The sequence below is a fragment of the Terrapene carolina genome, unplaced genomic scaffold (assembly GCF_002925995.2).
Source record: "Terrapene carolina triunguis isolate 2854851 unplaced genomic scaffold, T_m_triunguis-2.0 Scaffold89, whole genome shotgun sequence".
In the NCBI taxonomy this organism is placed as follows: Eukaryota; Metazoa; Chordata; order Testudines; family Emydidae; genus Terrapene; species Terrapene triunguis.
The window spans coordinates 22,793,571-22,864,948 of record NW_020664440.1 but is presented as its reverse complement, the minus strand read 5'-3'; the positions used below and the strand labels follow the sequence as shown (position 1 = coordinate 22,864,948).

General features: G+C 44.6%; 2 protein-coding genes across 5 annotated transcripts in view; one reads left to right on the top strand and one right to left on the bottom strand.

Moving 5' to 3' along the window:
• DNASE1L3 (deoxyribonuclease 1 like 3) overlaps positions 1-7,640 on the bottom strand; it is a 19,091-nt gene extending 11,451 nt beyond the window's left edge. Inside the window, exons 1-3 of the mRNA XM_029911195.1 lie at positions 7,502-7,640; positions 1,715-1,803; positions 226-309 (exon numbers count right to left, since the gene is read on the bottom strand). Of these exons, the coding sequence (XP_029767055.1) occupies positions 226-309; positions 1,715-1,803; positions 7,502-7,633 (305 nt within the window). The 5' untranslated portion in view covers positions 7,634-7,640. The remainder of the gene's footprint in view (positions 1-225; positions 310-1,714; positions 1,804-7,501) is intronic.
• A 16,442-nt stretch (positions 7,641-24,082) lies between these two features.
• Positions 24,083-59,639, top strand: ABHD6 (abhydrolase domain containing 6). 4 transcript variants are annotated; one of them, XM_024220899.3, is made up of 10 exons: positions 24,083-24,215; positions 32,660-32,721; positions 35,414-35,557; positions 43,754-43,910; positions 45,485-45,598; positions 47,786-47,918; positions 52,134-52,291; positions 54,132-54,186; positions 55,281-55,381; positions 57,595-59,639. In XM_024220899.3, the coding sequence occupies exons 3-10, from the start codon at positions 35,439-35,441 to the stop codon at positions 57,769-57,771; spliced, it is 1,014 nt and encodes a 337-aa protein (XP_024076667.1). In that variant the 5' UTR covers positions 24,083-24,215; positions 32,660-32,721; positions 35,414-35,438; the 3' UTR covers positions 57,772-59,639. The 4 variants fall into 4 exon arrangements, 2 of the variants coding, with proteins under 2 accessions (XP_024076667.1, XP_024076674.1); XR_002909377.2 differs by lacking the exon at positions 57,595-59,639 and adding an exon at positions 53,048-53,652 and having other exon boundaries at positions 54,132-55,370; XR_002909375.1 differs by lacking the exon at positions 57,595-59,639 and having other exon boundaries at positions 53,048-54,186; positions 55,281-55,321.
• The last annotated feature ends 11,739 nt before the right edge of the window (positions 59,640-71,378 follow it).

Here is a 71,378-nt window from a genome sequence, read left to right as displayed (position 1 = left end):
CACAGCCAGAACCCTGCTCGTATAGGGCTAAGTCAACATCTTGACTTGTAATTGGAAGTGAATGTGAATTTAGTATAGTTGTGTGAGAACTAGAGTGATAGGCTTTCTTGCACTGACACTGCTAAGCCAGCAGGCAGCTGCATTTTGGATTAGTTTGTAATCTTTTTACTATATAAGAATAGTTTGCAAATGGAGATAGAAACATAAGGTATGGAATTCACTTACCTATAGATAAAAGCATATTGTTCCTTATAGGACTTTCTTCCTAACCTTGTACTGATCACGTAGTCATATTCTTCTTGGTACTGACTAGAAAGAGAATATTTTAAGTAGATTTCTGTCTCTATAAGGGTTTGGATTTCTATTTAATCTTGTATTAGTAAACACATGTAAGAGGGTCTGAAACACTGACTTCTTGTGCTGGGTTACAGAGAGAAGTCATCTAAAACTACCTTTTGGTATTATCTTGTATAATTATTCACTTTTTTTCCCCTACACCTCTCATGCTGCGTTTTTTAACCTCAGGCTTTATGCTCTGTACTGTACTTCCTATTCTTTTCCTATGCCTCACTTCCATCCATAGATGCATTATATTTTCTAGAGCAGAAACTTACAGGGATATAGTTTTCATCTCCATATTATTTTTATCCAACAAAGATAATTTCTATTTCTAGCTAAAAGTGAATCCCCTCTTCTTTGTATGCTGTCAGCCAAGTCTTTCTTTCTGTCTTTCTTTTTTTTTCTTCATCTTATTTCCCATGATGCATTAGTTTTAGACCTACTGAACCCTACCCTAATCAGACACATTTTTTAAAAATTAGGCTGTAAATGACTTTGTTGCTAGTCTTCTTCAGTAAGCCAGTCAAAGAGCCTAGTTCTCTTCTACTGTATTTTTTTATGCATGAAGTTCAATCTGAGATCTTTCAGTCTAAGGACCTGATCCTTCAAGGGAGTGCTCTGGTGCTTAGCAGATCACATGGACTTTTGTATCTGTCCTTTCCTCCCCATTTCAGAGTATCGTGTGCAGTACCGGTCAGCCCATTTCAAAAAGGACATTGCAGAACTAGAGGGGTTTGGACAAGGGTGATGCGAATGATTAGGGGCTTTGTAAAGCTGTCATGTGAAGATAGATTGAAACGATCGGTATTGTTTACCTTAGGAAGGAGACAAAAAAGAAGGTCCACAACAGAAATATATAAAATAATGCATGCTTTAGAGAAGGTAGATCAGGAGTGTCTGTTCTCCCTGTCTCACAATGCAAGAAAAGGGGGACATTAATTAAACTGAAAGATGGAAAAATTCAAAACAGATAAAAGGAAATACGTTGTCACATGTTCCGTAATTAGACTGTGGAACTCATTACCACAGGGTGTTCTTGGGGGCCAGAACTTAGCAAAAATCAAAGCTTGAATTTTTATATGGATACCAGAAATATCCATAGTTATAATAGTCTATGCTAACAAAAAGCATATGAACCCATCTCTAACTATTAGGAATTAGGTTTAGACCTGTGAGGGCCAGATTACCCCCTATCTGCCCACTGCAGGGTTTTTTGAACCTTAATTTGTAGCATCTCATGCTGGCCTCTGTTGGAGACAGGAGACTGGACTAGATGGACCATGTCCAATATGGCAATTCCTATGTTTTTCTACCAGCTCTTCTGCCTTTCTGCATGTACTTGTGTTAGTGAATGCACATTTGTAGTCTGCCTTACCCATTGAGTTTTTCTATTAAAAGGGGGCATATCTTGTTGCTGTTGTCCTTTATTTCCATCAGTAGCATGATGTCACAGTGAGAAATAACCTGCAGCAGAAAAGAGCAAAGGCTGTTTGTGCTCAGTATATTTTCAAGGGTTAGAACATTTTAACAAAGAGAAAAAATGATTGATTATTGTGACAAGGACAATTACCCCTCCACAAGCCCTAGTGCATGGGGGTAACCCAGAGCCCTGCCTGTCACATGGGTAATTGGGGGTAGGTTGAGAAGGTAGATGGGAAGTAGCTGTGGTGGCAGCTACCATGGGTGAAGGGTGTGTCCTTTCCTCCCAGGTGGCTGGGGAGCTGTCAAGGTGGCTGGTAGTTTGGAACCCGCTGCTCTGAGTGGCTTGTTTGTGTTAAAAATCCTTTGATTATGAACCCATAAAAAAAAAAATCCCTGAGGAAATGGATAAACTGCTGCTGGCAAGAGCTAGGGTTGCCAATTTTGGTTGGCTGTCTCCCTGGAGGTTTCATCAGAGAACATAATCTTTAATTAAAGATTAATCTGTAATTCCTGGAGACTCCATGACAATCCTGGAGCATTGGCAACCCTAGAGAGCTTTGCTCATCTTCCCCAGCTGGTGGTTCTGCCCATCAATCTCTGTTACGTTTGATCTTTCTTCCCCATCTTTTGTAGCTTGTCTCCTCTTTCAGCCCAATCCTGCAAGCACTTATGTACACAAGTAACTTTACTCACTTGGTGCCTGACCCAATTTCCATTGAAACCAATAGGAGTCTTTCCATTGACTTCAGTGACAGTTGCATTGGTTCCCTGAGTAACTGGGACTATTTGTGTGAGAAAATTTACTCATGTGTGTGTTTGTAGGATTAGACTTGTAGAATGTCAGCTTTGTGGGACAGGTACTGTAGCTAACTATGTTTGGACATAGGACATTATGGGTGCTACTATAACATGATGAACTAATATCAGTGTATCAGGGAGATACAGTTACAGCAGGAGACATGAATGTAACTCTGAGGTTTTCTAACTACTTGGAATCTAGAATTTGTTCTTTCCTTACATGTGACTGTGACTTTCTCCTGGTGTTATCTGGACTGGTGACCTGCTAGGTCACTCCAATCCTTGACTCTGGGAGCCAGCCTTACCCTGCTCTGCTGTGAGAACCCCTACTCCTGGGCCGTTCACGCACAGCCTCTGGCATGCAAGCTGCTCCTTGGTGTGTGCAACCAAATGTCACTAGGCAATATCTCTCGTCCCAGACACAACCCTAGGAACCTCCGTCTTGCTGTGTCCAGTGATGTGCAAAAAATCGATCCACGCGTTGTGTTTTCAATCAGATCAGCCCGAGGCCCATTTATTGATTACATGCGCGCAGGGGGGAGGGATAGCTCAGTGGTTTGAGCCTTGGCCTGCTAAACCCAGGGTTGTGAGTTCAATCCTTGAGGGGGCCATTTAGGGATCTGGGGCAAAAATCTGTCTGGGGCTTGGTCCTGCTTTGAGCAGGGGGTTGGACTAGATGACTTCCTGAGGTCCCTTCCAACCCTGGTATTCTATGATTCTATGAGGGGAGAACCGTTACTGAAACGGCCTCCCTGAAGCTGGTTACAAACTGGTTTATAAAGCTTAAAACCACAAACTTAGTACGTAAGTTACATATATCATTACATACATCATTTCCTTATTATTTCTTATTAAAATTCTGCAAGGTTAATGCTGATTGGAGCAAAAGCAAATTCTTTCCATATTAGGCCTTTCCTGTTATTGTCTGTCTGTCTTTTGTGGTTAGATGTTGACAGTAGGGGATATTACAAATTTGTTTTCTGCCGAGGGACTGTTAAGTACTTTCTACTGTCTCCTTCATGCCCTTTTCTCCCCCTCCCGCCTCCTCCCTGTCGGGCGGACCTTGGCAGCTTGACATAAGTTCTGGGCCTGCAAGGTTTTGGGTAACATTGGATTTTCTCTTACACCAGTTATGCCCGCTGGACACTGCAAGCTTTTATGAGTTCATCAATTTAACAAAGAAATTGATATGCACCAGGCTTGTTATCCCAAGGGGAGTTTCTGACATGCTTTAAACCAAACGCACTGCTTCAGGTAGAATAAACAAACAAATGTATTAACTACGAAGATAGATTTTAAGTGATTATAAGTCAAAGCATAACAAGTCAGATTTGGTCAAATGAAATAAAAGCAAAACGCATTCTAAGCTGACCATAACACTTTCAATGCCCTTACAAACTTAGATACTTCTCACCACAGGCTGGCTGGTTTCCCTTCAGCCAGGCTCTCCTCTTTGATCAGCGCTTCAGTTGCTTGGTGGTGATGGCTGTAGATGGAGATGGAAGGGAGAGGAAGAGCCTGGCAAATGTCTCTCCCTTTTATCATGTTCTTTTTTCCCCTCTTGGCTTTGTCTTCCCGCTTCAGCGTCAGGTGAGCATTACCTCATCGCAGTCCCAAGCTGACCAAAGGAAGAGGGGTGACTCACTCAAGAGTCCAACAGATCCTTTGTTGCTGACTAGCCCAGCGTCCTTTGGTCCTGTGAGGCTGGGCTGGGTTTGTCCCATACGTGCCCTGATGAGGTGTGAACTGCCCCTCTGCTCTTGGAGAGTTTTTGCCTGGGCTTGCTTTAAGCCATGAAGACACATTTTCAGCCTCATAACTATATACATGAAATTACAACCTATAACATTACTATAACAACAATGTTCAGTACATCATGAGCCTTCCGAAGACACCTGACATGACAAACTTTGCATTGGATACCACACAATCATTTTATAAGGATGAACATGGGAGTGTAGGGTGTTCCCACGAGCTACAGAACGTCACAGTGACTATCAGAAAGATTAAATGTAAATATTGTAGGACAAAAGGTGAACCCAAGAACCAAGTCACAAATATCTGTGAACAACCCAGCACAACTATGCACCCAAGGGCCTGGAACAGATCATTTAAATAGTTCTTTATTTTTTACACAGTGGCTGACACATAAGGACCCCAAACAATCAGAACAGGCACAGGGCAGCTCTAACCTATGCTAGCTTGTAATGGCTCTTAAGAAGCCATTACACTGTGACAGGATCACTGGAATATATGACTACATCCCCTCTCCATGCCAGCATGCCCCCTACAGCTGGAAAAGGGTAGCACAGAACAAACTCTGATAGGGATTTCCCCTACACTGGAAAACCCCCAGCTGTCCAGTTAAAGCAGCATTAAATACTACTTTGTGCTGCAGAATACCAGAGGCCACAATCCAGCCCCGATATTCAGTGGCTATTCTATATTAATATTTTTTATTTATGAAAGGGCATTTGTTGCCCTAAATAGGAAACTCGAATGAGGTATAAAGTATTGTTTTGGCAGGATAATTGGAAATGATCCAATTTCAGGAGAGACTAAGCACTGCTACAAAGAAAGTAAATTTAGTGCACATCCCTTCTGGTTTAGTTTTGTGATCATGTGAAAGGGACAAATGAGGAAATGTTTTTCAGTGGAAGCAGAATCTTCTCTAGCTTAGTTGAAATTTAGGAGATAAAAACACACATGAAAGGCCCAATCCTGTAAACCTTTACTCACATAAGCAACTCCAATCAGTGGTGTAGCCAGGTGGAGGGAAGAGGGGGAGCGGAAAAAAAAAATGCTGGCAGCATTCTTAAAACTACAATACCCACCTGCTGAAGTGAAAAAACAGATTGACAGAGCCAGACGAGTACCCAGAAGTCACCTCCTACAAGACAGGGCCAACAAAGAAAATAACAGAACGCCACTAGCTGTCACCTTCAGCCCCCAACTAAAACCTCTCCAGCGCATCATCAGAGATCTACAACCTATCCTGAAAGATGATCCTTTACTCTCACAGATCTTGGGAGACAGACCTGTCCTCGCTTACAGACAACCCCCCAACCTAAAGCAAATACTCACCAGCAACCACACATCACTGAACAAAAACACTGACCCAGGAACCTATCCTTGTAACAAAGCCCGATGCCAACTCTGTCCACATATCTATTCAAGTGACACCATCATAGGGCCTAATCACATCAGCCATACCATCAGGGGCTCGTTCACCTGCACATCTACCAATGTGATATATGCCATCATGTGCCAGCAATGCCCCTCTGCCATGTACATTGGCCAAACCGGACAGTCTCTACGCAAAAGAATTAATGGACACAAATCTGACATCAGGAATCATAATACTCAAAAACCAGTGGGAGAACACTTTAACCTGTCTGGCCATTCTTTGACAGACCTGCAGGTGGCTATCTTAAAACAGAAAAACTTCAAAAACAGACTCCAACGAGAGACTGCTGAGCTGGAATTGATATGCAAACTAGACACAATCAACTCAGGGCTAAATAGGGATTGGGAATGGCTGAGCCATTACAAACATTGAATCTATCTCCCCTTGTAAGTATTCTCACACTTGCTTCTTATCAAACTGTCTGTACTGGGCTATCTTGATTATCACTTCAAAAGTTTTTTTTCTCTTACTTAATTGGCCTTTCAGAGTTGGTAAGACAACTCCCACCTGTTCATGCTCTCTGTATGTGTGTATATATATCTCCTCAATATATTTCACTCGATATGCATCCGAAGAAGTGGGTTGTAGCCCACGAAAGCTTATGCTCTAATAAATTTGTTAGTCTCTAAGGTGCCACAAGTACTCCTGTTATTCAATCATTATGACATCTTTAAACAAGGCTTTGAAGTTACAATCCATAATTTTCATGGATCTGAACGTTTCAGTATTTATGGCTTCATTTCAAATGAACCTGTACTCTTCTAAAAACATTAAGTGGCCTCATTCATGAAACACATTGAAAATGTGATGATGTTTTTCTTGCAATACATTAAAGAAGTCAGGCTTTTGAATTTTAAAACACTGCTCTAATAGTACCCGCTTATGAAGCAGTTTAAACAACACAGTGTATATGATTAAAAGATTAGAAAACATGCCTTATAGTGATAACCTTCTCTCTGGTAAGATAAATAGATTGAGTGAGTGACTTGATTACCATCTATAAGTCTCTACTTGGGGAACAAATATTTAATGATCGGCTTTTCAATCTAGCAGAGAAAGGTGTAACACAATCCAATGGCTGGAAGTTGAAGCTAGACAAATTCAGACTGGAAATAAGGCATACATTTTTAACCATGAGTAATTAAACATAGGAACAATTTACCCAGGGTCATGGTGAATTCTCTATCACTGGCAATTTTTAAAGCAAGATTGTATGTTTTTCTAGAAGCTACACACTTGGGATTATTTTGGGGAAGTTCTATGGCCTGTGCTTATATGGGAGGGCAGACTAAATGATCATAACGGTCCCTTCTGGCTTTAGAATCTATGACTCTATATTGTCCTGCTAAGGGGAATGTCTTGTGATGATCATTTCTTAGTGAGATGAGAGCCTTTCAGAGTAATGATTAAATAAATAAGGTAAATAACACTTCAAACTATAATAAGGCTCTATAGATTCAAAGGACAAGATATTTTTCTTGTGCATCAAAGACTCCCAGCATGTCCTAACTCTAACTTTCTGAAGGAAATTGCATCTGCAGTTTCTATTGTTACATTACCCTACAAATAAAACTTGCTGAACATGTGACTTTGGGCTACAGATTAATTTTTACCATTAGCAGTACAAAACAGTTTCTAATGCTCAATCATTAATTAACTTGAAATTTTTGTGTGTAAATATAAAATAATCTGCAGGATGATTTAGCTGAAAAGTCCAAAGAGAATTCAATGTTTGTTTAATCCAAATGAACGTACCTTTACAATGACATCTAAGACTTCAGGTCTGGCCCTTTTTGCTTCTCCGAAAGACCTCACATTGAAGGAGCAGATTTTTATGCTCAGAGTTGCATTGAAAAAGAAAAGCAAAAATAAAGAGATGCAGAACATCTTTGAAGTCCTTGAACAAAGAGCGCTGGTGAGGAGTGTGCTGTGTATTGCTCAGACTGTAATTTAAATGAAGTTAACTGTAGCAGTCACTAACCACTTAACAGGAACTACTGGCTTCCTTCTTTTTCCTTTGTTTCTTTATATTGTGACAGGGAACTACTGATAAATTGAACTTTTGCCTCAGGGGATCTCCAGTAGTTTAGAGCCAACTTTCACAGTGTGAAGGTCCTTGTCTTTCACTTTTGAGCCCCAACATCCCTTTTCCTGTGTACTAAATACTGCCAATATTATTACACCTCTACCTCGATATAACGCTGTCCTTGGGAGCCAAAAAATCTTATTGCGTTATAGGTGAAACTGCGTTATATCGACCTTGCTTTGATCCACCGGAGTGCGCAGCCCCGCACCCCCAGAGCACTGCTTTACCGCGTTATATCCGAATTTGTGTTATATCGGGTAGCATTATATCGAGGTAGAGGTGTATTAATTTATTTGAAGTAGCATCCACTGTGCACTAGGTGTTTTCCAAACCCCGAAGAAGGAAAATCACTGCCCCAGGGGGTTCACAAGTTGAGGACAGAAAAGTAGATCGAAGTCAAGAGAAAGGGAACAGGAATAACAATAGACGCCAGCTTGTAGGCAGCATGGGAGAAATGGATCTTTAAGAGGGACTTTTGTGTGGGCAAGGTAGAGGCCTTGTTGATGAGCTCACAGCGTCACACCATGCAAAGGGGAGTGCATGAAAAAGGGCATGGAGGTGGCTGTGTTAGAAGCTGGCAAATGGGTGAGCAAGGCTGGGAGCATTGGCAAAGTGCAGTGGAGGGGGGCAGCATTCTGTGCAGCCTTACACGGGAGAACAAGTAGAGAGGGGCAGATTTCTGTAGGGCATTGAAGGTGGTGATAAGAATGATAAATTAGATTAAATAGTGGATGGGAGCCTCTGACTATGAGAGGTTCTGTGCAAGACCAAATGCCATTCCATTAGTGTATTTTTCTCTCTCCATCTCATTCTTGAGTATCATAATTATGGCAGTAGAGTAATAGAAATATTTCACCTGCACCTAAATAAAAACAGAATCACTTCGAGAAAGAAAGATGCACAGTTGAAGTAAATTGCAGGGAGAATTAAATGTGTTTTTTTCTGTGCGCTCAGATTCCTCAGCCTACAGTGCAAGCTTGGAGACAAGACAAACTTGTTTGGAGGGTTGTTGCACAGGGTCAGCATTTTGCCAAAGTTATTAAGCACTGAGCACCTCCTGAGGATCATTAGGAAATGACCATTGGCAGACCCTCTAAGGAATCAGGCCCAATCACTAACTGGAATTAGTGGTATGAGAGTGAGATTTTGAAGAGTAAACATGAAGGGAGAAGAACTGCTTACTTTGGGAGAAGGATTGGGCTACAGGTATAACAACTGCACTTCTTTTCATCTCCTATATGCTCCCTCTGGTGCTCGGATATGCAGTGTATTACTAACTCCTGCTGTATTCAGCTGGAATTATATACAGCAGAGAAATTTTGATTAATAGATTTTTAAGGGCAGAAGGGATCATTAGACCATTTAGTCTGACCTCCTGTATAACACAGGCCACAGGATTTCACCTAGTTACACTATACTTAGCCCAATAACTTGTATTTGGCTTATACATATCTTCCAGAAAGGCATCCAGTTAGGGTGACCAGATGTCCCTATTTTATAGGGACAGTCCCGATATTTGGGGCTTTTTTTTTATATGGGCTCCTATTACCCCCCCTACCCCTTGTCCCGATTTTTCACACTTGCTATCTGGTCACCCTACATCCAGTCTTTATGTGAAAACATCAGGAGATGGGGAATCCACCACTTCCCTTGATAATTTGTTCCAATGGTTAATCACCCTCACTGTTAAACCTTTGTGTCTTGTTGCCAATTTGCATTTGTCTTCCAGGCATTGTTTCTTGTTCTGCCTTTCTCCATTGGGTTAAAGAACTCTTTAGTACTTGGCATTTTCTCCCCATGAAGGTGATGATATACCACGATCAAATCACCTCTTCATCTTCTTTCAAAAAACAACAAACCCCAGCCCAAAACATTTTGAAGCCGTAGAATCCATTCTGCTGTCTTGTGTGCATTGCTGATAATAAAGAGGAAGCAAACTGGTCAGTGGCTTCAGGAAGGGTAGGAGTTGATATAACAGGTGTGAACAGTTCTCTTCATGTGACTGGATGCCATCTGCCTGATTTTAAAGCAGAAGGAGGAAAGGGAGGCAGGCAGCCAAATTGCAGAATGAAGGCTGCAAATGTCTTAGTGCTTATCTGATGGATGCACTATGATCTTGGCAAGAGAATGGCCTTTACAGGCAAAAACAGCCAAAGAAACCAGCAAAAATACTAACAATCGAAGTCAACTACTGGAAAGACTTGCACAAACAAAAATGTCAGTACTGTAAACATAAATAACAAACTAAAATTAGCCCAAGAATGAAGACAACTCTCAGCTTCTCACAAACAAATTACCAAATGTCTCAAGAGAGGACAATATGTTAAGCTAAAATGTCTATGTGGGTGATTCAAATCTTTTTAAATAGGTACAGATGGAACTAGCATAAAATGCAGCATTTGTGGTTGAGTGATCCTGACTAGATCAAAAAAAGTGACAAGTCTGAAGGAAAGAAAGAGATTAAGGGTTAGCTGGGAATCCAGATTTTGCCCACCTTGCCCAGTGCAACATACTGTTGAAGTGGAAACATTCTCTGTAAATTAACTTTCACTATAAATTAATTTACAACAATGATTGCTAATAGATATGCAGCAATGCTCTCCCTGCAGAGGCTACCTGCTAGTGTGATATTAATTAACAAAAGTATTTTTAATAGGAAGAAAGAAACCATCATTGTCTGAAAATTCTGTTCTTGAGGTAACCCTGTCTTTTATTAATAGAAGCAAAAGCATTTTTTAACTTATGTAGTTGGGGTGTTTTTTTGTTGATATTTAAACTGTGCAGCCCTGTAAAGCAAAAAGTAATGATTTCCAAAAGTGATTTTATTTCTGGTGTAAAACTTGAAATACCTTAGAGGGGCCTGATTTTCAGAGGCTGGGTACTCAGCATTTTCTGAAAATCAGATGAGCACTCAAATCACTAACCACTCCTGAAAAATCCTGGTCACAGAGCTGTACAAGATCCACCCTGCCACACACATACATGAAAAAAAGGCAGTTTAGTTTGCTATGTATCTCAAAGAATCATCTCTCTAACCCCTCCCAAAATCCTTAGGCTTGGCCTGTGCATAGCAGGGAGATAACTGTGGTCAGAAGTTGCTTACTGTGAGCAAGAGTCTGGGGACAAGGGAGCAAAATATTGCTTCATACCCCACCCAAAAAAGGCTAAGGCTGGAGGTGCTTTTTAGACTGTTCAGCCCTCTCTGAGTACACCCGTACAATTGCTATCACCATGGCAGCTGCCCTAGAAGGCAACAGAGGTCTCAACTCTAGTGTGTATGTGGTACATTCTGCACTGCAGCCAGCCAGCAAACCCCCTCCCCTGCACTGCATTCTGGGGTGATGATCTTCAGAACAGGCCTGCTGGCTGACTAGTGTGAGGGAGGAAACCCCCTTGCTACAACTCTTGGGCTCCCAGCACGTCTCTCAGTGAAGATGGTGAGGGTTAGAGCTGAATTGGCCAGGGGCTAACAGGAATGGGGGAAGGAGGAATGAGGAAGCACTGGGCCAACATTATCCACAAAAGAAAAGTGAGGAAGTGTGGAGCGATCTGGCTCTGAGCTACTTGGCTCCTTCTGCTTTCCTTTTGTCATTCTGTGTGTTCTATACACCCTGCAACAAGTGCTGATATTATTGTTGACCTTTGGCCTAAGCCGTTAACCAAAAATGGGGCCTGGCAAGGTTGTTCCTGTTAGGATCAGAAATGGGTGATAAGAGTCAGCTATGTTCTTGGTGTAATCTCACATATTTTAAAACAAAAAAGTACACGAAGGTCGGTTGTCCTGGCACTATAAAAACAAACAGCGGGCAGTTTCCTTGTTCAGACATCCCCAATTAGGCCACTCCCGTTGTGTTCTGTGACCAAAGAAGCTCTGTCTTTCTGCTTCCTCTCAGGATAACACTCATTACTGCTTTTCCTAGCCTTGTCTGCCTCCAGCACGCACAGCCTGCAACAATATCCTATTCCTACCCCCTGTGTGTGCAACCAGGAAACCCCCTCAGTCAGGAGAATTAGCTCTGACCTGTCCTGAGGCCTAGTGCCTTGGGCAGTAGTCTCACAGCCCAAAGCTGTTTTTACTACATAAAGGGGCAGCATTGCTCCTTCTGTAGAGCCTGAAAGTGTATGGCACACCCACAGATTTTAATGAAATCTGTGGCTATCTTTGGATTCAAGACTCCCCCACTAGCAGTCATTAGCATCTTCCAGCATAACGTGATATACCTTTGTGATTTCTCCCAGCAGCCTCTCCCTCAGAAAATAATACAATAAGACACTTCTCAGCAGTCCACAACAAAAATGTGATGTTCGCATGCGAGGCTGTTTTGGAGACATGAGGGGCCAAAAACAGTTAGGACATTTTTTTAAAAAAGTCAATGTCAAGGAAAACAGTTACATGCCAAAAGTTTAAAACCCCTACTCGTTTTTCCAACTTTTCCAGAAAAATGTCTACCTTTGGCTGAGATGTGGCATGTGAAATGTCAAGAATTGCTTTCCTTAGTGGAAAATTAGGGGCGGGGATTAAAAATTGAGTTTACAGAAGGAAGCTAATTTCAATCTTGACTATGGCATGGCCATTTTCATGCCAGAATATAAAAAAGGGAGGGAGTGAGAAAGAGAGAGAATGAATGAATGCCTGCTAGTATCCTGAGGTATAATGTTTAATCAGCGTGAGTTTGGGATTGTGATATTGCTTACAAGTGGCAAAACCATGAACTTTCCAGGCTCTGCCATGCAGCAAAAGTGCAATGATCCTACATACATCATAAATGGAATATGCAAGTATCCTTATCTAGGCTTGAGCCTTGCTTATTCCTTGAATTCAATCTTAAATCCTTGATCCTGGGAATGAACAGACCTCTGAAGGACAATTTTAAAATTACCTCAAATAGCTTTTCTATACATAAAAATGTCATGCCATTAAAATTGGATATCTTGGGAACTTCTAGAGGTGTTGTGCATACCCATTTAGCTAGTAATCTGCCCTTTCTGATGGTACAAAGCTTGCATTTCTAGCCCCAAAGTGTTGAGATATTGGACTTTAAATCTGGCACTTCTGCATTTGTGCCTACCATCTGAAGATCTCAGCATGGTTACAATGAGTTAAATCTTCATACAGCTTTTTGGTGATGGCATTACCTCCCTTTACAGACAGTGTAACTAGGAATTGAGAGATGTAGGTAGAGGTTAAGACCAAACATTTTCACCAGTGGTTACTTATATTGGAAGTGCATCAGTTCTTGAGTGTCCATCTTAAGACACTTTGGGTTTGATTTTTAGAGTTGTTGAAGGCAATGGAAGGTGCAGGTACTCAGCAACCCGAAAAATCAGGCCCACTTTGGGTATCCAAAAAGTGAGGCACCCAAAATTTTGAGGTTATTTTTTTCTGAGAGCAATAACACAGAACAAATGTGATTTGTTGTCACATTGATATTGGTTGGCTTTCTATGGACTACTTGCTTGTTACTTAAAGGTTTGGATATATCGAATGCTTTCACTTTATCCTGGTGGGGGCAGGTGCAAGGGGGCACAATCAAAAGCACAGCTCTAGTTACTCAGTAAATTTAGCTCATTAAAAGCCAGACTGCAAAGGGAGACTATTGTGATGCAATATTTCTCTATACACTGTTTTTAGCCCTCGTTCTAGTGCTCTTTCTGTGCATGGACAAAGTCCTAGTATTTTAGCAGCAAAATGTATTAAAAATTAATTTAAAAGTGTGAGAGTAGAGAATTAGCAAGGGGAGAGTTGCAAAGGTAGTATGTGAAATGTTTTACTCAAGCCTGGTTTAGGATCACTGCTTTATCAGACTTGGTTCTCAGAATATTCCAGGCAGCAAAGGAACAATCCTGTTCATATAAGACAATCCACATTACTTGCGCATCAGTTTTGAAGAATTTGTTCCAGCTCTGAATCTTTAGTTCAAGGTGAGGGATAATCTTCATGAGTTGTTCCAAGTGGTAGCAGCATTAATAATCCACATGCCAAGCCTCCAACCCACTAGGGCACATAAACATCACCCACTGTTATTCCTGGAAATACCCTCCCTGAAACAGAGAGCTGAAAAAATGGTGGATGTGCCAGCAAGTGAATATACCTGCAAGTGAAAAACAGCGTCTAACCACAGACTGGAAAAACTCCCCAGGCTTATGGCCTAAGGTTGACACATCTGAAGTTTAAAACAAAACAGAACAAAACAAACACCCTGGATGATCCTGAGCCCACAAAACTGGACAGCTGGCAGTGTGTACTGAACATGCTTACACATTTCCTAGGACAGCTACTCATAAAAGTGGTGATCCTGGAAAAGACTGGATAGGTGGCAACTATATGTATGCCCTTGATGATCTGGTCCAACCAAACTGTGTTCAGCACAGGTCCTGAGGGGCAGAGGACAAAGCTGGCTTTAGTCATGTTTGTAGCTCCTTGATTCTGAGGTCATCTGGGGGCTGGTTTGACCTCTGAGGTAATTTAGAGTAGCCTCAGGGCTGCTCCAACATATACTTGGATGCCTGTGGCCCCTAAGAGGCATTCATAGAAACTGGGAATAGCCAGAGACCACAGGCTGTCTGGCCACAGCCCCTGCATTGGACTCCGGGAGTGGGGATGGCACAGTGTGAATCTTGTGGAGTTCCTAGGCCCTCTGGGCCCTGCCCTCATGTTTTTGCTGCAGGACATGTTTTGGCTCCCAGCCTGTAGAGATATCTGAATTTTTTTTCAAATCACTTTGGCCCAGTTTTGCTGCACCTACAGGCAAAGTAGAAGATGCTAGGTGTGTGAATATTGTGTCTGCCTCAAGAATAGCTGACAGGTGAAAATGTCTGCTTCCTTCTCTGTCCACCTGAGACAGCCCCTTAAGAAAGGTTCTGAAACATGACCATTCATCAGAGCCAAGTTCTCTCTCAGGTTCACAGAGCACATCCTCACTTGGCTGAGCTGGCACTGAGAAGTAAAAGAATAGAATGAGCCCCTTGTTTAAAAAAAAAAATCTGGATAAAAGTTCACAGTAAATGAGAGAGAATTATCCACCATCTAAACTTTACGTAATGGTTGTTACTGAGGGTCCTTTATTGAGGCTTTACACATGGCTGGTCCTAACAAGGAACAATAGCAACTGTAATGTGTTGCTGACCTTTAAAGAAACAGAAACCTTAAATTCTGTAATGTCTTCTCTTGCTTTTGTAAGAGGTTGCTTTTGCCACTTTTTGAGAATTCATTGTTTTTCTTCAGTTTGCATTTTTCAGGCCTCCTTTAGGCAGAGATGACACATAACTGTTGATAAGGGGGGTCATAATTTAAAGCAGTGGTGCTCAAACTTTTTTTTCCGTGGACCACTTGAAAATTGCAGAGGGTCTCGGCGGACCACTAAATGATCTTTCCAAATGTTGTTTGTACCATTAGCTAACTATTGTAAAGTGCTTTGGATAACGCGCTATATTAAAAAAACTTAATAATTAAGGTTCTTTTGTTCTACAAATAAAAGCACACAACTCATATTTTAATATCTGTAGTCTTACCTTTCTAATGTGATGGATGTGCCCTCTCTCCCCCGCCGTGGCAGCCCCCGAGCTGGGGCTGGGAAGGAGGGGGGGGTCTCTCCCCCGCCACAGCAGCCACAGAGCTCAGGCTGGGAAGGAGGGCTGTCTCTCCCCGGCGGCCGCAACCCTGGAGCTGGGGAAAGTCGCCTCTTTTTTCTGGCCACTGCAGCCCTGCACATCCCAAATTTCCCCCACCCCTCTTCTCACCTCACTGCCCCCTCCCACCTACCCCCTATTCCCCCCCAAGGCCAGCACCTCACCTTACATGTGCGTCTTCTCCAGGGTCCAGGCACCTAATTCGTGAAGCCATGCCGGGGCGGCTCCACTTATTAGGTGGGTGGCCCTTCATTCTCTTGTGTGCAGCAGCCCAGGCGTGCACCTTAAAGGGAACTATCCGTGGACCACCTGAATGGAGCTTGTGGACCACTGTTTGAGAACCTCTGATTTAAAGGATCTGGTAGTGTGTAGTGGGGTTCAGGGCAGGTCATATAAACCCTGGCAGAAATCTGAGGGGCCACATGACCCTGCACCCCCCCCCCCCATGCGTCTTGTGGTAAATGATAATTTTGTCACACCTCTCCCTCTGTACCACCCATTTCTAACTATTTAAACTATGGGTAAACTTCTCAGTTTCTCTGTTACCTTCTGAACCAGGTAAAGTTGGAAGTGTAATACTGCTATTAAACTGCTGTAGACAATAATCTTTTACCAACCACTTACAAGTGTAATTGGTGACTATAAGTCTTACCAGAGGGGAGGAAAACTCAAAGACGTAACAACCACATCATTTTTTGTTTTGTTTTGTTTTTTGGTTTGTTGGCCCCTTTGTTCACAGTACAGATGCATGGGCTCAGAGCATATGTTGTTGATACCACACATGATGTACTGACCTGATTTTAGGACTCACTAGTGCCACATTGCAGTGCCTTATTTATTAGGGATTTCTGGTTTTCCCAAGCCTCTCACTGTGACGTAGCTTGTATATGGCAATGAATTTGGTCTGGAATATATTTCTTTGGCACAAATATGCACTTTCAAACACTGGTGAAAGCAACAGAAATGATGACGCGGAATCAGAGAAGGTGGGGGAAAGACTGTCCCTAAGCAGGGCTGGGGAACCTGTCCCAGGCAGGTGAATAGATTGTGGGGAAGAGCCTGCTCCTGAGCAAGTGCTTATTGGTTTGGGCGTGGCGGCTGCTGGGCACCCAAGCTGCTTTCCGAGAGCTCACTACAGGGGGACACTTAGGTACGTCACTGCTGCAAAGAAAAACCTGTGGCGCCGGTCTCAGAGACCGAGTCAATTGACTTGGGCTCTTGGGGCTCGGGCTGCAGAAATAAATACAGTAGTATAGACATTTGGGCTTGGACTGAAGCCTGAGCTCTGAAACCCGGCAATATGGGAGGGTCTCGGAACTTGGGCTCCAGCCCGAGCAGGAATGTCTACACTGCTATTTTTAGCCCAGCAGCCCATGCATGAGGCAATGGACCCAGGCTCTGAGACTTGTTGCTGTGGGTTTTTCTTTGCAGTGTTGATATACCCTACGGCTGCCTCGCTGGGGCTCTAACCTCCACCAGTTGGCGGTAGGGGACCCTAGCAAACACAAGCTGATGCTGGAGCTTGTTCTGATGGTAGGGTGTTAGTCTTTCCTGGTGAAAAGACTCAGCTAATCCCAGGGAGCTCCTGTACAGTCACTCCCTCTCCTCACTCTCAGGGAGAGGAGATGAACCTCAAAGTCAGGGACTCGGTCTGTCCCTAGTGCTCAGGGCTGCCCACACTTTGCCTGGGCCAATCCCTAACCATAGGGAAAGTGGAAGACTGGCTGATTGTTTAGGGAGACAGGCGTTCCAGAGCTGCCTCCCTCTCAGCAGACAGAATCACTTCCTTTCAGCTGCAGTGATATGCTGCTATGCCGGGCTTTGCGAAGGGATTGCACTGCTAACAAAGGTCACGCAGTTGATTCTGCAGAAAAACAGACTGATACCATGTCTGCCCTTGCTTGCTGCGGAAGAAGTTAGCAGGAGAAATACTAGAGAGTAGACGTTCGCCCCTTATAAAGCGTAAGCAAATGTGAGCAAAGGAACAACTGTTCTTGGATTGTGAATATAGCTTTGCAGGTAGCTCTCACCTCTGCGCCAGAAAGTCAATGCTCAGAGAGCAGATCGCAGGCTGGATTTGAATTTACAGTAGAACCTCAGAGTTATGAACACCAGAGTTACGAAGTGGTTGGTCAACCACACACACCCCTGGAACCGGAAGTACTCAATCAGGCAGCAACAGAGACAAAAGAAAAGCAAGTACTGTACTGTGTTAAACATAAACTACTAAAAAAAGGGGAAAGTTTTAAAAAATTTGACGGTAAGAAGACTTTCTGTGCTTGTTTCATTTAAATTAAGATGGTTAAAAGCAACATTTTTCTTCTGCATAATAAAGTTTCAAAGCTGTGTTCAGTCAATGTTCAATTGTAAACTTGTGAAAGAACTATAATGTTTTGTTCAGAGTTATGAACATTTCACAGTTAGGAATAACTTCCAATCCTGAGCAAGGTGTTCGTAGCTCTGAGGTTCTATGGTATAAGCAATCCTAACAGTGAGGAAGATTCATTTTGTGAGTGGGGCTATATTGCAACCACACTCACAATGCCAAACCTTTGTTTTTACGCCTTACTGTCACTTGTCAGGGCCCCTAAAGCAGTCCACTGGGTCATTGTTAAAGCCCTGTGAACACTAAATTTGACAAGTTACTAGTAGGATTCTAGCCCAAATGATCAAACGTGGTGGTTGCTAATTGCTTCCCTGATCATATTGGACATGTGCAGTAGTCTTATAACATGCTACAGCATCTACATTAGATGAGGAAACCATGCCTGAATTCTGACGACAATGCTTAACCACATTGTGCTTACACACTATCGTAATGAGAATATGGAGTAACGTACACTGGGATTGTGGAGCTTTCTCCACTCCCTCTTACAGAAAGTTTTTCCTCTCTGCTTTTTAGCTGCCTGATGGAGGGAGAAGATAAAGCATTAACTCTAATGGGCTGACAAATGATGGAATCACTACATTTGAAATTGATCTATATAACTAGCAGAGATATTTTCCATTCCATACTGAACGTGGCAATCTAAACAAGACAGATTTGTGCCCTATGCCACAGAGACCCCCTTCCATGGCAAAGCCAATGCAGTTCAATTCTTTTTTTTTTTAATGGCTAAACAATTTACAAAGCAAAGGGTAGAATCTGATTGAGTGCATTGCTCTATGTATAATTGGCTACAACACATCTACATACCATACATGACAGCTTGCTCTACAATAAAAGCACTCAAGACAAGTCTTAAACATCACTAACAAAGTTAGTTCAGCTAACGGGGAAGTCAATAGGTGGAGACAAAGCATCCAGGAAGTTTATTCAGTCTACCAAATTGGAACATATTCGCTTACTGCAGTTGCAGTGATCTCTCGTCTCATCTTAAATGGAAACTTACACATTCAGAGGGTTCCTGTCCCATAACTGCAAAATACTCTAGAAGCTTTTATTTAGTGAAGATCTAGTGTCATTAAACAGAGAGAAAGCACAACTTTAATCTTTCATACCTAAACAGCATTGAATATATTCAGAAAGCATTTTCATATTGCAAGGAAGGTTTTATATGAATTAAGCTCACTGGCTCATTTCCTGGAAATACTGGACAGCCATTTCGGACTTTGTATACTTAAATTGTGTAGTTACTCTGATTAAAAAACATGTTGGATCGTAAATAAATTGGATCATAAATAAATCATTGACTTCCATGTTCACTGAGTTGGGGGTATTATGTTGCAGTTAACATTCAGCACAAATTCGGACACTAAAGTATTGTGGCTTAGGAAGCTTTTAGTTGGCAGTTTGCCTACAGAACAAATTAATTCACAACACAAGATGTCAGAGTCTTGGTCTTCAACAGAGGTGGATGCTCCATATACTGAGTAATAGTGAAGAGCAATGGTGTAATATATACAATGAAGGGGCAAATGGAGTTGTTTAACCATCTATTTACAAGAGAATCACCAGCAGACAGAGGTGAAAGTAAGCTGGTATGCCCCGGTACGGCATACTGGCAAGAGCCAGTTTGCCGTACCGGAGGGGCCCAGCTTCCCCAGGGGGCAATTTAAAGGGCCTGGGGCTCCCAGCAGGGGGTGGAGCCCCGGGCCCTTTAAATTGCCACCAGAGCCCCGCTGCCGGAGCCCTGGGGTAGGGCTGCGGGGCTTTGGGGGCTATTTAAAAAGTCTGGGGCTCCAGCTGCCTCTGCCGCCCTGGTCCTTTAAATAGCCGCTGGAGCCCCGACGCTTCCCCAGGGCTCCCGCGGCTATTTACAGGGCCGGGGCGGTAGAAGCAGGGGAGCCACGGGCCCTTTAAATAGCCCCCGGAGCCCCGGGCTGCTGCTGCTACCCCAGTGAGGGGGGCACTTACCTTACAGGGTGGGCTGGGACTGGCTCTGACTCCCTCTGCCACGCCCCTTCCGCCCTAGGCCCCGCCCCTTCCGGGGGCCAGAGCTGGTCCCAGCGTACTGGTAAGACACTGGACTTACTTTCACCCCCGCCAGCAGATGACTACTGCAGACTGATCTTTAATTTTAGTTTGCCAGATTGTATGGACTGTAGATGGTAGCCATCATTTTACTGTTATAAACAGGCTTCCTAGATCTTTCCTAAGTATAAGGACAGCTTATCCCTGCTGTCCCGTAGCAAATATGGTTAAAAATTACTCTCAGTCCAAGAAGTTTTCCTGGGCTGGTTGTGATGAAAGATTCTCCTTCTGTTTAAATATTCTGAACTGATCTTAGGGCATAGCCAGGAATTTAACTGAAGCTATGAGACAGTTAATACAGGACTGGATCTGATTCATTGTTGCTAGGATACAAACAGACAATTTGAATTTACCAGAAATATATCTTCACATAACAGAGGAATATTCTTTTCTTTAGACTGGTGGATGGGTTAACCATGTCCACAAAGGCCATAGAAACAACTAAAACTCTCAGTGCCCAAACTGCTCCCCCCATCTATAGGCAAAGGATGGTCCAGGTGATAGCATGCTAGCCTGCAATTCTGGAGACCTTGGTTCAGCTTCTTGCTCTGCCGCAGCTTCTGGGGAGACCTTGAGAAGTCACTTAGCTTCTCTGTGCCTGGCTTCCCCACTGGTACAATGGGGGTAAATAGCACAGCCCTATCTCAGAGAGGTGTTGTGAAGAGAAATATTGTGAAGATTGTGAGATGCTTAGATAGGATAGTAAAGGGGGGCATACCAGTACCTCAGATAGATATATGGTCTGGAACTGCCTCCCAATCAAGATATTTCCAAAGCTTTAAATCCTACAAAACACAAACAAGCTAGGTATGAGGGTGGGAAAAAATCCAGATGAGAGCATTCCTCTGTTATAAGAAGTCACTTGCGGTGAGTTATAAAGAGGTTGGGGGATATGGGGGCAGATGGGGAAAGAGCAGAATGAATTGAGACAGATCAAGGAAGAATGACAGACTGAAAGATCTGGTGATCAAAGGCAGTGTCTGGTGAAGATGCTGTATCTACCTTGTCACATGCAGAGATTGAAAGCTGCTTTCAGCAGATGTGCCACCATCTTGCTATCCCTCCTCTGGTACAAAGAGTTGGCTCCAGGGACAGACCACCAGGATGGAGAACTGCGGGTGGAATTAACCAAACTTCCTCTCCACCCATGGGCTGAGCTGCAAGGGAAGATAAATGACATTTCTATAGCTCCTTCTTGACTCCAACCATTACCCTTCTCTGCCTTTTCTCCTCTTTCTCCTTCTCCCACTATCAACACCTTCTCTTTCTTCCCCCTTTTAGTATTCCCACCAGCTCTATCTTCTCCTGTTGCTCTTCCCTCTCTCAAATCCAAACTCCACCTTTGCTTCCTCTTTCTCTTTCTCTCTGGTGATGGCTGCCCCAACCCTGGCCCTGCCTTAGTCCTCACCCTTTTCTCCCACACCTTTCCTCACCATCACCAGGGTACCTCTGGGTCCTTCCTCCTCTAACCTCGTACCTGTCCCCACCCTCCCCCTCCTCCTGTTTACTTTGGAATGCTCAGAACTCTTCTTCATCTCCCACTCTCTCCACCTCCTGGCTCTCCCAGAGACCTTCCTCCTCCCCCTTTTCCTCTTCCTTTGAACAATACTCCATCTCATCTCCCCCATACATATCACTGTGATCTGTTGCTCAACTGGCTTCCCCCTTCACTATTCATATTCCCTTCTGACTTCAACTCTGGCTCTTCCTAGCATCACAGCCATTTCAGTTTCCATAGTAATGTCCCATCTGGTCCTCAGCCTCCCTCCACCTTGTATAAGTGTTGCCTCTGCATGTGGTCTCTGGAGTGCTGTGGTACTAGGCTTTGTCCTGAAAGAGTCTTTGGTGGTGCCAGGTGCACCATGCTCAATCAAGTGCTGCAGCTATAAAGCCCTAAAGGCTCCAGCACCTAGTGCATCTCAAATAGCACTCTGCCAGCTGCCTTCAATGTCACGCTCCTCTCAACCCCCCGCCTCACTCCCCCAATGTATTTTAGCTTACATTGATTAGGAATCTGTTTAAGACAAACCAAAATGAACCACTCAAAAATGAAAATAAGTGTCCACACAGGGGTGTGCACTGGTTTAACTATAGCATTATATTTTTAAAAAATATTTTTATATATAGCACAACTTTTTTTTATATATAGCACAACTTTCTCATGTGGAGAAGGCTCTGAAGTTTAACTAGATTTTACCCACAATGAGACTTCAACCCTTACTGTGGTTTAATAATCTCTTATCTTCTTTAAACTAAATCTTTTAGGAGGGACTTTATCACAAGACTTTTGAAGTTCCAAGTAAACTTACAACCCCTAGATATCCCTTATCTGTAAGGCTAAGTTTTTGTTACAGATATTTTTAGTAAAAAAGTCAGGGACACGTCATGGGCAATAGACAAAAATTCATGGCAGCCCATGACCTGCCCCTGACTTTTACTAAAAATATCTCTGACAAAAGGGGTTCAGCACCCACTGTGGCTGGGGCTCCCAGGTTCTCTACCACTGCGGTGTGTGGGAGCTCCGGGGTCCCCCTGCCTGCAAGACTGAGCTGCTGTGGGGTCTCCTTGCCCCTGGGGCAGCTGGGAGCTGCAGGATCCCCCAGCTTGACTGTGGCTGGACAGCTGCGGGGTCCACCGCTCCCCACGGCAGCTGGACAGCTGCAGGGTCCTCACACCAGGGCAAGGGCTCGGAGCTCCAGCCCTGGGGCAGAAAATGTCATGGAAGTCATGGAGAGTGGGGTCAGGTTCCCTGGTCTGCATTTCCCAAGATCTCTATTGGCTCCTTTTTAAAATAATAGGTACCACATTAGCAGAGGTGAAAGTAAGCCGGTCTGGTCCGGTACAGTACGGCGTACTGGAAAGAGCCAGTATGCCGTGCCGGACCACACCGGCTTCCGCGGCGGGGATTTAAAGGGCTCGGAGCTCCCCGCCGCAACGGGGAGCCCAGAGCCCTTTGAATCCCGCCCGCAGCTCCGGCGGCTGGGCTGGGGCCAGGATTTAAAGGGCTTGGGGCTCCCCACAGCTCCTCTTGGGCCCCACTTCTACAAAGATTTAGGCATGTGCTGAATTTTATGCACTCTGAGTAAACCCAGATCAAGGGCCTGATTTTTGTGATGTGATCACAGCAGAGTTTTCCAGCCTAGGCAGGACCCGATGTTCTAATGTTAAAAAGCAAGCAGGGTTATTTTAAAGTTAACCCAAACTTTACTAGCCTTTAGATGTATAAAAAAGAAAGAAAATGGCAAGTGCCCATTTTGCTTTCCTTTGTGGAAATGCTGACAAACTCTTAATGGATATTTTCAAGAGTTTAGATTTAGTATCTAGATTTTCACAAAATCTAATATTAATAGAGATATTTTAAAGATGTTTTAGAGATGTTTTTTTTAAAAAGTTAAACAGTTTACTACATTATTGTATTTAGAAAAAAGGTGAATCTGATTGGGAACGAGATAGTCTACCTTCACTATTCAAAATGAGCAAAATAAAACAAAACCAAAAATCCACCCCCCCCCCAAGTATTCACTGTGAAAAATAAATGGGATGTTTCGCTATTCATTGCGTTGTATAACCCTTAACTTTTCTTACTAGCACAGAAAAGGAAACCTTTTTTATAATAGGGCTTTTGACCTGCCAGTGTCCCTTTAATTACAGTAGTGTAGTGTACCTTAACTCAGTGACACATACGGCTGCTTTATTGGTTGGAGAGCAAGCCCAGCTGGGGCGGCGATTGAAGTACCCTAGGCAGAGAGCTTTGGATGGCAGCCTCCCATCAACTTTGTAGCAGCCTGTTAGTGGTGGTGCCCAGTATGATGTCATGCCGCTTCTGGTGATGATGTCTGTTCAGCTCTGGAACAAAACAATCCAAATGCAGACCCAGTGCAGCATGATGGACCCTTAATCACTGACCCCCTGGGGTGCATGCCAAGAGCCGGTAGCCCGTATCTGTGCGTTATGTCCCATGCACCAGCCCTTGGCTAAGGCAGAGAAGCTCGAACAGTGGATAAAGCGATGGAGCTTTATAAAGACACATTCCATTGGCCCGGGGGGCTGGGCAGGCTGCTGCTCAGACTGAGCCAGAGCATTTTCTGTCGGAGGGGGAGGCTCCCGTGCTCCCTGCCTTTAAGGTGCAGGGAGAGAGAGACAGAAGCAGCCCGCGCTGCAGTTGTGGGGCTGCAGCCCGGGGCAGCCACAGCCGAAGGAGGCGTCGCGAGCGGAGCGGGGCAGCTGCTGCAGGGCCGGCCCCGGGGGGACGCCGCGGCGGAGCCGGAGAGCCCGGGCGGGTGAGGACGGGCTGAGCTAGGAGGCCGTGGATGGGGGTGCCGGGGAGGATGCTGCTGCAGCGGCCGGGAGGGGATGCAGGCGGCGGCGGAAACAGCTGGGGGCAGCCTGGCTGGTGCCGGTGCCGGGGCTTGAGGCGCAGTGTCAGCGATCAGGGCTGGGGGAAGGGCGGGGAGAGGAGCTGCCGGTGCAGCCGGGGGGCAAATCCCGGAGCGTCAGGGTATGTGGCTCTTCTGAAGCCTGACGGGAGCCGGGCCTGGGCAGCATGTGGCCACCCGAGCGCAAATTCACCTGCCCCCCCCACCCCCCCGGGCACATTAGAGGCATCGTCCCTGCCTCCGGTCCGGGCACCGCAATACAATCGGACTCCGCACATGCATGACCTGGACCTGGTTACTCTGCAGAGGCGGTAAAGGTCCCAGCAGGGCACTTCGCCTAGCAACAGCCACGCTCCTCCCCAGAAGTAGCTGCCTTTCGGCTGGGTGCTTTGATGTGACCTCACCCGCGTGTGGAGTGTAAAGCGCTTTGTTGTGCTAAATCATTGTAAAACATCATTACTGGGACGGGGGCGATCTTACAGGAAAGGTGGAACTAGATGGGATTCTGTTCTAGAACATTTCCCCTAGCTATCATGTCCTGAGTCAGCATGACTGTTCTCAGGAATTTACCACAATTATATAAGAACTAACACCAGGTTTGTCTATCTGTGAATTTACACCTGTGATGAGACATCACTGGTATTGCCGGACTGTTGAACAATGTTAGGTGTTCGTTTTATTGCCTAAATTGTGGTTCTAGCAAGAAGAAGGGCCTGTGAATTCTTTAGTGCCCCAACCTCTCTTGTGGGCTGCAGGGATTTTCTTGGTTCTTCTCTAATGTGGGTCTCAGGAATTGGCTTATTTGAATTTTTTAAAACAAGATTTTTGCACAGATCCCTGTGCCACTTCAGATATGAACCAGGCATAAAACTGTAGGCTTTGTAAGTAAAATGGTTTACTGGTGAAGTTTGTTGAATGCTCTCTAGCCATCAGAATGACAGGCACAGAATGTTTAAGCTTGCAGGAGTTTTAAATTGAGTTTAAATATTTATTTCAGAGAGCAATGAGCACAGTGAGTGGGATTTCTCTTGAGTTTATAGGGTATAAGGCACATTTCTATCTGGGAGAATCAAAAGCATTTTGGGGGATTGTTTTCAGTGGAAAATTCCTAATCTATTTTAATACAGGGCAGTCTGTTGATGTACTCAGTATAAACCAAAGTACCTACACATGACCTCCTGAGCACCAGTGGAAACAACACTGAGCGTCTTCTATAACAGAGTAAGATATGTGTAATGCAGAATTTTCATCTCCGAGATCTCAAAATTTGGGCCAGGATTTAAAATAGTGTGTTTTAGTGTTTCCTTTTTGAAAAGGAAGAGTTGTTACTAATCTGTGACTTTTAAGCCTAAAGGGGAGGGGGATTTTGCTGCTTTATGATCTAAGACTTTAATGAAGGACAATGCCAGATTGGAGGAAGGCTAGTGGAAATTTCTGATGCAGCTAAGCTGACCAGATGTCCCAATATTATTGGGACCATCCTGATATTAAGGGCTTTATCTTATATAGGCAACCTATTCCCCCCCCTCCTGATTTTTCACACTTGCTGTCTGGTCATTGTAGATGCAGATGAGAAATCTGATATGTCAGGAAGGATTTGTTAGTTATGTATTGCTTACTGTATTGTGTCTGAACCATTTTAGCTTCATTTAGAAGTAATAGGACAATTTAATCAAGAGGGAGTATGTGTGTTGTATATATGTATGTCTTTCATATTTTAACAAATCAGTGGATCTTCATGAGCACCTATACAGTTCCGGTATTTTAAAAAAAAGTTTTTAAGTTCTCACTGTAACTATTTTTAATTCGAAAGTAGATAAATAGCCACATAAAAATGTCTCTCTTGATTTTTAACATTGGAAAAGCAAAGTGGTATCCATGTCTATTATTTGGAAGAACCTGCCTTCTTCCAAAATGAAATTCTATGCGTATCAGATGGTGTAGTCTAAATGCTACTTTGATCAATGTCTATATACTTGGAAAGAAATTCAGAATCTGGTTAGGTTGGAGCCATTCTTTTGATTTATTTGGGGGAAAGCATACAATCTCTTCCCCAGCCTTTCACATTCATATCTTCTCATATATGAGCAATGATAACTTCAGATATACAAATGAAATGAATAGGGAAATTACACAACTTGTGTAGACCGCTTAAAATGTGCGTTTATAGATGCTGATGTATATGCAGATACATAAGGGATGGAGATTATTTTTGGATTTGGAAGAAAGAAGGGGACTTTTCTCTGTGTCTTTAAGCCAGCTGCTATTGTTGGAATCACAGCCAGTACCAGTTAAGCTTTTCAACGGTGTTTTAACCATGCTGTTGACAAGTACCAGTAATCAGTTGTTGCTGTGGTTTGATAACTGATAGTAAAAAACTGGGCTAGAAACTGCATCCAAATTATTATTTCAGTTTGTATCTCTTGTGTTTCACAAAATAAAAACAGGTCAAAGATACAGAGACTATCAAACTCAGAAAAAACTATGTATTGGTCTTGAAGCAGTCTGTAAATAAAGTCTAACAGTTGCATTTCTTAATTCCATCCCTCTCAGGACTGGATTAAGCAGGATAGCTAAGTGGCTCCTGGACAAGCAGTTCCCTCCATCGCATTTCAAATATTAATAGATTTTAATTTACATTATACAATTATATGGCTTCTGAAAGACTGCGGAGCATAGCACGTGTGTGAAAAGTCAGAACAGCTGGCATAAATTATAGTAGTATCAAAATGGTACATCAAATTATTTCTTATATATATGGCATTCTAAGCAGAAGATGGTTTCAAAGAGAAACTTCAATTTTTCTGGTGTTATTAGCTAGTTCAGGTTGGGGTTCTGGTGACAGACTCTCTGCTATTGTGGTTTATCATAGCCTGAAAATTCCTCAGTGGGGTCTTACATTTGTATTATGTTGTTTCTTCTCTATTAATATTTCAAATAAAAATAAGATGCATTTAATTTTTTTTAACTTTCAGTATTTTGAATTTAAAAATCTATTGCCATGTAAATCAGAAATGGAGTGCTTTGGACCCAAGTAACATTAAGCTAAATATAGACTATATCCAAAATGATTTTGATTTTTACAGACACAGTTCTTTACTGATAATGGCTACATTAAAGTTCAGCGGGCCTGTTTAATGAAGATATATATGTGATTTCTACAGAAAGAAAGTCCCCCATGACCTTGCACAGATTCGTGCAGCATACAAGATGGATTTTTTTCTTCCCTTGCTGAATTGAGCTCTAAATTCTCACCTACGTTTTTAGCTTCTGAATTCAAAAATTGTTTGGTATGTCAATACTCCCAGCGGTGTGTATTATCCTCTGTATGCTAAACACCATTTCATCAAAAGGAGTTTGCTGTGTAGGTTATGTAACATTCCCCAAGACACATTGTACAAAAACTGGTGATACTAAATGAAAAGTATCAGTGCTCTGTGCATGCTGCTCTGGTACTTTACTGATTTGGATTTGAATCCCCCCCCCCTTGGATCTCATAAACAATATTAAACTAGTTCAGATGAATTTAGTTTTGGTGAGGAGGCATCTCTGTTTTAATTGTGCCACACAGTGTGCTGTTTTTGAAGCCTATTTGGGATTAACTTGTTAAAATCAAAATAAACATTTGATTTATACCCCAAGAATTCTCTTATACCAATTTGCGTGCCAGCAAGGAACAAGACAGACTATAGACAAGGATTTAAAACTCATTCAGACTAACCAGTCAGTCTTTTGGCTAACAGTGCTGCTGAAATGCAGTTATTCTGCCATACTCTTATGTTTCAGTAAGTAGCAGCTTTTGTACTTTTGAAACTTACATTTTTACATTTGAACAGGTTGTCCAATTAATTGAGTTCAAGTGGGGAATAATGATTTTTGACCTGACGAATGCTTGGTTATAAATTTCCTTGCTCTTCCTTCTGCTTTTGATAATTATTCATTAGATTATTTTGGATGAAGGGGCTATTGGGTAAATTCTGTGGGACTATCTGGAACTTCTCTTGAACGATTTAAGTCCTGTTTCACCACCTACGTTACTTCTGTCACTCACATATGTGCTGTTTCTGGCAGCAGTAAGACATTTGGGATGACAGGGTTTTATTTTGAATCCCTTTCTACAGAATGCTTTAATCTTAGAGGCATGTGGTCCAGTGGTTAGCTCAAACCTGGGCAGCAGCACTCCTAGGTTCTAGTCCCAGCTCTGCTGCTAGCTCATTGTAAACGTCAGTGTTTCCATTTTGCATATGAATGTCATGGTTACCCACCTTGCGTTGGTATTGTATTCTAGGCTTGCCTAATTAATGTTTAGGAAGTGCTTTGAGGACCTTGCGAGGAAGGCACTGTAGAAGCCCAGAGTGGTGTGTTTTTTCTCCCATATGTTGCTATGCAAACAACACTTGGTTACAAAGCTCTCGTTGGGATAATTTAGCCTTTGAGAACAGATTGTGATCCAGTGACGTGCAGCTGTTAATGAGTGCAAGTCATGGGTTTTGGCTTTTGTTTTAATTGAATTTTGACAGAATCAAAATGTTGCTTGTTGTGTTTCTGTGCTGGTTAAATTAGCATCCTCTTTTTTTTTTTTTTTGTTGTGTTGCCTTTTTAATAGTAGTAATGTTATTTTGTCTTTGTTAAGCGCTTAGGTGTTACTGTGGGCTAAAAAACACGACCTAGCCACCTGAGGTGGCTGCTGAAGAACAAAACAAAGTGCATCCTTTCTCTAAGGGCTAAGTTTGCTGCTTCCACACTCTTCCTGGTCCCTGCTGGCATGACATGTGGTGCAGGAAGCCAAGTTTGCTCCTGCTATAAAATTTTTGTTGCCTTTTTAATTCTATTCTTTAAAAAAAAAAAACAACACAGTCAACAAGACACTTTCTGGAGGGTAAAAGACATTTAAGTAGATTGCTAGTCTGAATCAGTGCCACTGTTACCTGCGGTTTGGGGGTTGATGTGTAGAATTAATTTTCTCTATATGGTTTTGCTTGTATGATTTTATGCTGCCCTCCTTGCCCCTCCCAGCATACGGGGTGTGAGGCAAGGTGAAGGAGTGGTGGGCTGTGATAGTTCTTGCCTATTGTCACAGCCCCAGACGGCTGGGGAGAGAACCACCCTCCCCAGAATCTAGGGAATGCAATAGGTACTGCTGGGGGAATTCTGCACCACCCTTCATGTCCCCCGCAGATTTCTTCGCTTTCCCGCAGAAAAATTACTTCCTGACAGGGAAACAAAGGCCTTGGCTACACTTGGCAATTCACAGCGCTGCCGCGGCAGCGCTGTGAAGCGCGAGTGTAGTCGCGCCGCCAGCGCTGCGAGAGCTCTCTCGCAGCACTGTAAGTACTCCACCTCTCCGAGGGGAGTAGCGTGCAGCGCTGCGAGCGAGCGTGCAGCGCTGCAGGCGCTGATTACACTGGCACTTTACAGCGCTGCACTCGGGGGAGGGGGACGTTTTCACACCCCTGAGCGCAGCAAGTTGCAGCGCTGTACAGCGCCAGTGTAGCCAAGGCCAAAGGAAAGCTGCAAGAGCAGTCATGCACCACTCCCTAGGAGAGCAGGTACATCATTTCATGCACCCGGATCAGCTGGCAGAGAGGTAAATTACCACGGGGCTAGGGACACCCCAGCCAGTAGCTCCCACCCTGAGCCAGGATCAGCTGCTGGTCCTAGCTGGGCTGGAGGCAGGAGAGGAAACAACTTCCTCTTCCCCTGCAAGGAGTGTCTGGGGCTGTGTCACACCCACCCCCAGAAACCTCCCCCAGCTGCAGGAAGCTCAGCATCCTACCCTGCTTCCTGCCCCCATTGGTCCTCAACTGTGGGGGGAGGGGTCACTGTATGGGAAGCTGCTCCCCCATACACCCAATGCTCATGCATCCGGACCTCCCATACCCAGACACCCCTGCCAAGCCTCACCATGTACATCCAGAACTCCCCTAGCCCTCCATACCCGAACCCCATCCCACTGAACCTCAACCCCTGCATCTGCAGTCCCCCTGCACGCAGACCCCCTGCCTCCGGACCCCTATCCCTGCACCCAGACCACTACCCACCCCACCAAACCCAACTCCCACAGCACTGAGACATCCCCCCTCCCCCACTATGACCTCCACACCCAGATCCCTCCGCTGATCCCCAACCACCTTCACCTGGAAGCCTTTGCAGAGTCCCATTGCCCCTGCACCTGGAACCTCCCCCAACAAGCCTGTGTGCATCCAGATCCCCCCACACCAAACCGCCCCCCCCACTGAGCTGCCTGCATCCAGACTGTCCCACACAGAATCCTGTCACACCACACCTGGATCCCCTGACACTGAGCCACTCCACACTTGGATCCTGCCTGGTTGAGCCTGCGTGCCCACACCTGGTGCACATGGCGCAAAGGGGCAGGGCCCCAGGGTGTTTCTGGGGCAGACCCAGGCCTTGTGCTGCGTAAGGGTCGTGTACAGCCTCACCGCTGAGTCCATGTCCCAGGGGTGAGGGGCCTGCAGGGTGATTTTCCCCACCTTTGTGCAGCCAGAGGCCTGTGCTCCCCACTGCCATGCTGGAGCCTCTGCATTTATTTATTGACATAAAAAACTTGCAGAATTTTGCAGAATTTTAAAATATTGTGTGCAGAATTTATAATGTTTTGGTGCAGAATGCCCTCAGGAGTAAATAGGGTGGATTGATTTAAATCAAAGCAATGTAAATCACTGATTTTAATCATGATTTTAATCAGCAAGCAGGAAACCTTTTTTTAAGCCATCAATTTAAATCGTGTACTTTCTATTTTCCTAAAGCAAGTTTGATTCTCATTGGTAGGTAACCATTAAAATATGTTGGTTTGCAACTAAATAAAGCTTTTACACTAAATTTGGTACTTCTTTTTGCTAACCAGGAGCTTACGCTATTTAATTTATTACACATTTATTTAAGCAATTGTATAGTTTAACTTACATTGATTCAGATTCTTAATTCTTATTTTTAATTATGTTTGAAAATGATGAATGAATGATGCAGTTCTTATTGACTGGATGATTAATCTTTTACTTGTGATTTGTGTCTACCTCTACTTGGCTGAAAATTCAAACTGCACAAAAACCAGCAATTTATTCTTTTTAAATAAAACTACCTTAAATGTTTATTTACAGTGGTATAAATTGGGAGTAAGTCAGTTGAAGGCAGTAGAGTTACTTTGGTGGCAGTGAATGAAGAATAAAACCCAATGCTATAGTAATGGAAACATTAGTATTTTGTATTTTTGCCCCGATTTAGATTTGAAATTTCAAATTACATCAGTCTTATATCCGGAATGGAAAGAGAAAACATGCACATGTCGTTCTGTACCTGCATGTATACATACATGTGTTATATTAGAGCTTGCGAGAAAGGCATACAATATTTCTATTCAGATTTGTCAGACGCATTTGGTTTACGAGGGACATGTTTACTTGAATAGTGTAATGCTCATTGGGAATATTTAATCATATGAGTTGTAACAGCTGCCATGGCTTACCCCAAGAACAGACTGCAGACAGGAAGCTGGTAAACATCTTTGCTTGTTGAACTCTAATGCAGAACAGCCAATTGGAACAAATAATACACTTCCTGGTTGCTGCCCCAGCCAGCACACCCCTTTTTAAAGGGAATCACATGAAATAACTGGAACTCTGAACCAGGCTTTCAGACCCTACAATAGACATAAATCAAATGCTGTTTGTGCATTAAATGTCTTTCCGTGTGTTCTGTAACTTGAATGATACTTTATCTAGAGCTGCTGACTGAGTAACTCATCAAGATAGCTCAATCTGTTATTGTAGGAGTACAAAGAAACGTCCATCTCTCTAATACATTACAGCCCCATTTATCAAAAGGTTTTGGGGCAATATAAAATTTTTGGGGAAGAGGGTTTCAAATAAATAGGAATAGCGGGAACCTGACTGAGTTTTAGTTAATGTGATTTAATTGTATTAATTTTTTTAATGATAGTTGTGATCCTAAGTTTCCGTCTTCCTTGTTTCCTTCAGTTCAGCCAAGCTATTATTGTTAAATTTCCTAATGCTTGGGCTTGATGAGGTAGATCCTACTGTTAAGTGGATTCTTTCAGTTGGCTCAGAATGCTTTAATCTTCTCACTCTTTTTCAGTGTTTGTCCTGCGTGTTGACTTGCACTTTGTACATGCTTGGAACTAGTGTCTTGATATTATTTTATTACATGAAGTGATATAAAATGGGAAAGGTTGAACAGGGGGTAGTGACCTTGTACTTTGAAGTGCTGCTGATGGTTCAAACAGCAGAAATGAACAGCATCTCTCTACTAAATATGAAAGAAAAAAGCACTGGAATATAATTTACTTTTTTCTTTTTTAATTGTTTCAGAACATCATCGGTACCGGTGGCCTGTGGCAGCTGTACCCAGGAGGAAGAGGCTTTTCTGAACAGTAAGCCCTGCTTTTAAAGACTCTGATTGTTATGTTTAAATTCTAATCAGAGAGTGGGGTGTTTTTCAATAAATTAATGTCTTTTTGAAAGACGTTATAGTCAATGTTCTCCATCTGCTGCACACCCACCTACTGTCTAAGTTAACAAAGCCAGCCTCACAGTTAAATGTGCTACTTGTGAGATCTACAGCCAAGCAACAGCTAAATAGTGCATGAGGTGGCAAAATGGGGAAGTGCCTTGGCCAAGCAGAAACTCTAAGGCAGTGGTTGAAGAAAATTGTTGTTGCCCGTGACCCAACATAATTATATCTTTTGACTAGAGTTTTCATAAAATCATAATATTGCAATACATTCCAGCTTAACCCACTTTACATAACTAACACTAGCCTTAGTAAGCTTATGGTAAGGAGTGTGGGAGGTGGCCCAGGGTAGGGCAGAGGGTGGGGTGTGGGAGTGAGGGCTCTGTCTGGGGGTGAGGGCTCTAGGGTGGTGCTGGGGATGAGGAGTTCAGGATGTAGGAGGGGGCTCTGGGCTGGGCAGAGCAGAGGGTTGGGATGCGGGGGGGTGAGGACGCTGGGTGGGGGTGTGGGCTCTGGGGTGGGGCCAGGGATGAGGAGTTTGGTGTGCAGGCAGATTGCCCTAGGGCTGGGACCAGAGGACTCTCCCCAGCCTTCTCCCCGCCGGTAGCATGGAGCTCCGGGGGAGGGGTCTCTCTCTCCACCTGCCAACAGGCAGAACCGAGAGGTCTGGGGGAAGAGGCCCCTCTCTCCCCCTGCCGGTAGGCAGCACGGAGGGGAAGGGCCTCTCTCTCTCTCTCTGCACGGAGCTCCTGGGGAAGGGTCCCTCTCCCGGCCGGCAGCAGCGAGCTCCGGGGCTGGGGCAGATGCCTGCAGCAGCCCTGCAAGTCCCAACTTGCTCCCCTCCCCAGTTCCTGCTCATCCCCTAGCTCTCTCCTCTCCAAGTCCCTGCTGCGTGGCCCTTTAGAGCTCCTTTGTTATAATTTGAACCAGCAAGGCCCCAGTGCCTGACATTCCACGACCCGGTATTGGGTCGCGACCTGTACTTTGAAAAACACTGCTCTAAGGCACAGTACCCAAAGCTGGCACATTGCCTCCAGGAGCAATGGTGGAGTATAGCTGTTGCTATATCCCCTGAAAGCGTGCAGTGTGTGCTCCCTGCCTTCTCCCACAAACTCCTTATGCTAGGCCATAAAGTGGGGGTGGGGGGAGCTCACACCTCTAGGTGTTATAGCACCACTGAATTACTAGAGATCCTACATCCTCCTGTCTGGAGAGGATACAGGCTGGGAGTGTGCTGTTCTCCTGCACAAGGGTAAAGGGAGGGGAGCCTTTACATACTTTTTTCAACCTTTTACACATTCACAATATGGCCCTGAGTAGGGAAAGTGCCTGGGGCACTTCTGGGATAATGCCCTTGGAAATTAGACTGTCCCTGTTCCTTAGCTGTGCTCAAACAGAACATTTTCTTCAGCACGCTTTCCCCCAGCTAAGCTTAGCCATTATATTTTTAAATATGTTTCTGAATTTTAATATAAAAGATGGCCCAGTAGTACAGCTCCAGTTCAGAATAGATTATAAATACAGTGTTTGGTTCCTGTTCGGCAATGTACTATACCAGCTGTAGCAACTATTGTAACACCTCAAAATAATCAAACCCATCTGGAGCAAACAGAAGTAGGTTTATCCATGGGCCCTATTGTGAGAAGTTGAGCAGTAGCATTGGGAGATGGGTGGTTAGTGAACCTTGAATTTAAATATGCTTGGATTTATGATTCATTCTTGTGAGGAGGCTAGCACTGAGAAATGGATGGTACGGCAGATGTTCAGCATCAGGAATTAAGGGATATGCCCAGGATGTCTGTGTGACAGGGTTTAATCCTTCAGTAGTAAAGTGCATGCATGCTGTTTAGTGATGAGAGTATAGAAATAAAGGAATCCCACATTATACTATACAGACGATTGCATTTGAAAAGCAATTTGTATTAGCAATCCCAGAACATGGAAGTTCTTTGATATCTTGCATTTGGAGCACTCTGAGGTTCTGGCAGGGGCCCTTTTAACATAGCTCTTGGGAACAATATATTTTCAGTCTAGTATGAGGATTTGAATGCTCTGGTATTTTCTCAGAGAAGGGGACCAATTTGAGGCTTCCGAGGGCCTGTACACAAAGAACGCTATGCCAGGTGTCCTTCCCAGACTTTCTTGAGACCTTTAAGAGGCTCTGCTCCTTGATTAACAGCTGCCTGTCTAAAGCAGAAATAAGTCTGACCCAGGACACATGAGGTTGAATTTTAGGTCTGATATTGTATGCTGTGAATCTCAGACTTGGTATGGAGGATAGGAAGGCTAATTGGGTTAAATGAATGCTTAGTCAGAGCTTTCTTACCCCAGTCTTCAGATTCGGGATAGCATGATGGTAGGGAGGGGGCGAGAATTTATGTTTTGCAAAGTGCCGTAGCAACTAAATTATGACCAGCTGTCTTTAACTTCGATCAGAGAAGATGAGAGTGCAGTTTTTAGGTTTGGAAGAAATAGGGTTTTAAAACTGAAAACAATTTTCTGTATTCCTGACCAATATCTGTTGTATATTACAATATCTGTTGTATGTTTAATGCCTTCCTCTTATCTTGGCAGCCTTTCCTTCATTCACTATTCTTATTTGACATATGCAGGTGAGGTAGAGCCTTAAAGAACAACATGGACCTTGATGTGTTAAACATGTTTGTTATAGCAGGAGGCACTCTGGCTATCCCCATTCTGGCATTTGTAGCATCCTTTCTCCTGTGGCCTTCTGCACTGATCAAAATCTATTATTGGTAAGTTAAAGTATAAGAATATTAGCATGGAATGATTATTTTTGGTTCACACTATAACTTAGATTTAAAATGTGTGGTTGCCAGACAAACTGAGTGCTCAGTAAGTCCCACTTATCTTAAAGATGCGGTCCCCGTTGATCTTATTGTTTATTATTCATATTCTTAACTCGTATTCATTCAGTAGTGCATGGGGCCTCAGACTCAGGTGGAGGGCCCCATTGTGACGAGTGCTGTACATACGCATAGTAAGGAACGGCACTTTCCCCGAAGAGCTTACAATCTAACTAGACAATGCAGATAAAGGCTGGGAGAGAGGAAGTATTATTTATCCTGAGTTTGCAGATAGGGACCTGAGGTACAGAGAGATTGAGCAACTTGCCCAGGGTCACATATGAGCAGTGATGTTGGAACAATTTTTATAGAGAGGGTGCTGAGAGCCATTGAACAAAACTGTAAACCCTGTGTATGATGGAAACTACTTCAAGTCTGGGGGTGCTGCTGCACCCCTAGCCCCGCTAGTTCCAGCACCCCTGCATATGAGGTCACTGTCCAAGCCAGGTACTGAATCCTGGTCTCCTGAGTCCCAGAGTTCAATGATGTGTTCTCTTCTAGCCCAGAGAAATGACTAACAGCGGAGTCCAGCTTTAATACATTTTAGAAGACAGGATTGTTTAGTGACAAGGAGTGTTATGAAAACTTCCCAAAATCTCAGTCAGCTATACTTGATACCAAGGCACACTGGCACCTGGGGGAAGTATTCTTAGGGCCCGTAATATAAAATTAGATTAAGACTTTAACATGTGGATGGAGTTTTGTTATAATTGATTTGTATTACTCTTAAAACACATAACTTTAAAACACAGACTGAAGGAATACTACCATTCCTTATCACACTCTCCTATCTGAGACTTTTTGGGTTATGTCTTTGTTGCAGGTTGCTAGGCAGAGCTTGATTATCCAGGTTGCTTTCATTTGAGAGGGAGGGCTGCCCCTGGGAGCTGGTGTCATTTGCACTTTTCGCAGTACAGGAGAACAGACTGGGGACAAGTGGCCTGTTGTCACCTTCATCGATCAGGAAGGCTATTTGGATCTTGTGGGCAGGAGTGATTGTCACAATGGGACCAGAATGTGGGTTCAAGCAGAGCAAAGAAACAAGACAAAGTGTGGGAGAGAATTAAAAGCAAGAGAGCAATTGACAGAGGCTTCATGATTCCTCTGTGAACTGGGACAGGGCAATCGTCCAGCAAGACAGAGTGGAAACCTGGTAATTTCATGCTCAGGAGTCAGGACAAATAGAAATGTTATGCTCGGGAGAAGTAGAAAACCTCTGTGCAGCAGTAATCTGCATTGGTAATGCAGTTGTCAGAGTCTGTGCAACTCCTCTTGACATCTCATGACAAGCTACATTTCTGTGAGTTATTCCTTTGCAAAGGAGATGATGATAATGGGCTCTCACTGAGAGAGGCATTAATGGATCTAAGTTCGTTCCCCATGACAGGTGTATTGTGACTGTACTTACAATAGCCTGGCCAGTCTTATTTCAAAATGGCTAGGCTGTGCCGAACAAACACAAGGTACCTTCATGTGGTAACTAACATGTGGTCTGTCACTGTCTTAAATATGAATGTTAATCGGACTGTTCTGATTTGTATCAGGTTACACAAAGCTTCTCTGACGCCACATCTTTCCTCATGATTAAGAATATAATCGGAAATGTGAAAACTGTTAGTTACAAAAAAGAGGTTCCCAGCTCTCTCTCTTTCTTTGCACTGGAGTGTTGAAGAGAAGTTGTATAATATTCCTCATTAGTCTATTGTACCCCATCCTTTCCAATAACAGAAGAGAACCACACTAGCTCTTCAGTCTACATGGAAACGAGATGAAGAAATGATGATGTTTTCAATCCCTCTGTTTATTTTAGCTGAGGGTTTAAACAGAAAATATTCTTTTAAAAATGCCTCATCTGGCATTCCAGCTGTGTTCCAGTATTGCTGTACCTGATGTACAGTTAACAGTATGAGTTGTTTTAATTTGGTCACTCATCAATTCCACTCTACTGCTGGGGTATCTTAAAGTCAAACTGATCTTGTGTAGAAATTTCTGACCATCGTGCAATTTGTAATCCCATTTCCACTCACTCAGACAAGGCAGCAGTATCAATTTTTTTTTTTAAATGGACAGACGTGTAGGTCTAACACAGATTTATTCTAAGTAATCTCATAATCTATGTATTCAGGCAACTGAAGGTTAAAACTGGCAGGATGTAATCAAACCCAGGAATATCGGTAACTAAATACGTGTAAGGAAGAATTCCTTTTCTTTAAGCATCACATCAGGAACTGTGAGGCAGAATGATGCTTCTGCAAATGATGGCTTAAAAAATATCACCAGTTCTCTGCTATGGAGATGTCAGTCCAGTGCTGGGACTTCTGCGTCCTCTGGCTTGTATAAATCCGACTGGCAAAAGAGGATTAACCAAGTTTCACTTCCTTGTAGATGCTTTTCCTGTTTTTTAAAATCTCTATTCTGTGTGTCCTTGGAATGTGTCTCCATAATGGCCCATAACCAGTAGAGTTATCAGCAGCCATTGCTGTAACAAAGATTGTACAGACTTGTTTACTTAGATCAGGGGTGGGCAAACTTTTTGGGCTGAGGGCCACATCTGGGTGAGGAAATTGTATGTAGGGCCGAGGCAGGGAGTTGGCGTGCGGAAGGGAGTGAGGGGCTTGGGAGGGGGTGCGGTGTGCAGGAAGGGGCTCAGGGCAAGGGACTGGGGCAGAGGAGGGGTGCATATGGGGGCTCAGAAGGAGATTGGGGTACAGAGTGCTGGAGGGGGCTCAGGGCAGGGGTGCAGAAGGGGTGCAGACTGCGGGAGGGGGCTCAGGGCAGGGGGTGCAGGGTGTACAGGGGGCTCAGGGCAGGGGGTTGGGGTGCAGGAGGAGTGCGGGGTGCGGCAGGGGGTTGGGGTGCACAGGGGTGCAGGAAGGGGCTCAGGGCAGAGAGTTGAGGTTCAGGAGGGGTGCAAGGTGCAGGCACGGGGCTTGGGGCAGGGTGCAGGAGGTATTTGGGCTCTGGCCCAGCGCCGCTTACCTAAAGCGGCTCCGGTGTGGCAGCGGCGCACCACGCCTGCCCTAGCCCCACACCACGCCGCTCCAGGAAGCGCTGCGGCCCCTGGGGGAGGGGGGGCAGAGGGCTCCGTGTGCATTGCCCTTGCAGTGCCTCTAGGTACCGCTCCCATTGGCCGCAGTTCCCTGTTCCCGGTCAGTGGGAGCTGTGGGGGGCAGTGTCTGGAGGCAAGGGCAACACACGGAGCCCTCTACCCCCCCCTGCCCGGGGGGCCGCAGGGAAGTGGCACAGGGGGCAATCTCACGGGCCGGATCCAAAGTCCTGAGGGGCTGGATCCAGCCCACAGGCTGTAGTTTGCTCACCCCTGACTTAGATTGTAAACTCTTTGGGGGCAGGCACCATCTTTCTGTTCGGGGTTTGTACAGCACTTAGCACAACAGGGTCCTGGTCAATGACTAGGTGTAGCAGAGCGCTGACTCACCGACACAGCGCCTCCTGCTGGTCGTTTAGGAATTAGCTCATCCAGCACACAGAGCACCTCCTGGTGGCCGGTGTTTCACCTGCCTCAGGCCCCCGTGTTCCTCCCAGACCCCCTTACCCTGGGGTTCTGCTCACCGCAGTACCCCCACATGCTGGGTCTCCCGTCCTGTAGAGGCAGGGGAACCCCCAACCCTCTACACCCACCTTGCCTCAGTGGCTACTGCCAGTCATCATCTACCCTCCTCTCACTGGAGCAAACTACAGTCTGTAAAGGCCAGTCATCACTGGCAAGGAGATTGGACCAGCTGCCTCTGCCTATTTCCGGGCTGCACCTCCCAGACCTACATAGGCCTTTATCAAGGCCTCAGCCCGGGGGGGTTGCCAGGCTGGAGCTCCCCAGCTCCTCTTGCCCTTCCCCAGCACTGATCTGCTTCAAGTACCCTATTCCCAGGCAGCTACATCCTTCTCCCTCCAAAGCTAGAGAGAGACTCTGACCAAGCTCTTTCCTTAGGCCTTCTTATACTCCCAGCCCGGCCCTGATTGGCTGCCTCAAGCCCGCTCCTGATTGGCTCCCCGGGGCAGCCCTTTCCCCGGGCTGTTTTTAACCCCTTCCACACTGGAGCGGGATGACTGCCCCTCTACGCTAGGGCTCCTAGGTGCTACAATAATACAATTAATCAACAAGAAGACTTAGCACAAGCCTATTAACAGACAGCGTGAAGCCTGGTGCTGCAGAAATTGGTATTCTGGTGAGTGAAATAAACAAAAATGCTTTTTCACTCACATGATTAGATTGTGGAACTCGTTGCCACAGGGTGTCATTGAGGTCAAGAATTTAGCAAGATTCAAAGAGGGATTGGACGATGATATGGATAACAAAATATCCACAGTTGTTATAGCACTAAAAGAAGAGTTTCGGAAAGGATACAAAACCAGTCATCAGGGTTTAAGACAATCTCTCAACTAGTTGGGATTAGGATGAGGCCTTCATGGGGAGATGGATTACCCCAAATCTGCCTATTCTGGGCTTTCTTGCACTTTCCTCTGAAGCATTTGGTACTGGCTGTAGTCACAGACAGGGTGCTGGAGTGGATGGACCTCAGGGCTGATCCAGAATGGCAGTTCCTATGTTCTTGTAAATATTTAGTCAGTGGAGACATAGGCAAGAGTTTCAGAGTAGAGAAGATGATAAGAAAAGGGCTGATGCCAGAGAGCTCTGAGGAGCCAGGCTGAGTAGGCAGGTAAGAATGTGCAATATGTTTTAAAAAATGGTTAGGGACTGAGGGAGAAGTCCATGGAGTTTATGCTGAGGAATGGCATGGCTGCATCAGCAGAGGGGGGGAGAGGATGAGAGGATTTTTCTAAAGAGATAAATGCCTGTTTCTTTTCTAAGCTTAATTTAGAGTCTACATCTGTAGTAGCTGGATCTGTAATGCCTGGATAGAACTAGGAATTGCGTAGGCGTCTTGTGTACATTTCGTTACAGAATATCCAGCAGTTCTGCAGAACTCTTTTTTCCCCCCCAGCCCCCACTTCCTGTGAATCTTGTTTCTTCAGAATTTGTATTGTTTAATTTGTTGTTTATTCTGTTTCATTAGAAATTGTTTTTTTTTGTTCTCAAATCATATTTTCTTTGGGAATGAGAGAAAAAGTATTGTGGCTACTCAGTCCCCTTTCAATCCATGGACCATTTCCACTTCTCAGGGTAGACTGAGCTCTTGAGAGCAGGCTGAGATCACAGACCTGACAGGGGTAGCCAGTGACAGCATGTCGCAATTCAAAACCTGTTCTTTGTCCCCCCATTCCCTCTCTCCCCTCCCCATTATTGTTCTTACGGGTTGCAGTAGGTCTACTATGAGCTACACTCTTAATGATAGAGGCCATGGCCTTAGTTTGTAGTTGGGGTGCTAAAGAATGTCTTTTTCCCGCTCACCTGCTTTTGGCGTGTGTCTCCATGCAGGGTTTGAGGTCTGAGGCTGCGCCATCTGGCCGTGGATCGTGCCTCCTTTGCTTCGTGTGCTAATCCGTTTAACTGCCATTCCTGCCGCTGCTAATAGCGTTAACACCTTGTGAGGGATCAGTTCAGCTTTGGACAGATTATTTTGTCTTTTGCTGAATTGATCCATCAGGATCAGTTGCTAAAAATGTTAATATCTTGCCCAGTGATGGTTTACACGGGGCACCTGAGGCGAACTTTAAGACACTTACTCATTCAGGGTGAAATTCACCTCTGTACATAGGACCTGCACAAGGTCTTGGCACCACATAAGTCCCACATAAGCCCTCAAAATAGGGTTTACAGTAAATAAGGATTGAGGTGCTGCATAAGCTTTTTGCTGTCTCTCTGCACCCTCACAATGACAACACAATCCAGCCTTAGTGACATCATAGTTGCTTCTTATATAAACTGATATTACACAAGCTGGTATTTATCAATATTCTGGTCACCAGATACTTTGCAATTATTTGTTTAATGTGCAGACAGGGGCCAGAGTCTAATCTCAATCCGAGTAACTGTGTTGACTTCACTGAAGTCTTGTTTTTACTTCAGTGTCATGGAGCTTAGAATCCGCTTTGTGTTGCAAATTCTTGCTTCGTTTGCCTGAATGAACCTCCATTTGTTTTAACATTTACTTATGGCACTCAGGATTGGTCCCAGACAGAGCAACAGCAAAAAGGAAAATCTTGTAAAAATAGAGCCCCAAAGTGATCAAAGTTAGCGTGAGATGACTAGAAAGCCCTTGTGCTGAGCCTTGAAGAGGAGGGATTTACGAGACATCAGCAGGGAGGATGTTGCATACATGCAGCCCCACTCCCCAGCTCATTTCAGATGGACAACTGAGAGCAGCGACAGCCTGGTTGACCTCTCTTGCCTTGTGAGCAGCAAAATGGCTATTTGTGTACCTCAGGCCTAAATGACGAAAGGCCATAGAGACCATCAGCAAAACCTTGGTTTGAAACCAGTGCAGCATTCCAATGGGGCTTTATTTCGGCTGGAAGCAATGCAGGATGCTGTATAACTGTCCACAATATTGTCCCGGTCACTTTTTGCTTTAAATGGTTTTTCAAATATACTAAAGCAGCTGTCAACAATTCCCCTTTGACCCAGAGTGCTCCCTTTCGGATGGGCACCCTAACACCAGGTTTACTGTCCTACTTCCCCCCTCGAGTTTCTAATGACTTCACAACAGGCTCTCTTGTCTCAGTAATACGCCTCCTTAGGGCCAGTTTATTACAAAACTCTAGTGCAAATAATCTGTAACAAAAGTCCTGAAACATAGTCCATTTCTCACGCCCCGCCGCCATGCAGTCCTTAAAATCCCATGTGATCTGGTCAGTAGACATAGCACATACCACACTCAGGAGCCTTCCACCTCTCCTGGGCTCTTCTTCAGTCCTCTCCTGTCCTGCCAGGACAGCCGCTTCCAGCTGCAACCCCCCAGCCTTTCTGCTGGGAATTCATCCTCATCAGGGAGCATCCAGCACTGCCCCAGTTCTGTTAAGCTCCCATCTTAAATAGGCCAGAAAGTAGGCCCTGCACCTGTTCCCCAGCCCTCAGTCCTCTGTCACCCTCTGGTTCCAGTGCACCAGCGTGGAGACCTCAGCAGGTATGCCCCTCTGCTGCTCGCCTGCCTTTAGCCTGCTTTGGCCCTCAGCTCTGGCTCTCCAGCTTGCAAATCAGCAGGCAACTCCCTCTGCTGCTTTCTTGCCTTACATTCGCTCCGGCTTGGGGAGTTCATCCAGAAAACCCCTCTTCTGCCTTCCCTGAGGATCCTTCTACAGTTTCCTTCAGGGACCTCCTCCCTCTCTGAGTCTGCCCAGCCCTCATAGCTGGCCAAACCAGGAGCATCTGTTCTAGCACAGGGGCGCTGGACCAGCTTCAATTAAAGGGTCAGCCACCCTGTGGCAGCAGCCAAACTATTAAACTTTTTGATAAAGGTTTGCTAGCTGTTCTGCTCTGTTCAAGTTTTCAGCACCCATCTGTGGGGTATCCGAGTGCCTGTTGCCCCAAAGATTGGGTCCGCCCCAATGCACAGGGCCCCCAAAAGCCCAGCACACCATTGGAGCCCCACTTTCCATGTAAGTGGTGTATCAGTCCCTTGTGGGGGCTGAGCTCTCTATGATATTTTTCATTGAACTTAAATGAGCCAGCGTAACAACTCCTGACATTACATGTCCATCATACTTTGCCTTTACATGTGTCATTTTACCCAAGGGTCTCCTTGTGCTTTTCAAATATAAACTGAGCCTCACAATTCCCCTCTGAGTAAGAAAGAATTGTTTGTGTCCATATTAAAGATGAGTAAACTGAGCCAAAAGAGGCTAATCTTCAGCACATCCTCTGAGGCGTCCTCAACATCCATTGACTTCACTGGGGATTGGTGGTGCTGAGTATTTGCAAGAGATGTTCAGTACTGCTTAGAATTGGACCCTGAGGCCCAGATCCACAAAGGTATTTAGGTTCCAACCTTCCATTGAAATTGGTAGGCGTAAGGTGCCTAAATACCATTGAGGATCTGGGCGTTAAGTCTGCATTCTTGTAGCAGGTCAGGGCCTGGAATTGAACCCAGGAGTCCTGTGTGCCTGTCTTGTGCTCGGACTATTAGATCATGCTCCAATGTCATGTTTCACTTATTTCTTTGTCTTTAGGTACTGGCGTCGAGCACTGGGCATGCAGGTTAGATATGCTAACTATGATGATTACCGGTTCTGTTTTTCTTATCGAGGGAGACCTGGATTCAGACCATCCATACTGATGTTACATGGATTTTCAGCCCACAAAGATATGTGGTTGTCTGTGGTCAAGGTATGTTTCCATTTTTCTAACAAATGGATACCGCCTTAGCGAGAGAAGACTTTTACTTGCAGTGCTGTTGGTGTTGTGAAAGAGGGGTCTCCTGCTAGCACATTAGGAAGCTTAGCTATACTGATCACAGCTATGACAATTATTTTAGAAAATTAGAAATATCCTCAGCTACTGTACATATTGATCATCTGATGCATTCCACCCCTTTTGTCATTCAAAGTTTAGAGGATTTATGCTTCCAGACTTAATAATGTCATGGGCTTGTTCCATACTACAGAGTTAGGTCAACGTAAGCTGCCTAATGTCAGTGTACATGCTACAGCCTTGCTCCCCCCAATGTAAGTGCCCTATTACATCAACATAATAACTCCACCTCCATGAAAGGCTTATGTCGGTGTAGATAGGGTGATTCAGTGTCTGTGTAGACGCTGTGTTACTTACGTTGGCTGTTGGATGTCATGCTTGTCAATTTCATGGTTCCTGCCTGGAGCTCGGGGCCGGTGGTGGGCTGCTTCTCTTCAGTTGGTGGAAGTGCTCTTGGTGAGGACGTGCACCATCAACACAAGGAGGGTAGTGTGGTCATCGGCCACCTCAGTAATTACTGCAATGGCTGTAAGTCGACCTAACACAGGTTGACTGAAGTTTGTAGTGTAGACATGCCCATAGAGTTTAAGGTCAGAAGGGACCATCAGGTCATCCAGTCTGACCCCCTGTATGTCACAGGCCCTTAAATTGTACTTAATAGGATGGAGCCTTTTCTTAACAGCTGGAGTCTGTGTATAATAATCCTGGTGAATAGGTCATTTCCAGTATTTAATCTACGGGGCTAGATTCGCACTCTAGTCTGTGCCAGCACCTAGGCAGAGTCCCTGTGGAAGGCCCTTAAGACCCAAAATCTGCTTGGGGAGAGGAAGTTGTGGTCTCAGAAAACAGGCTTCATCTCCTTAACATTGGAGGTATTTTCAGGGGCTTTGCACCACCCCAAAAGAGGTGTTACTGGCCAGAGTGAACCTGTACATGGGATGATTATGGGAGGTACTTATTTCACACTTCCCCACAGTAACTCCCACCTGCAGAGCTCCTATGGAGCCAGCAGCAGGAATTAAAGTTGCTCTCTCCCAGCAACATCTCCGAGGGAAAGCAGCAAAGGGAAAGCTACCTGTGCTCTGCTGGAAACCATCTCTGTGCGGTGGCAAGGCTGTGCTGAGAGAGAGAAGCTTTGTGTGCAGGAAATCTAGCCCAAGGTATTTGATCACTTCTCAGACTGGGTGTACACATACCAAACATTCATAACACAGTCCCTGTTTTCCCCTGTTTTCCCCCCTTTTCCCTCCCCTTCTCTTTTTCTTGGATTCTATTTTTTAAACAATAAAACTTCTTTAAGCTTATAAAAGACAATACCAACTTGCAGTGAACTAATGTAATATGGTGCAGCCATTGGCCTCACTGTGCTAATCAGCACAACATTTCCCAGAGAGATTCTAATAGGAAATCAGTTTCTCCCCCCCTGTAATTACCAGTTTCCTTCATAGCATCTTTCTCTAGGCTAACTGCCCAGCGCTTTGTTTCCGCAGTTCCTTCCGAAGAACCTGCACTTGGTCTGTGTTGATATGCCTGGTCATGAGGGAACTACCCGATCATCATTAGATGACTACTCCATCAATGGGCAAGTTAAAAGAATACACCAGGTGATGGCCTCAGATGTGTTCTATGCTGGTTCTTCTCCATGTCCCCCTTCCTGGGCAATCAGGGTATATGGGTTTGATTTGTCTTTGAAGTGATTTGGAAACCAGGATTTCTTCTCTTTAGAGGATTGAAGGTGAAACATGGAGGGCTAGATTGTGCCCTTGGCTCAGGCCTGTATAGATGGCAGCATGCGAGTGTGCCGCCTCAGGAAAACCCCAGAGAAGTCATTTCCCTGCTCTCCTCTTCTTGCAGGGGAAATCATCTACTCCTGGCCTGTAGCAAGTGCAGTTTACTTCTCCTTTCCCCTCCCCTCCTGCAGCTCAGCTGTGCATTCCTTTGGATCACTAAATGGGCCAGTATTGCCTTTGCTCCTTGGCTCTCTTTCATGTGCTAAGTTGCAGCCATCCTGCAGAAGGAACTTTGCAGAGGGAACGTGTCCCTCTGTTCCTTCAAGGGCTAACCCCCTACCGCGTGACTGATTAGCCTGGACAGTCTTACTGCTTTAGGCACATTCGAATACGTTAGAAAATTCAGTGTGCAAATTACAGCTAGAACCCTGTGTCCCAGAATCAGATGAGTTCTTAAAACCCTGCAGCTCACAGGAGCTTCGTATGATGGGAGAGCTTTTTTGTACTTTGCTGCTCAGATTATAAAATGTGTAAATTTTCCTTTCAGCATAATGGCTGAGCCATGCAGGGTTGTAATTAAGGGGTATGGCAGGGCTGAAGAAAAATGCCTGTAGTGGGGTGGGGGAACGGGACGTGGAGGCACAGCAGTGGCATTTTCCCCAGTCATATACTCTGATTTGATTTCAGTTCCTCTCCACCCACAAATCTTTTCAAGAGCCACCAGTGAAAATGGGCAGGGATCCAGAATCACCACCTACAAGCCCGCCTCCCTCCCCCCCAAGTCACTCACGCACCGCTCTATCACATTAAAAGCGACAGAGTCCTGTGGCACCTTATAGACTGGTATTGAATCCCCATCTCTGTAAAAGCTGCCAAGTGCCTCTGTCCATTTCCTTTGGCATCATCAGCAGATGCCTTCCTTGTGGCTGTGTTGCTTTTTACTTCACATTTGATTTAAGTATATAATATATTCTGGGCCAGATTCTTATTTATGCGAACACCTCTGCACTGCCAGAATGGTGTACAGGAACCTACATGTGAATGAGTATCAGGCCTCGGTGGAGAGCATTAAATCTCTCTTAAGCTGATCTCTGCAGCAGAGCTCTTAAAATGGAGAGGCGGTTGGTAAGATGCTGCAGAAATAAACAGTAGGTGGGGACCACACTTTTGTATTTTATAAGTCTGCATTTCCCCCCCTTGTCCCTTATTGGCATTATCAAGATGGATGGGGCTGGAATGTAGGAGAGAAGAGGAACAAGACCAAGCAGGAAGGTGGTAGGAGGTGAAACAGGGACTGTTGTTCTCTATAACATGGATCAGACTGCAATTTATTTTTGTTTCTTTATTTTCCTTTCCTTTAAAGAGGGATGTAGATGAGGCTGGATGGTTCAGAGGCTTGGTAACGGCCTGTAGAGCCTTTAAGCCTTAGCCGTTCCAATGTTGCCTGGGTCAGTAGCGACTGAAAGTTATCATCAACGCTTGTTTGCTAACCTTCTAGTTTGTAAGCGCCTCTGGGCCAGGGACCTGTGTTTTTGTTTCTCTCAAGCACCAGCCAGACCTGTGAAACAATAAAAATAACAACAGGAAAGGAGAGTGGTGTTCTCAGTGCCGTTCCAGTGGGCAGGTATCCTGTCACAGATGCTGCTTCCACGCTTGTTGCTAATTTGACAATCTCAGCAGTGGCTAAAAACTAACAGGTCATGGACCCCGAACGACTCTGGTAGCTCTCAAGCTTGTTCTCTTGCTCAGGGACAAGGCACTTTGCTGGGACAAGGTGGGGAAGCTTACCCTGCTCTGTGGATGGTGATGTCCACCCTCCGCACTGTTAAGCCAACCCCTTCCATGGGTAATACGTTTCCTTTTATTTAGAGAGGACGCACGGGCAATCTTAAGATTCTGTGGATCCACCACACTGCTCTAGCTTTGCTTTTAGGATTTACTGCAATGCTGCCAGGACCTCATGATTACTATATGCTGTAGCTTTGGAGTTTATTTTTTCTAATGACTCTGATTGTAACTGTGCAATTGCTCCCTGTGGCCTCATTGCCCTTTCCATTTCAGTTTGTTGAATGTATCAAGCTGAACAGAAAACCTTTTCACCTGATCGGCACCTCAATGGGTGGAAATGTTGCAGGAGTTTATGCTGCTCAATACCCAGCGGAGATTTGCAGCCTGTCTCTTGTATGCCCTGCAGGTGAGTGGCGCAATAAAAACTGAGTATGGAAGGAAGTAGCTAGGTATCTACTCTGTACCAAAGGAACCCAGAGCACCTCAGGTAGTACTGAATCCAGTGTAAACTTTGTGAATTAGATAGTGAGAAGAAATATTTGGCACCAACTGAGATTTTAGAATCTAGTTTAGATTTATTTATACTCCGTAAGACTAATTAGACTCTAACAGAACAGTACATGTACTCCTGGAACACAGCACGTGAAGTGTCAGATAACAAATGCTATGAAAGCTAAATTCCAGTCTCTGTTCTAAGCCCCCTTTTTCACAGCTTTCTCCAGCAAACTCCTGTTTAGGCTGAAACGTTCCATACTTAGTCGCAGCCCAAAGGTGACTGTTTTCTGCACACACCATAAAAAAAAAAACCCAATGTGTTTGCATAGCTCAATATTGGCTGAAGCTGGGGGGACAGACAATCTATGCTTTTGAAAAAGGTTGGTTCTGAATTTATTTGAGCTGCGAACATTTAAAATGGAATGTTCACACATGCACATAGTGGAGGAAGAATCTGGGCAGAAAGAGAGCTGCCTTAATTAGTCCCCCCCCATCCACAATGCCCACTGCAGAGGAGGATGACACACATCATCAGCACCTTTGCTTTCTGCTATCTTGGAGCCTATGCTACACCAAGGTGGAGGTTTTCAGAAATTGCTATGCAGGGAGTAGCTTTGCCATCTGTTGCAGGGGAGGGAGGGCAGAGATGGAAGTGTAGATAGGAGGAGGGACCAGGAACATGGAGGAGTATTTGCAGGCCCAGCGAAAGAGCTGCTGTTTCCTTACTGGCTTTTGCAGATCAAAGGGTTGTGGCTCTCCCGGAGTAGTGGCGTTTGGTATCACAGCAGCTACTTCTGTTATAGACACATTGAGAGGTAACTGGAATCCTAAATGTGGACCCTTACATCTTCATAGGGAGGCACAGAGGTTTAGTTCCAGGATTGCCATTGGAATTGGAATGAGTTAAGAACATAAGAATGGCCATAGTAGTTCAGATCAGTGGCCCATCTAAACCAGTATCTTGTCTTCTGACTATGGCCAGTGCCAGATGCTTCAGAGGGAGTGGACAGAACTGGGCAATTATCGAGTGATCCATCCCCTGTTGTCCAGTCCCAGCACCTGGCAGAGGCTTAGCTGTGGGGCTAAATCCCCACGCAGCTCTGAATGTTTTGGTAATGTGTGTGTAAACGTTCAGTGTTGTATGCAACTGAGAGATTGCTAAATGTGTCGTCTTCCTGTTTTCAGCATGGTGGAAAGAAAACCCTTAGACCTTTCTTAAAATCAGTTTTTTGTAATACCCATTTGACTAGAAACTTGTAAATTGAAACACCTTCTACCAATGATGCTTCTTGCCAACAGTTTAATCTTAACTGTTGGGTAGCTAGGCAGAGTCTGCGTCAACCTTTGTGCTCTGTGTGATGTTTCTAAGGGAGAGAGCACAAAGCCGTATGGCTCGGACAGGAGTGGCTGAGATGAATGGAAATGGGGGCGGCGGGGGGGGGGGGGGTCAAGAGAGGTGAGCTGAACTGACTTCATAAGAAGTGTCTGTTTTAAACCTGCGGGGGATTTAGCTGGGTAGTCTCATCTCTACAGGTCCGATCCTCGCGTACAGTAAGGCCTCTCTACAGCACTCTGGTAACGTAAGATGTCTTGAAGTGGGTGTAAATTACATTGGCCCTGCTTTAAGACATCTTTACACGGCCAGGGAGCTGTAAAGAGGCCTTACTGTAAGGTGAGAATTGGGTCCTTCATGTTCTGAAAGCCTAAAAGGGAAGATCGCTTAGTTGATTCTTCCCAAATCTGCCACTAAATCCCCCATGCTCTCTCCAGCTGTTTAGAGACTGTTACAAGAAGGGAAGTTACTCAGTAAATGTGAATTTTGAAGTACCTGGTTATGCAGAATTTCACATTTCATCAACTTACTCTCCTGTCTTAATACCTGGCCAGACTATTCAGTACAAGCTAGGGAATTAAATGCTACAAATGTGTCTGAGTGTTGGCACAGCGTTATCTGCGTGCAGGGAAGGTTTTGGTGTTTGCCCCTGTTGTCAAAACAGCTGCTGCTGCTTCTTATCCAATAAACTAGTGATTCCAAGGCAAGAAATAAAGGGCAAAGTGGAATGTTACCTAGTTATCACTTGTGCTGCTCTGGAGAAAGAAAGTGATGTGAATAACTGTCTGTGTGTGTGTCAGGCATCTATGAATTAGCCAGTGGTTCTCAGCCTGGGGTACACGTATCCCTGGGGGTCCGCAGAGGTCTTCCAGGGGATACATCAGCTCATCTAGATATTTGCCTAGTTTTACAACAGACTACATGAAAAGCACCAGCAAAGTCAGTACAAATTGAAATTTCATACATACAATGACTTGTTTATACTGCTTTATATACTATACACTAAAATGTAAGTACAATGTTAATATTCCAATTGACTTATTTTATAATTATAGGGTAAAAATGAAAAAAATAAGCAATTTTTCAGTAATAGTGCACTGTGACACTTGTGTTTTTATGTCTGGTTTTGTAAGCAAGTAGTTTTTAAATGAGGTGAAACTTGAGGGTACACAAGACAAATCAGACTCCTGAAGAGTCACCTCCTAGTGAAGAGGTTTGAAGTAGAACTGGTTGGGGAAAATTTTTGCAAAAATGTTGTGTAAAGCCTAGTGTCACTTAATAATAAATATTTAATTCCATTGGTTCTGTATTTTCCCTGCAGTCTTCATTGTTAATTTCCCAGCACCTAGAGATAGCTTAGCAAATGATGCATACAGTAATAAAGTGCTGGTGCTTCAGGAGTTCCCTGTCTGAGAATTCATTTTGGCTGGCAGGTTGCTGTTGCCACCTGCAAATTGTATGTCCCACATCATGAGGAGACCTACAATGTCCTGCTGCAGCTTAACTATAAAAATAATTAGAAAAAGATAATAGAAAATGGAGATTTGTTTGTTGTTTCTATCTTCCTGTATGTGATGAGTTATTCAGCCCACTAGCTGTTGGTGGTATTACCATTCCAGCAAGCAAACATCCATTCATAATATATGTAAAGTATTTGTCAGATTGCATCCTGACTTTCTCTGCACCCACTGTATGCTCCTAGCTTTCCTTCTGCATCTCTTTCCACACTCGCAATTGAGTACCCACCTTCCCTGCTGTGGCTTCTGGCTTCCTCCTGTGTAATGCACTGTTAGTATATCAAGGAAATGCACTTCCTATTTTATTAAAGTGAGAAATTCTCTGCATAGTGTTTGGGAGGCAACCAGCCACGGGAGCAATCGGGTCAAAGTTATGGTGAGTAGGGAGGGCTGAGATATCATTTGGTAAATACTATACATGTATAATGTGTAATTCCTCCCCCCCCCCTTGGAGTAAGCAGGCAAGTAGGCCATAGAAATCAGTAATTGAGTTCCCCTGGCTGAACTTCCATCATTTTCAGGAATAGATTATATTGTACATGTTATATATTATATAATATATATATTATATATAGTCATAAAATTTTAATTCCATGGATGGAACTGGGAATGGGATTCACTGGTGTTTTGTTTTTTTTTGTAAGTAGGTAAGTTGTGGCCTGTGGAAAATGGCAGTGTTCCTTTTGATAGGCTTTTAAAAAATTTTAGGAAAAAGGGTTCCGGAAATTAGAAAACAGGAGAAATCAAGATCTACCAAGGAATGAGAGAAAGAGAGAGAATGAAAAGAGTTATTTTGTGAGAACTCTGACAAACTAGCTGAAATTCTGGTTCAGCTGAGAAATTACAAAGGTTCTCTCATCTCTCATCCACTTCACACAATTCGGTAAAATTGGCAGGTTCCATTTATGAGAGGCTCCCACAGGACAGAGATGCCAAGGTGTTGCAGGACAGAACCGTGTCTTGATTAACACTTCATCGGTCTCAGTTCATTTTGAATAGTATGTGACAAAATCAGAGGGTTTCTTTTTCTTCAGAAGAAAGGGGGACTGGGAGGAACACAAAGCAGGTGTGTTTTTGCGCTGTGTTTAGTGCTATTAGTTTGATTACCATAGCTATTAGCGGAGGCTGTCATGGCTGCGTGAAAGTTTACAACAGTCAAATGTACAGTACGCCCAGAAGTAACTACCTTCTGTGGCAAGTTGCCATCTCTAGGAAGGGCTGTCTTGTTGTCACTTTTGGATTTTAGCATGTGGATATTTCTGTTCATCGTATGTAGGTCTGCCATATCCAACTGATAACAAATTTCTTAAGCGTCTGCGGGAGCTGAAAGAGTCTGAACGTATTGACAGGATTCCTTTAATTCCATCAACGCCCGAGGAAATGGCAGACATGCTGAAGCTTTGTTCTTATGTGCGCTTTAAAGTACCTCAGCAGGTAAGAAATCCTAGTCAGTCATCATCTTTAATCATGACAGAAGGTAGTAGACTTGGCCAGGATGGGCCATAAGCAGAATAACTCTCACAGAGAGAGTGAGAGGGCAAGTTTGCCTCTCACTGAAATCCAAGCATTTTAAACAGAACGGTTGTGTCAAAGACAATGAAACTGAAATGGCACAATCTAGGATGTAGCTTAGAACAGTGTAATTCTCCAGGTAATGTTGCTATATATTTATGGAATGGGAAAGAAAGAACTGTTAGCAATTTGCACCGAATACTGGCCCCCTAAGATACAGTTTGAAATTGTCCATCAGGGCAAGAAATTTGTATTTATATTTGTTCAGGTCCAATTCCACAGTCTTCACTAGGTCAAACATGCTTTGATTCATCATTGATGTGATCCTAGCAGAAATATATCTGAAAGTATACACCGAAATTTAATCGTGGCATTTGTGTCTTCATGCTTCTTGAAAGGAGCCAAAAGAGCTAATGAAAAGGTGTGGGACTTCTGCCAAAATCCCTCTCTCCTCCCCTTTTTGTGCTCCAAATCAACTTGGAAGGTGTCACCCTTATGACTAGTCCTTCATTTTGAGTATCTCTGAAATTGGATCTTTACAAAGGGGCATGTTATTCATGACTAATTTCGTTTGATTAAATCAGGAAGGATTATAATGGACATACAGGTCGTTGGCTGTAGAAGGTCTGGCGTTTGCATAGTTCTACCAATAGCTTTTCTATCTTTTTGACTTCATAGAAACTTCAGAAGGCTTCTGTTCAGAAATGTAACTTCTTTACAGCAACCCTTGCAGACAGTGTCAGGTCAGTGCTCCTGGGGGTCTCTTGCTCCTGTGGTGCCGCCCTTCTCTGGAGATTTATCCCTCTTAGGGATGAGAATGTTAATGGGAAAATATTTTCCACAGTCTCTCTAATTTTCCATAGACTTTAAGGCCAGAAAGGGCCATTATGATCAACCTAATCTGACCTCTTGTATAAAGTAGGCCATAGAACCTCCCCCAATAATTTCTGCATCTAACTAGTATCTTTAGTGGTTTAGACCACTTTCCTTTTGTGTTTTCCAGCCATACTCGCCTGATGCTTTCCTGTTGGAAGGATCTAAATTCTTTGGCAGCTTGGTGGGAAGTCTGGATGCTTTTAGTATATATAGATAACAGGAAAAGCTAGATAGACGAAAAGTTATCATCCAGTACATAAGCGACTTGTTTGTTTGTTCTTTTTTTAGCGAATTCAATGGAAATGTTAATTGTTCCATTGTGAGGAAAAAGGAACTTAGCAATATGTTTTCCTTAGGAAGTTTTTGATTAATCAATAGGAGAAGAGGAAATGTAAAGTAATGCCAAGGTAAGGTAATGAGAAGTATTACTTTTATGTGAATAATAAAGAAATGTATGATAACTCCTGAGGCAACCTGGCAAGAGTGCATAGTCTGGCTTGATAACAAATTCCAATTGCACAATATGAAGGACATTTTTTCTGCTTCCTTTTTATCCTACAAGTTTGTAGCCCCTTTTGAGGAGTCAGATCTTGTGTGAATAATATGTTTACTCTCTTGCTCTGCAGCGATGTAACAAAGCCTTGTTTCCCAGGCATTACGGCAATAACCTGTCGTCAGAAGGTGTCTCCAAGTAAGCTTGTGCTTTAATGACATTGTGTAACGCACAAAAGGACAGACCAGAAGAGGTCCCAGAATCAGATTCTGGGCACAGTCTTGTCCAGTGTCCCCAGGAAACTTCTCCATGTGCTGTCACCTGAGTGGCAGCGCGTGGGCCGTGTGTGGTGTGTCTGTTCTCTTACCCTGATACACATTTATTTATTTATAGATCCTGCAGGGCCTTGTTGATGTTCGCATCCCGCATAACGAATTTTACCGGAAATGTAAGTGCGCTGGTTCTGCTCTGCTAGAACCAAACACAAAGTCTCTTGATCTGTATCCTAAGTACCCAGTGTGTGTACAAATCTATCCCCCCTCATGCAGAAGGGGACCTAGTTGCCTCCACAACAGGGTTTCCCTGTGGTGGATGCTTCATCAGTGTGGAGATTCCCTGCTGGTGGAGGAGTGTGTAGGGACAGTGTCATGGGGCACGCATCACCCCCCCCCCCCCTTCTTGCAACCAGCCCTGTGAGGAGCTAAGGGTGGAGTGACACAGCCAGAGTCTATGTGTCTCTTCTGCACCCGTCTTTCCCCTGCCCAGCAGTATTGTGAGCTGACAGAGTCCCCACCCAGCTCCAAACAAACTACACATTCTTCACAGAGGGCCTCCCCCTAAAAGAGAAAAAGAAAACAAACCCTCAGGTTTATTAATCAAATGTTTACTCCAGAAAAACCCTGCCTGCACCCCCTAGCCAAATCCTTCTCCATAGGCTTGGCTGCCCCCCAGGGCCTGACTATTCCAGGCCCTAGCTCCCCCTTCTGAATGTAAGGGAGGTGTGATAGAGCAGCTGCACCTGCCCTGGTGGGTCCGCTTCAGGGGCTGAAATAAGGGGGAAGTAATGGGGAGGGGAGTGCCGCTCCCCTTCTCATTAAAAGAATATAGCAGCCCTCCTCCTCGGCTGGACAGTTCATTTCCCCCCTCCTGTTTGTATCTGCTTTAATCATTGGTCAGCTTTAATTAACGCCTGCTAACAGAGTGGGGCCGTTGGAGAATCTTGTCATGCTAGAGGTCACAGACATGCTGTCCTCCCACTCATGGATCCTGGAGTGATCTGTGGTTTGTGGGCAGGCCGTATATCCTGTTCTGCCTCCCCCGTGGGCCAACTGGGGTACAGTCCCCTTGAGAACACAGCAGTGTTTTCCTCCCACTGTCGCCCCCTCTTGCGGGTTTTCCTTATTCAGGCAAACCCTCACTGGCGGCCACAGGATCCTGCTGAAGGAATAAAGGAAATCACTCACTCAGGATTCGGGCCATGCTGAGTAGCAGTAAATGGAACAAATCCCACTTGTGTTTGACTAATTCTTCTCTGCTGAAAAGTATTTTTAGAAATTGCAGATGAAAAGTCCAGACACGCTCTTCATGAAAACATGAGCAAGATCAAAGCCCCAACGCAGATCATCTGGGGAAAACAAGATCAGGTACTGCTGCTGCTGGGCTGTTTTTTTTTTTTTTTTTATAAAGGATTGGTGCTCCATTTCCATCTGTATGAATGTTACATAAGCAGCTAGCACTAGTGACTTGCATGGTGCTTTACAGACCAGTAGTAAGAACACAATGTCCCTGTCTTCCCCAGGGATCTCCCAGTCATACGGGAGTCTATGAAGGATGACAGGAGGGAACAGACAACAGAAAGGAAAGGGGACAGGGAGAGCAGATGTGGGAAGGGAGTTGGCTACCAGGAGCCCAGATTCTGTCTGCTTAATTGTCGTGAGGGAGGGAGCAGCTAGTGGAAAGCTCACTGAAAGAAGTGGGCTTGGAAGAAGAATTTTGAAGCAAAAAAAGAGTTGTCTTGGCAACGAGGAAGAGAGAGGCTGTTCCTAGGGTAGGCGGCAGAGGAAAAGAAAGGCACAAGGATGCAAGACTGGGAAGGAGACCAAGGGAATGTTAAGGAGTGAGGAGAGGAGCATGTGCGTGCACACATTTGCAAAGGAGAGAGGAGAAGATTGTGTGTACATGCATGCAAAGGAATACAGGAAAACCGGCTGAGACATAAGCAGGGGCGGAGCTATGTAAAAGGGAGGCTATAATGTCAATTTCTTCCCTGCGCCAGAGCCCCTTTACGCGGCGGTGGTGGCCGAAAGGTGGTGGAAGTGCTGCAGGGATAGGGAGCTCCCCTGCCAGAGTAGCCCTACGCCAGTCCCCGTCATAGAGGGCTTTCAGAGGTGGGAGGAGGTTGGGAGGGAGGGAGAGAGACCAGTGTATTATGCTCTCTGGATCTCTTCTGCTTCCCACGGCTCATAAGAAACCATGAGCAGAGCTTGAACTAGAACAATTGTGAGGTTGCTTTAACTTATACTAGGAGCCAGGCAGGCTCCCAAACAGCCCTGGAATCCAAGGACTGAAAGGTAGATTAGAGCCACTTCTGCCCTGCTCTGCCCACCAACCACACCTATTCGGGAACTCAAAATTGGGGCCTATATCGTGGGATAGAAGGGGAAATGTAACACCGTCAGAACCAGTGAGTGGTCTGGAACCAGCTGGAAATAGGATGGATTTTAAAATAAAAAGGAGTGATGAGCTTGGAACTCATTATTTTTTTATTTTTAAAGAGTGTAGTGCTTGTGAAAGGTACCCTAGTGATAACTCCTTCCCCCTGGGAGTCCCTGCTTCCCCTCCTACACCACCCATAGGCTACCTCTCTTTGCCAGTGGGGTCATGTCCACCTTGAATAGAATTTGCCAGATGAGGGCTGGTTTCCCCTTCATCTGCTTGCCTGCCATGAAGTGTGGGCTTTATGGATCCTACTAGTCATCTTCCCTAGTTACCCTAACAGAGGGGGGGACAGACATTTCTGACAGGAGAGGTGCTACCAGCACTGGTGAGAGAAGGTGCTTCTGGAGCCCCTGCTGATAACAGCTAAGAGGGAAACAGAGCTCAAACTGTGGCTGAGGATGCTATAGAGTAGCCTGAGTTGCCACAAGACCTCTAAACCAGGCACGGGAGCCAGAGAGAAACCTAGTCTGTTTAAATCCTTTCCTTATGCTCATAGTTCATGTTAAGTGATAGGGAAATTCAGATGAAATAGAAATAAAAGTAGAGATTTGCATTTGGACCGGAGAGACGTCTATGGTGAACATTGTCAGTGGAACTGGGTAAGTGGTGGGAACATTCAGACTTCGTTCACATTGGGAGCAGAACTCTGCTAGCCACAGTGCTCATTACACTTGGGGTTCTAGAATGGTTTCCCGCATCAATATGAACAAGGATTTTTTTTTTTTTTTTTTTTTGGTCTGCAAACCATGTTAGCACTTTGTTTATAAAACTGTGCTGCAGGGGATAGAGGTATATGATTTACCCACTTACACGCATGCGTGTGCACAGACATGCACAGAGAGTGCCTAAATTGTCACCAGTAGGATTCTGTTGCATGTGGTCAGTGCCTCAATTATTCCCACTACCAGGCCTGGCTTGTACACAGTGCAGGAGGGCCAGAGGAGACACCTGGATATGAGCTATTCCTGAAGAATCTGATGTGGGGAAACAAATGCATTCCATAGTAATTTAGTATCCCACTTTGATGTAAAAATACACAAGAGATGGTTCAAACAGGGTCATGGAACAGCCAATAAAAACTTAGATTCAACTCTGAGACCTTTTTTCTTTGGTTCTTACTACTTTTTTTGTCATTCAGGTTCTGGATGTTTCTGGAGCAGATGTTCTAGCAAAATCTATTTCTGACTGTCAGGTACATATTTTGGAAAACTGTGGACACTCTGTGGTAGTGGAGCGGCCCAGGAAAACGGCAAAGCTCATATTGGAATTTTTCGCATTGGTGCACAACACAGAGAACAATAAGAAACTAGCTTGAACTTCATGTAGAGTCAAGCACTTGAACATGTTTTGAGTTGTGAATTACTGATGCTGTGATAAGTTCTCAGGGATCTTGTACAAAACATGGCGAATGTGCCAGAGTCCCTGAGGAAACCAGAATCATTGATATGTAAAGCTGTAGCGCTAACAACACACAGTGACCTAAGGGATCCATTGAGCAATCTCCAGTTTTTTTAAATATAAAACTAGAAAATCAGAAAATTCTAGCCATGGAATGTACTGAAAACTGAGTTTATGCAGCCCATGAGATGTGATCGTATTTAATGTAAAACTTATTGGAACATAGGTGTTAGACGTTGTTAGAATATGGAAGGAATAAGTGAAGAGGGAGAACTTCATAGACTGAGATTTAAGGTATTTCTGCTACTTAGAATCTATTGCATTGCATGATAAATTGTTATAAAAGAATTCTGATGTTCCAGGCATTTGCTGAAGTGCTGTTGATATAACTCATTAACTTATGATTTATGCAGAAAATGAAGGCAACACATAAAACTTAGTCCGCAAAAGGAAAATGAGTGTCTGTCCAGGATGTTTACACTTACTGTGGATGGATTTTTACTCCCTGAACAGCTCCTGTGTATATATACTGCCTTAACAGTTTAGAATATTGAGGTGTTTGTACAATCTGGCTTTGCTTAAAGGGGGATACTTTCTTTTGATGTTAAGCCCATGTATATAACCACTCAAATATGGAGAGCAGTTTCAAGATGGTTATTAAAACAAGTGGAGAAAAACTCCTGGAGCCATTTATTCTTTTAGGTTTGGGGCCTGATTAAGCAATAATACTGTATATAGATGAGTGAATGAACAAATTCAGGTTAACACAAGGGGTGAACTCTTAGATCTTTTATATTATATTGTGTTGCTGAATATTTTGATGTACATAACGAGTTTCTTAATGAATTCTGTGAATTCTGTGATTGGTAATGTAATTGAAAACAAGTGTAACAGATGTAAGCTTAATGAGATAATTGTAATAATATTGGTTAGATGCTATACAGGCTCGTGTATTTCTTACACCTTTTACAATATGAATTGCTAGCAGATGTATTATAAGCTCCAGTGGAATGCATTTTAAAATATAGTGGTGCAGAAAAGTACAAAATACAGTAGTGTTTCCTTTTGATGATTTGTATGTGTAATTAAATTTATAGTCGTAACTTTTATCTAAATGAAATTATATCAAAACAAAAGAGCCAGACTAGTTACGTTTTGTTATCTGTGATGCACCTTTTATGATATGTAGAGATTGATTCTGGACTGCCTCACCCCCAGAACTATGCAGCTCATGTCCCTGTGTATCTTCAAGATCAGCTGCTGTGCATGCATTCAAGCTATGCAGCAGTTCATGCTGCAGCACTGATGAGAATCTGCTCCTTGGTCTCAAGCATTGCTTGTATTTAGTAGAAAGCTCAAGAGTGCACTGTCTCCTTGAAAGCGTGTGGGATGACATCATTATACAGCTGCCACCACTCATTCCCTTTGGACTTCTTACTTGGACATCAACATTTGACATTTTTTCTAAACTGTAAAGATTCTTGTAGACTGTATATTTCTATTTAAGCCTGCATTTCTAAGAGCCACCTTTGAGCTCCTTTTCCAATGTACTATGATCTGTATATGTATTTGAAACCCATTGCTAGTCTGTCTTTTGTTTAAAGAGAAAAATCAGAAACATTACATTACATTAATTGCTTGGTCATTGTTTCTACTCCAGGAATAAATACAAACAAAGTGGCTGACAATTTTATTTGTGAAAAGCTGGAAAAAAAGTTGTTAGATGTTTACATGGTTTCCAGAATATGCAAAGGACTTAAATTATTATTAAAATCTAGTAATTTACAGAGTGCTCCATGCATGAATTTTTCATTTGGGGGGGGGTAGATAGTGGTGGCCATTGAGGGGGTGGGTATTTTGAAATTTCTGTGAACTCTGTGTTATTAAAGCCCCATTACAATGATGATTACTTCAGAGTACCAAGAGACATAAAGCTAGCAGTGAGGGCCAAATTCTGTTTTCTTTAATGCCGGTGGAGTTTTGCCATTGCATTCAATGGGAATACAGGATTTGGGCCTGAAAAGCTTCAGGTAAAATTGGATTTCAAATGGCAAATCAGGTACATAGGTTCTAACTGACACACATTCAGATTTGAACAGAGATCTGCCACTTTTTGCAGATGAATGCTCTAACCACTAGGCAATGGAGTATTTTGACGTGGGGCTCTCTCAACCTCTTCTGTTGAAGTTCTTCCACTTACTATTTAGTTATTCAATTAAATTGGGCCAGAGAAAGAGAATGACTCTATAGGCCCATGAATAGAGCGCTCCCCTGAGAGGTAGCAGATCCCTGTTCAAATCCCTTTTCCTCCCCTGGTAGAAGGGGGACTTGAACCAGTGGTCTCCCACATCACAGGTGAGTGTGCTAACCATTCAGCTAAAGTTTATACAGAAGGTTGTTGTCACTTTGTGGAATCAAGCAGTCTCTGAGCACTCCTACCAGCTTAGGTCCCACATATGATTTAGGCAGGAGCACCTATCTTCCCCCAGTTCAGGGATCGCTAGCAGAGATAGGTGCCTCCCTGCAGGAGAGGGGTGGGGTTTAGGATACACCCCTCTCATCCGCAGCTCCCATTTGCTTGTTTAGGCAGCTCCCATCCTAGCATGCTGGGTTTTGTGGATCATAGTCCAAGGCACCTCTCCCTTCCCTTTCATTGTCTAAGGAGCGCAGGCACATAACTTGGGCTTTGTGGATCGCAGTGGTGTTCCTGTGGGTTTTTGTCTAGGTGCCTGAAAGTTAGGCATTGCAATGCTCAGCGTCACAATGCCTAAATCCCTTTTATGGATTGGGCCTTAAAGCTCTCTCATTACTGATCTCCCCTTAGTGGATTTTGATGACTGTTAGATACATTGATTTAAGGGTGTCGGTATGACACAGCTCAGGTGTAAGACCCACCCATCAAATTTCTAGAGTAGGATAAATACTTGATTCACTGTAGCCTGAGATTCAAATACATGATAAACTGGAAACATTTGCAGCAATCTGGCATGAATGGTCTGGTTCTCCATCCTTTTCTTTCTTCAGGCTGCTTTATTGGAATGAGATCCTCCCCTTGATCCTGTCTTCTTTCCCAGCACTCCATTCCCCTAATCCTTAATTCTCTGGGAAGGCCACAGACCCCTTGTAAGGGCTGTAATTTGAGAACCACTGTCCCAGCAGATCATCTATGTAATAGACCATTTTCTTCCCAAAATTAAATAGTAACCATGGCATTCCAAAGAAGTTCAGTCAGAGGCAGCTAAATATCGGTAAACCTCACTATTGCAACGAGAAGATCAAAGAAGCTGATCTTCAGACCCAGCCCAGAAAAATCTGCAGAAAGCATTTCATTTTCGCTCAGAAGAAAATCTAGGATTGGCAAATGATGAAATCTGGAAGGTGTCCCAGGCATCACTATTGTTCAAGGGCAGTGGGCTGAAGTACCACGAGATCTGTGTCTTAGGCAGCATCCCTCTTCTAGGTGTCCTCCTGCCATAGTGATCTGTAACAATGTGTGGACCTTAACTGAAGTTAAATTGTATTGGTTGGTCCTACTGTTTAACAGGCACCTTGATGAGTGTGTTGGTTGCAGGGCCGCCCGGGGGTGGGGGCAAGTGGGGCAATTTGCCCCAGGCCCCACAGGGGCCCCCACAAGAATATAGTATTCTATAGTATTGCAACTTTTTTTTATGGAAGGGGCCCCCGAAATTGCTTTGCCCGGGCCCCCTGAATCCTCTGGGCAGCCCTGGTTGGTTGAATGCAGTTCTTGTTTTACAAAATGTTTACTCATGTGGTTGGGCTTTCATTACTGAAAAATCTATAATTGACTTAATCTTGGGCTGCAGCATTAAGAGATTGAAGTGGCTGTGGATGCAACTCCAGAAAACTTACACTTACTCAAAATGTTTAATGAGAAGCTGGCTAGACTCCTGGCTTCTTCATGGGGGACTGGCATAATGCAGGGAGATCAGATTACAAATTTGAGAATGTTGCTGTTTTAAGTTATAAAAATCCATCGGTCGGTCTAGTCTTGTGCAGTTTATTTAAAGATGACGTCACTCCTGATCTATGATTAATTTTGAGTGCAGCTCCAAGGCACTTATTCCCTGCTGTTCTGTGATGGATTTAATCATTTCTTTTTCTTACATTCCTGTGTTCTCAGGCTGTGACCACTTCAGCAAGGATGCACTCACTTATGGACCCCACCTCTTTGGCCTCAAAATACTTAACTCACTCAGCTACCCCCTGGGGATCCATGGACCATAGCTTGAGAAGCAGAGTGTGTAGTGTCCCTTTTAATCTCTGCTTCTGGGGTTGAATTTATGTGTTTTTAAAGCTGCATACAGAATAAAGCATTTGTAGAATGGATTTTATATACATGTATGTCCACCTGTGCTACTCAGGATAGATATAAGTAGCTGAGTTTTATTGCAGGGTATACTCAGGATGAAATTAAATGAACCCGCATCAAGGTGGCGAGGCAGGCTTTGTGGAGGTGAAATGCACCCCCAACCATCCGTCAGGCCAGGGATACAGCATGGCCTCCAACCCCTAGCATTTGCTACTCCAGTCTATTTTCTAGAACAGCAGCTGCAGCCTCTGTGCTAGTTGTGTGATGTGGAATGGTCACTGGATCTGTGTAACCCCAGCTCCCCTGGCCTCTCCCTAACCATAACCTGACAGAGGTTCTGAGTGGCATGCTGGGATGGGACATGTACCCTCTATGGGACAGATCCACTGATATCCCTCCTTCTGCACGGCCCCTCTTGGTGCTTATGTGATGCAAAGGGTCTGGGGTGAAGTTTCTGTGCATTTGCTTTTCTGATCCAATTATCAAACCAAGTATTATCCATTCTTCCCTTTTCAGAACTGTTCATGTGCATAACAAGCTTTGTCTTGGCCACTGACAGCTATAGGGGGTGCAGCAACATATAAGGAAAATTGGGTAATGGGAGGGGATAATGTACAGGTGCCATACACGTTCAGCTTCATGTGTCCTTGTGTGATAGGGCCTTTCTCAGGGGTCACACTCAGGCCGCTTCAGCACTCTTGCCCCTTTCAAAGGTGTTGTGGGAAGTCTTTGTGGGCAGTGGAGGCTTGTCAGCTGTTTCCCTCTCAGCTGCTCTGCAAGAAGACTCAGTGCCTTCCAATGCAGAGCAGCTTCCCTTTTGAAGCCTGCTTCCTCCAGCTGCAGGTGTCTCTGGTAGGGACTGAGCCTCCAGGAGGAGCTCCTTGCCTTCTCCTGATTGGGATGGGGGCGTGCCCCACCACACCGGGCTTTTGTGAATTGCTCCCCCCGAATTGGCCTCAGCATGATGGTCTTTGTGTTTGATATTCTCTCCTTGTCAGCTCCATCCCTGAAAAACAGTTAATAGATACAACATCTTAAAAATCCCCTTAGGGCTGAGATAGGGTTACCATATCTGAACTTTCAAAAAAGAGGACACTCCATTGGGGGGTAGCCCCGCCCCCAGCCACTCCCTCCCACTTCCCACCCCCTGACAGCCCCCCCAGAACCCCTGACCCATCTAACCCCCCCTGCTCCCTGTCCCTGACTGTCCCAACCCCTCTCCACACCTCTGCCCCCCTGACAGCCCCCCCAGAACCCCCGACCCATCTAACCCCCCCCCTGCTCCCTGTCCCTGACTGCCCCCCTTCTCCAACTCCCCAGCCCCCTTACTGTGCCGCTTGGCTTAGAGCAGGTGTCTGGCTTTGCGCCCCAAGGAGCACCCCGCCCGAGCGCTGCCGAGTGGTGTGCTGCGGCTGTGGAGGAAGGGGGAAGCGGGGGAGGGGCTCTGGCTGCCGCTGCCAGCCCCACCGCCGCGTTCCCTCACAGGCACACAGCCCCGCCCCCCAGCGCTGCCGGGCGGCGTGCTAAGGCTGCAGGGGATGGGGGGAGCCGGGAAGGGGCTTTGGCTGCCGAGGCCCCAATCGGCCGCCCTATCAGCCGCTTTTCGGTCGATAAATAGCCGACCGGGGGGAAATCCCGGATATTTTTAGATTTTTAGAAATCCCCCCCGGACGGCTATTTAAAGAGCGAAAAGCCGGACATGTCCGGGGAAACCCGGACGTATGGTAGCCCTAGCTGAGAGCTTGGGCTTTGAACTGGTGCATTGAAAATCTTTCTACAGTTCTGACTGGCCTTGTTCTGCCCTGAGTGACTGTTTGTTAGCTCCAATGCTGCCTCTCCCTTACAGTCTCTTCCCCTTAGCATCACTCCACACCGGCTCCTCTTATTTGCTCCTCTGACCTGTCATCTTCAACCCCCTTCCCTTTTCTTTCCATTTAGATGATTCCCCTTAACTAAAACCATTGTCCCCTAGAAAATTATAGAACTAACATGACATTTGCTGCCATTACATTATTGCTTGCATTACATTACATTACATTACACTCTGCTTGCGTGTTCTACCTCTTCCCTTGTCAGTGACTGGTCTGTGTAGATGGTAAGGTCTTTTGGGCAGGGACCATCTACAACTCTGTGTGTGTACAGTGCCTAGCACAATAAGGCCCTTCTGTTGGTCCTTCGACTCCACTGTAATAAACACGATTAATAACACTGGTCTACAATTTTTGAGAAATCGTCTGCTTCAGAGATAAAATGTGCTCTTTATTATGTATTTTGATGTGCTGAATTCAAATATGACAATTAAAACAACTGATTGGCTACTGTTTCTAAGATATTTAAGTTTTTACATTTTATGTCTATGTATATTGTGTAGATAGTAGAGTTTTAATCATAAATTGTAAACCTAGGTCTTTTCATGTGTTTATGGTTGCTTTATATAATAATATTTCACCTGGCCTGTTTATGTAACACTTTAAAAATCAGCAAAAGGGTTATATAAATAAAATGTATTATGAAACAAAAGGCAAAAAACTATTCTGTACATAGTTTAGTCCTATTCAGTGTCTACTCGGCACTTCTTGGCTTGTCTCTTGTATTCATTAAATGGAGCATCTCTTGTCACTGTCCAGCAATAGTCTGCAAGCATTGATGGGCTCCATTTGCCCTGATAGCGTTTCTCCATTGTTGCAATGTCCTTGTGAAATCGCTCGCCATGCTCGTCGCTCACTGCTCCGCAGTTCGGTGGGAAAAAAATCTAGATGAGAGTGCAAAAAATGTATCTTTAGTGACATGTTGCAACCAAGGCTTTTGTATGCCTTGAGGAGGTTTTCCACCACCAACCTGTAGTTGTCTGCCTTGTTGTTTCTGAGAAAATTTATTGCCACTAACTGGAAGGCTTTCCATGCCGTCTTTTCCTTGCCACGCAGTGCATGGTCAAATGCATCATCTCGAAGAAGTTCACGAATCTGAGGACCAACAAAGACACCTTCCTTTATCTTAGCTTCACTTAACCTTGGAAATTTTCCACGGAGGTACTTGAAAGCTGCTTGTGTTTTGTCAATGGCCTTGACAAAGTTCTTCATCAGACCCAGCTTGATGTGTAAGGGTGGTAACAAAATCTTCCTTGATTCAACAAGTGGTGGATGCTGAACACTTTTCCTCCCAGGCTCCAATGACTGTCGGAGTGGCCAATCTTTCTTGATGTAGTGGGAATCTCTTGCACGACTATCCCATTCGCAGAGAAAACAGCAGTACTTTGTGTATCCAGTCTGCAAACCAAGCAAGAGACCAACAACCTTCAAATCGCCACAAAGCTGCCACTGATGTTGGTCACAGTTTATGCACCTCAAAAGTTATTTCATGTTATCATAGGTTTCCTTCATATGGACTGCATGACCAACTGGAATTGATGGCAAAACATTGCCATTATGCAGTAAAACAGCTTTAAGACTCGTCTTCGATGAATCAATGAACAGTCTCCACTCATCTGGATCGTGAACGAGAACGATCTTGAGGGCTGCCATCACACCATCGATGTTGTTGCAGGCTACAAGATCACCTTCCATGAAGAAGAACAAGATCCTTTTGACAGTCACGGAACATGGAAACCCTAACATCACCTGCCAGGAGATTCCACTGCTGTAGTATGGAGCCCAACAGCTCTGCCTTACTCTTGGGTAGTTCCAAATCCCTGACAAGGTCATTCAGTTCACCTTGTGTTATGAGGTGTGGTTCGAGGAGGAGGATAGGAGAAAATGTGGGTCCTGTGACATTGATGGTTCAGGACCAGAAGTTTCATCCTCTTCCTCTTCCTCGTCTGACTCAAGTGAGAATGATTCTGGTGCATCAGAACCGGCAGTCTTTCTCCGTGGGGTACTGGGCGTATAGCTGATGGAATGTTTGGATAATGCACAGTTCACTTTTTCTTCTTTGACACACCTTTCCCAACTGGAGGCACCATGCAGAAGTAACAATTGCTGGTATGATCTGTTGGCTCTCTCCAAATCATTGGCACTGCAAAAGGCATAGATTTCCTTTTCCTGTTCAACCACTGGCGAAGATTTGTTGCACAAGTGTTGCAGCATATGTGTGGGGCCCACCTCTTGTCCTGATCTCCAATCTTGCAGCCAAAATAAAGGTGATAGGCTTTCTTAACCATAGTGGTTATACTGCACTTTTGTGAGGCAAAAGTCACTTCACCACAAACATAGCAGAAGTTATCTGCACTGTTCACACAAGTACGAGGCATCTCTGCTCACTTTGGCTAAACAGAAATGTGTCCCTTTGCAAAATCAAACACTGACAAATAAGAGAGCACGACACTGTATGATTTCTAGAGCTGATATAGGGCAATTTGTTCAGCAGAGTGATGTAAGCTTCGTTATGATTGCATCATCCATGACTTCTAGGAATAACATGATGCAATTCATATAATGTATGACGCAATACCAGCTTCAGATTGCATCATTCATTGTTTTGCCTAAAAAGCAAGTACTGTCCAAACCCAGTCATAGATTTATTCATAGATCCAGTCAAAGATGTATTTTAGTCATTTCTGGTTTAAATTGAGACCCCTTCCCTTTATAACTCACTTATCCTCCGCCATTCCCAAGTCAAGGGTCGTATATACTGACCCAATAGCATATCTTGAAAACTAGAGCCAATCAACAATTTTAAGCATCATTTTCATTCTCAGTGACCCAGAATTAGTAAAGTTTGACTACATTTATTTCAGAAGCATTTTGGCTGTAGAGCAGTGTAATGATAAACCACTGTGGCATAAAAATCCCAATAGGAGAGGCCATAGTAGAAGCTAAATTCTCTCCTACTGTGCCATGAAATCATAAATGGAGAGACTTTGTAATTTGTATAATTGTCCCTAGATCTTGGTCTCAGATTTGTTTTGGGTCTAAACTTCTTACAAGCTGCAGATTGTTACTGTTGTGCTTTGCAACCCATTTGAACAAGGAAACCCCAAAGGCATAAATAAACGTGCTTGTTACACTTGTATAAGGGGCAAGCCCTGCTCTGGTGAGGTAGGCCCTGCCTGACCAAAGTGGAACCCATGCTGTTCTGCTCTGGGAGTGGGTGGACAGGACTTGGAGAAGTCCAGAGCATCCTGTGTCCTGCAGCACCACTCCAGGTGAGGGGGAGCAGTTGCTGCATAGGGGAGGCTTTAGCTGAGAATAGGCCATTTTGTCTCATGAGAGGTGCGTGAAACCAGATAGCTGATGCCCTGAGGGCACAGTTCCATGGCCTGGGACAAGAGAGATTTCTTCCTCCAGTCCTTGCCCTTATGGAGAACCACATCCCAGAGCCTCAGCACTGATTTGTCACTTGAATGCTGTATGCTACCTTGAGTGGTTAATGAGGCATGTGTGTTTCTTTATAGAGCAGCATTTGTACTTTTATTCATAGTTATAACATGCATTTAGTGGGAAAGAGCTCCACCTGGAGGTTGTAGCAGATAGTAGGAAGCCTAGGACCTCACAGAGGAGATGGAAGAGGTTAACTGCACTCAGTCCTTGTCCATCAGGGAAATAAAAGGGGAAGCAGGTGGGGATAAGTATCTTAGTAGAGCCTCACACACACCCACACCAGAAAAAGAAGGGAGACCACAAACAAAAACAGTGAGAGAGACTAAAACTGGGAAATATTGGTGCCTGTTGGGGGAGTGCAATGAAACAAGGAGCAAATGACAAAAACAAGAGAGTGGTGGCGAGGAGACGCATGAAAACCAAGAAGGAGGTGAGAGGCCAGAGAGCATTTAGTGAAATGATATAATAACAAACACTAGAGCTGGCTGGGAAATGCCTCACATTTAGCCTGGCTCTGGTTAGTGCTCACAGGGCACTTCTCAGCTTCAAAGTGCTTTACTACAGCCATTGTCAATGCCACACCATGGGCCAGTGGGTCTTATCCCCACCAGGGGACAGTGCTGTTAGAGAAGTAAGTGATTTGCTGAGGGAGTCAGTGTCAAACCCAGGTTTAAAACTGAGGCTGCCCCTTGCATGTAATTAGCTTCCTGCACATGAGTAATAGAATTTGTAAGTGTCGAGTTTAACACTTTCACCAAGAATATAATTCTGCTCTGGCCTTTATAGGCTCAGCACCCACAACTAGGATCAAACTCGGAAAACAGCTCAGCGCCCATTTATGCCTCTAGCTAAGGGCCTGATTTGCCAAAGTGCTCGGCACCTAGCATGTTCCCCAGTGTGCTGAGCTCTTTAGAAAATCTGGCCTATGGAGTCTGGCCCTCAGCAGCAACCTCTCATGGCCTTGCCTCTCTTTGGTTCTGTCAGTTAGCCCACTCTACCTTTCCATGCTTCCACCATACTGCCCCTCCCCTGGGCCCCAAGAAACCTCCAGACTTCCCTCAGCCTTCAAGCCTGCCGGTCTGGGACACAAGCCATCAAATGTGTGACAAGTGACCAAAATGGGGAACAGCCATGTTTTACTGCATGCTGCTCCATAAGTGACAGGTTATAATATTGTTTAGGTGTAAAATCTGTTCTTAAGGCTATTTTCCTACTCTCTGAATCAAATAAACCTTTCTTGTAGCCTGTCACAGAGTGTGGGGAGAGGCTGCTGCAGGTCCCAAAGCAACCAGCACACAGGTGTTCCATAGCTTGATCATTTGAGGTCCAAATAGGGGAAGAGAAGGGGGCTCTGGTAGGTGGTTTGGGAAGTGGGTGCCTGCCCAGGCTTCTGATGGAGCACTGGCAGGAATGGGAGGATGATCCCTGCTCAGGCTGCCCTCCAATTCAACAAATGCAGCCTCTCCCCACCCCTAATTAGTGCTCTTTGAGCATTTCCTGTCTTAGAGCTTCTGCTACTGCCCTCTTGGGATCCAGGGAGTTCTAGGTGCTGCAGCTCTGAGCCCTCTGCCCCTGTCCCACCTCAGCCTTCCCCTGCCTGAAATCAACTTTTGGCTCTTGAGCTGCCCCCATCTTTCTTCCACAGGTCTCTCTCTGCTCCCTGAGAGCCGTCCTGCAGAGCACTGCCTGAGCCTGCAGCAGAGCAACATAGGGAAGCTGCAGCATTTATCCAGGAGGCCGAACAATGAATCATACTTCATAATGTGGTATAGGTGAGAGCTCTGCCTGCAAACAATATGCCCTCTTGAGCTGTGGTGACCAATAGGGCTTGAGGAGATTCCAGCACCATGCACTGTCGTGATGAAGGGAAGAAGAGTACAACCGGGGAGAAGAAAGGTACAGAAATAGAATGAATGTAGGTTGGTGGTGGCTGTTTCCTGTTACTTTCAGCCAAGGGACATCACAAGACTGTAGTGTTGCTGTGCTTCCCAGGAGTGGTGGTGTGTGCGCTCATAAATCAGAAGCACTTGCCAGATCCCTTACAAAATTCAAAATGGCTTCTCTAAGCAGGATCTGTTGTGCCTGTGCTTGCACAGGGAACCTGCCCTTACGAGATGTGCTTCCTCGAGGTAACGCTGTGCCCTGTCTTTGTTTCTGCCCTGCAGTATGCGGGAGGCTGGAGGAAGCTAGCTGGGCACTGTGCATGCTGTAGCAGGTTCTGTCCTCTCCCCTGTCATATTAGACCTGAGGTGAACTGGTGTTAACTTCTTCAGTGGCTTCCATGTTCTCTTCTGGCCTTCTTTTCCTCTGTGATGGAGCACATTGTCACATGGCCTCACTGCGTGCAAAGCTATCTGACTCTGCAAGGAATCCCATGGAAACCAATGGGACTTCTCACAGAGAAAGGTACTCCTCAAAGTGAGCGAGCATAGTGGAGTCTTACTCCCAGCCTGCAGACAATTGTGCATATGGTGGTGTACCTCTCTGCTTCCTTAGGTGTCATTTAAGAATAGTTTTTCTTGGAAGTGTGAGGAAAATCAAATTCCTCCCTTTCGGTTTATTATAAAAACAAAGAGTACATCGGCAATGAATAGTAACAACATAGCTGGCTATAGTTGCTCTTCATTGGTCCTCCAAGGAGTAATTGTTGTTCCCCAAAAGGGGATGGAAGGTCCATGAAGCACCCAATAAACAATGGGGAGAGTAAGGACTGAAAACAAAAAAAACCCCAACTCTTTAATCAACATGATAATGTAACAAAACTAGTGTCTTACCAGGCACGCTAAAGTTACATGGTGGAACATAACTTGGTAATTCCCCTGCTCTTTATCTAGTTTAGAGTGAAGGAGAGTTGTGGGACCCAAAATCAGTAGAACTGGCAGCTGCTGATACTCATGAATTGAGGCTCACAGACGTATTGACTGTAATAAAGAGTCATCCACGTAGGGACTTAAATAGGCGAGTGTTTTTTTTATGTTGAGGGTTTAGGAGGGAATATAACAGTGGTGACCAAGGTCCCTCAGATGCCCATTCTTTAATAGCCTTGGCAGAAGGCATCTCCTAAAGCTCAGGCAAAGCAGCAATACCACCTTTGCGTCCTGCCAAGGGAGGCGTTCATGAATGATTTCCTTGCCAGAATTCATATATCTAATACTTTACATTTAAAAGGTGCTAAATGTGGAGGTGTTGTCCCACGAAGCCACAGGCCTCTAGTGCTGACTTCTAGTCCCTGCCTTGAGAGCTTGCCTGTTAAATCCCAAAAGCCTTTAATTTTGTTACCAGATGAAATCATGTAAAAGGGGATAGGGCTGGCCCACCGCACCTCACAAACAGCTGGCTCCCTCCCATCCAATGCACTTGCAAAATACGTGCAAGCGTTACCGATAGCTAATATGCCTCTTACCCACGCCAGGCTCAAATACAAAACCCAACAAGGTAAAAACATGCTGCAGGTATCTCAGTGTTCCTCATTTTTACAGGGATGGTGGAGATCTCTCTTCTGTATGATTTGTGGCTAGCAACCTGTGCAGCTAGACCTGCTCCTCAGATGGAGTGTGTGGGGGGAGGGCTGCATGTGCAGAAACTACTCTGCACAGCTGAGCCCTCTCTTGTGCTAGTGTGTTTTTTCAGAAGAAAACTTTGCTGTAAAACCAGTTTGCTTGGAATGGGGAAGGAGGAGCCTATGGGAAAAGGAAGGATGGGCCAGTGGTTAGGGCACTAGCCTAGGACTTAGGAGACCTGGGTTCAATTTGCTGTTCTGCCACAGACTCTGGGCAAGTCTGTGGGTCTCAGTTCCCCGCCCATACAATGGGGATAATAGCTCTTAACTTACCTCATGGGGGTGATGTGAGGGAAATAGGCTAAAGGGTGCCAGGTGCT

Excerpts from the sequence above, each read along its gene's own strand:
- ABHD6 (XM_024220899.3), top strand. The coding sequence starts at position 35,439 with ATGGACCTTGATGTGTTAAACATGTTTGTTATAGCAGGAGGCACTCTG. Across the intron at positions 45,599-47,785 it reads AAGTTAAAAGAATACACCAG|TTTGTTGAATGTATCAAGCT; the intron begins GTGATGGCCTCA and ends TTTCCATTTCAG. Across the intron at positions 54,187-55,280 it reads TAACGAATTTTACCGGAAAT|TATTTTTAGAAATTGCAGAT; the intron begins GTAAGTGCGCTG and ends TCTGCTGAAAAG.